The sequence below is a fragment of the Zingiber officinale genome, chromosome 4A, assembly GCF_018446385.1.
Source record: "Zingiber officinale cultivar Zhangliang chromosome 4A, Zo_v1.1, whole genome shotgun sequence".
NCBI lineage: Eukaryota > Viridiplantae > Streptophyta > Magnoliopsida > Zingiberales > Zingiberaceae > Zingiber > Zingiber officinale.
The window spans coordinates 119,102,142-119,174,230 of NC_055992.1; the positions used below are offsets into that span (position 1 = coordinate 119,102,142).

The following is a 72,089-nucleotide window of genomic DNA, read 5'->3' on the forward strand; positions in this document are numbered from 1 at the left end:
GTCGACGGGCTGACCAGACGCTTGGCAAGAAGTCCAGCTAGGTCGACGGGCTGACCGGATAGCTGGCGAGAAGTCCAGACGGGTCGAAGGGCTGACCGGACGTCTGGCAGGTAAGTAAGGTAAGTCACTGGAGGGAAGTGATTGCGAGGACGCGTTCCCGGGAAGGGAACATTAGGCGTCGATCCGGCTTAGATCCATTTCGGATATCTAAGTCGAGATCGTGACTAGATTCCGGTCTCGGAAAGACGGAATCTAAGTCATACTTTTTTCTGTTAATTCATACTTTATAAATTGTGCTAACAATCTGTGTTGCAGGATATATTTTGCCTCGGACTAACCTTGTTTTGCAGGAGAAGGAATCTCTAGAAAAAGGTGGTCCGGGCGCCCGGAGGCAACTTTTATCCTCTGCGTCGCCTCGCCACGTGGAGCATCCTGACTGGACTTGCCACGTCGCACCAGGGCGCCCGGAAGGGATCCAAGCGCCCGGAGCAGCATATAAAAGAAGCCCCAGGGATGGAGCTTTTTCAACAACTCAGAATTCTCAGATTGCTTTGTTGCTCTGTGCTCCAGCGACGCTAACAAAGCTTCGACAACGCGCCCTTGCTCTTCAAGTTTTCTTTTCTGTCGGTATAGCTTTGTGTTTTGTTTCAGTAGCATTTCCTGTACTCTTTTTGTAATCTCATTCGAATTGCTAGTGATTGCCCAACGAAAGTGGTCAAGGACCACGGGCCTTCGAGTAGGAGTCGTCACAGGCTCCGAACGAGGTAAAAACAATTGTGTTCATTTACTTTTCCGCTGCGTACTTTTACACTCGAGTTTTCGAATCGATATTCACCCCCCCTCTATCGAACGATCACGGTCCTACAAGTGGTATCAGAGCAGGTACCGCTCTGATTTGGTGCAAACACCAATCAGACTGGGGGTGAAACCTTTTCTTTTTTTTCGGTCTTCAATTTTACGCTTAATTCCAAACTGGTTTATCATTTTTTTTGAATATTTTTTTGTTGCAATTAAATCTAAATTGGTGCAACACCAATCTAGATTTTTCTACTATTTTTTTCCCGCACTACTAATCCAAGACCAAGTCTTGGGATATTTTTTTTGGTTATTTACTTGTGTACAGGATGTCCTAACAAGAAGGCTTCAGCTCAGTACGTCCTCCCCTATTCAACGGGGATGACTTCTCGTACTGGAAAAAGAGAATGGAGGTCTACCTGAAGACAGATTACGATCAATGGTTCAGCGTCATAAAGGTCTATCGAGCTCCAGTCGACAACTCCGGAAATCCATTGGACTCGGAACAGTGGACTCCGGACATGAGGAAAAAGGCGTCGACAGAAAACAAAGCAATCAACACTCTACACTGCGGTCTAACACGAGAAGAGCTGAACCGGGTCGGACCGCATCAGAACGCGAAAGAGCTTTGGGACAAACTGATAGAGCTGTACGAAGGAACGAGCGACGCAAAGGTAACAAAAAGAGATTTATTTTTAAATAGAATTTTTAATATAAAAATGCAGGAAGGAGAAACGGCAAGTCAACTCCATGCGAGGATCAAGGATATCCTCAACGGATTCCACGCGATCGGGCACCAGATGGAAAACAGAGACTTAATAAGGTACGCATTAAATGCTTTTCCACGTAATAGTTTGTGGGCATCAATCGTAGATGCCTACAAAATTTCCAAAAATTTATCAAAATTAAAACTAGATGAACTCTTTTGTGAACTTGAATTACATGAGCAAACTAACGCCGGGGTCGAGAAAGGTGTGGCTTTGTTTGCAGGGTCCTCTAAAGAAAAGAAGAGCAAGCCCGAATCTGAAGAAGAATCCGATCAAGATTCCGAAGACGAAGAACACCTGGTGAACTTGGTAAGAAAAATGTTCACCAGGAGAAAAAGGAACTTCAGCAAGAAGGACTTTCAAAAGATCAGTTCTCCCACGGAACAGAAGAACGTGACCTGTTTTGGATGCAACAAAAGGGGGCACTACAAGAACGAGTGTCCAAGACTGAAGATTGACAAACTGAAACAGACCAAAAAGAAGACGCTCAAAGCAACGTGGGACGACTCCTCCTCGAGCGAATCGGAAGCAGAAGATCAGAAGCACAAGAGTCACCTCGCGCTGATGGCCCGCGAAGCTGAAACGGAAGACGAATCGGAAGACGGGTCCGAACCCGAATCGAGCCACGAGTCCGTACTCATTTCCGAAGGTTTCGAAGAGGTATACCTGAACCTAAATCGTAAATTTTTTGAAATTATTTCTTGTTTGAATAATAAATTGATTAAACTAGAAAATAAAAACAAATCACTTCTTGAGGAAAATCAAGACCTCAAGGAACAAATAAAAAATTCAAATCCAACTCAAGATCTAACATTTGAGGAGGAGAATTTATCATTAAAAAATGAAATAAATAATTTAAAAGAGATGTTAGAAAAATTCACAACAAGATCAAAAAATCTAGACTTAATCCTAAATAATCAAAAAACATGTTATAATAAAACCGGACTAGGATATAAGTCGAATTCAAATAAAACTTTCAAATCATTAATGACCCAATACAAATCAACCAATCTAGCTTGGGTTCCGAAAGCGTGCTTAACCACGCAAATATGACTTAATCAATATTATATACTTAAAGGAAAAATACATTATATAAAATCGAATAAATCAAACCAAAATCCAAAATACAAACCTAAATCAAATTCAAAATCTAAACACTTTAACACTCAACAAAATATAAATTATCACCAAGTTAATTATAACTATAAAAGGAATCGACGCAAACCTAAAACCAAAATTTAAATTAATGGCCAATACTTCAGGAGGAGGCTCCAGAATAGCTGGCACCTCCAAAACTAACTTACTCGACAGGGTAACCTAAAACAAACTAACCCGGCAGGGTAATTAGGATTAGAGACCAAGTTTAACTTGAATCATGGTACTGGTGAAGTTTTTGGATGATAGTACGTTAGGGAAACTTGGGCATCGCATGTCTAAAAAGATATGGTTTCGATCTGGTGCATTTGGCTAAGTGGAACTGACCGAAGCTACCCTTAAATGAATCCTAACTAGTTAGACCAAGGTTTAGTACTAAGCTCCGTGGATAGGACTATTCGGAAAACCTCGAAAGGTTGGTTACTTCTAATGACGTCCATGTGACTCACCAAGCTTAGAAGTTTATCCGAACAATGCCTGTTTGTAGAGACCAAAACTAAACCTGAATCTAATACAAGTTAAACCAAGACTCCATAATTAAAATCCAATTCATCTCACAAAATTATAGGATTCCCTGATTGATAATTTAGATCGGGTGAGATGACTAAGGATCAAAATCAAATTAATTAAATCAAATTACGAATTAAGTTAATTAAATTAAAATTCGAATTGAATAAGTTAAGTTAAATTTTGAACTACTCAATTTCGAATAACTTATGAGTATTTTGAAAATTTATTAACTTTAAAAATTATTTTAAAAATTAAGTTTAAAAACAATTTTTGAAAATTTATTAACTTTAAAAATTATTTTAAAAATTAAGTTTAAAAACAATTTTTGAAAATTTATTAACTTTAAAAATTATTTTACAAATTAAATTTAAAAACAATTTTTGAAATGAGCTAGAAACAATAGAAACTAGGGAAATTACTAGAAAATAAGGCTAGGCTAGTTGCCAAAGGGTTTAGTCAAGTTGAAGGACTTGACTATGATGAGACCTATGCCCCAGTAGCCAGATTAGAATCCATTAGAATGTTACTAAGTTATGCAGCTCATAAGGGATTCAAACTATACCAAATGGATGTTAAGTCTGCCTTTCTCAATGGACTAATTAAAGAAGAAGTTTATGTAGGTCAGCCTCCTGGGTTTGAAAGTCTAGAACACCCTGATTATGTTTTTAAGTTAAAGAAAGCCTTATATGAACTTAAACAAGCACCCAGAGCATGGTATGAAAGGCTAACATCTTACTTAACATCTAAAGGATTCAACCAAGGTCAAATTGACCCGACCTTGTTTGTTAAATCATTAAATACAGACATATTTATTGCACAAATATATGTAGATGATATAATATTTGGTTCAACAAATTCAGATTTTTTAGAAGAATTTATTAATCTAATGGAAAAAGAATTTGAAATGAGCTTAGTAGGAAAATTAACTTATTTCTTAGGATTACAAATCAAACAAACAAATGAAGGGAATTATATTTATCAACACAAATACACTAAAGAATTACTTAAAAAATTCGGAATGGAAAATACAAAAGAAATAAAAACACCTATGGCAGTAAACACAATCTTATATAATGACCCAAATGGAAAACCAGTTGATTTAAAATATTATAGGAGTGCAATAGGTAGCCTACTATACTTAACTGCAAGCCGACCTGATATTTTATTTGCAGTTAGTATGTGTGCTAGATACCAAACTTGTGCTAAGGAATCCCATTTGACACAAGTTAAAAGAATTTTTAGATATCTTAAGGGAACAACAAATGTAGGAATTTGGTATCCTAGGACCAATAATTTTGAACTAATAGGGTATTCTGACTCAGATTATGCTGGATGTAAATTAGACCGCAAAAGCACAAGTGGTGGATGCCAATTATTAGGTTCATCACTTGTTAGCTGGTTTAGTAGAAAGCAACATTGTATTGCTCTATCTACAACTGAGTCAGAATACATAGCTATAGGCGAATGTGTTGCACAATTACTATGGATGATGCATACTCTAAAAGATTTCAACTTAAATATCACAAATGTAAAAGTATTAATTGACAATATAAGTTCAATTAACTTAACCAAGAACCCTGTGCATCATTCAAGAACCAAACATATTGAAATTAGGCACCACTTTATCATGGATCATGTTACTAAAGGTGATATTGAACTAATTAAATACATTGAGTCCAAATCAAATTTAGCTGACATTTTCACAAAACCACTCCCTGAAAGTGAATTTAGCAACTTACGTCGAAAATTAGGGATGTGCTTAATAGACTAGGATTTTTCAAAATTGTTTTCAAAATTGTTTTCAGATTATAAGTTAAACCTGTTTGTTTTCAAAACTTTCCTATTTTTAGGTTTTCAAAAACAATTTTGGCCTTAGACTAGTTTTGAATCCTTAGAAAGCATGTACCCATAGGACTAGTTTTTGAGCATCTCACCAACACCTTAGGTTTACCTTGCTTATGTTTGACAAACATAGAAAGGGGTGAGATGCATAGGCCGACTGTCTGGACTTAAGATGCTTATTTCAGTGCATCAGCATAAGTCTGGACGTTAAATACAAATCAGACATTAATCAGATTAAGTTCATCAGTCAAGTCAAACACTGACTGCTTATAATCAACTTAATCTGACTAACCAAGTGAAAGCTACTATCTTCTGATAGTTAGTTAGTACCTAATTGGTTAGACAGCTGTTTAAGTTTAAGTGTCAAGTTTAGGGGGAGAAATTAATTAAAATTTTGTATGTTTGAAAAAAAAAACTAACTTATTTGTGAAGACTAGTTTTCAAAAAGTTAAATTTAACTGAGTGTTTGAAAAATTGGAAGTTTAAAAATCCCACCTAATTTTTAAAACTTGATTTTAAAGTTGAAAATTATTACAAATTAAACTTTCCAAACTTAGTTTTTATCAAATTAGCTTTAACAAATTTATTTTGGCTAATTTTTTTTTTTGTTTTTTTTTTAAAAAAATTAAAATTTTGCTTAAAAATTAGATTTAACTTAGTGTTTGAAATTGGAATTTGAAAATTAGATTTTACCTCTTGAAAAGTAAATGTTACTTAAAATCTAATTCTGAAAAATCTGATTTGAAAAATTTTAAACGTTTGAAAAGTTACACTTGATTAACTTTAAACATATACTTTTTAAAATTCATTATTGCAAATATTATCTTTTGAAAATTACTCTGCAATCTAAGTTTTTCATAACTTAGCTATTTTTCAAGGCTAAAAAGTAAACTTTAAAGCAAATTTTTATGTTTTAATCTAAGACTCCTCCAAGTCAACTTGACTATTTTTTTTTTTTTTGGTTTTAAAAATTATACTTTTATCAGTATCTTTGAATTTTGAATCAAACTTAGATATTTTCCAAAATTAGCTGTTTCTTAAAATTAACTAAGGGGAAGGGTTAGGTGGTTAGGTGGTTACCATTGCCTATTTTTGATGAATACCAAAGGGGGAGGGTTAGGTGATTAAGTTAGCTAAACCAAATTGAAAACACTCAAACTAACTTTAAAAATCATGTACCTGTTTTTTTTTTTTTTGCGTCTTTTCACTAACTTAACCAGGTTGTCATTCCATCAAAAAGGGGGAGATTGTTGGTGTGGGTAGCACTAACGGTCTAACCTAGGTTTTGATGAATGAAAAATGGGTTAAGTTAGTTCTGTTGTTGTCTGACACTTTGATCGAGTGTGCAGGAGAAGTCCAGACAGGTCGACGGGCTGACCGGATGTCTGGCAAGAAGTCCAGCTAGGTCGACGGACTGACCAGATAGCTGGTGAGAAGTCCACGCTTGGCAAGAAGTCCAGCTAGGTCGACGGGCTGACCGGATAGCTGGCGAGAAGTCCAGACGGGTCGAAGGGCTGACCGGACGTCTGACAAGTAAGTAAGGTAAGTCACTGGAGGGGAGTGATTGTGAGGACGCGTTCCCGGGAAGGGAACATTAGGCGTTGATCCGGCTTAGATCCATTTCGGATATCTAAGTCGAGATCGTGACTAGATTCCGGTCTCGGAAAGACGGGATCTAAGTCATACTTTTTTCTGTTAATTCATACTTTATAAATTGTGCTAACAATCTGTGTTGCAGGGTATATTTTGCCTCGGACTAACCTTGTTTTGCAGGAGAAGGAATCTCTAGAAAAAGGTGGTCCGGGCGCCCGGAGGGGATCCGGGCGCCCGGAGGTAACTTTTATCCTCTGCGTCGCCTCGCCACGTGGAGCATCCTGACTAGACTTGCCACATCGCACTAGGGCGCCCGGAAGGGATCCAGACGCCCGGAGCAACATATAAAAGAAGCCCCAGGGATGGAGCTTTTTCAACAACTCAGAATTCTCAGATTGCTTTGCTGCTCTGTGCTCCAGCGACGCTAACAAAGCTTCGACAACGCGCCCTTGCTCTTCAAGTTTTCTTTTCTGTCGGTATAGCTTTGTGTTTTGTTTCATTAGCATTTCCTGTACTCTTTTTGTAATCTCATTCGAATTGCTAGTGATTTCCCAACGAAAGTGGTCAAGGACCACGGGCCTTCGAGTAGGAGTCATCACATGCTCCGAACGAAGTAAAAATAATTGTGTTCATTTACTTTTCCGCTGCGTACTTTTACACTCGAGTTTTCGAATCGATATTCACCCCCCCCCCTCTATCGAACGATCACGGTCCTACAGTTATGATCTATATCTCGTATGATTTCTTCACCCTAAGTAATGTATCATGACATGCATTATAGATCAAGAATCATATACCTAACATCTTATATTCTTTTAACCAATACACATTCAGGGTTTTGGTTAAGTTTTGTGAGATGTATAAATTAATGTAATCCTAGTTCTAAGTGAGCATGCAGTTACATCATAATGGTCAGTACAGGGTTTTCAGTGTTAATCCATGCCGCTCGATACCGACAGTTTTTACCGTTCAGGCACATTATCAGCACCGAGACGCCGTTCAGACGATCAGCAGAGAGAATACGGAAATAAAGAGAGAGAGTGGTGAGATCTTACCCCGTCGAGGAGTGAGACAATGATGTGCGGCGATGAGTGACGTGAGACGAGAAGCGACAGTGAAAGGTTGAAAAGGGTCTTAAGATATTTCATGAATTGACTCTCGCATATTCTGTTTGGTCAAGAATGTAAATAACCAACTTAGGCGGTTGACTATGTGTCATTCTATACCTAATGAAATTTGATTCCTCAAATTGACTCCTAGGCATTACATTTAATCAGAATGTTGCTTAGTCTATTCTCGCAGTCGACTGAGGCTTGTTAAAACGATGTTTTGTAACCCAAAAGTTTTGAAATTTTTTAGGGATATCCAATCATGATCTTCGGACTTAGTGCAAATTGATTACGCAAAAATTTCCCTATGATTAGGCACTTGTTATGATCTGCATCTCGTATGATTTCTTCACCCAAAGTAATCTATCATGACAAGCATTATGGATCAAGAATTATATACCTAACATCTCATATTCATTTAAGCAATACACATTCAGGGTTTTGGTTAAATTTTGTGAGATGTATAAATTAAAATAATCTTAGTTCTAAGTGAGCATGCAGTTACATCGCAATGGTCAGTACAGGGTTTTCAGTGTCAATCCATGCCTCTTGATACCCGCGATTTTTACTATTCCAGCACATGATCGGCACCGAGACATCATTCTGACGATCATCGGAGAGAATATGAAAATAAAGAGAGGGAGTGGTGAGATCTTACTCCTGCGAGAAGTGAGACAATGATGAGCGGCGACGAGAGTCGAGCGACGGGGAGTGACAGCGAAAGGGTGAAAAGGGTCTTAAGATATTCTATGAATTAACTCTCGCATATTATGTTTGGTCAAGAATGTGAATAACTGACTTAAGCAGTTGACAGTGTGCCATCCTTAAACGGGCTCTCAGGCATTCCATTTAATCAGAATTTTGCTTAGTCTACTCTCGCAGTCGACTGAGGCTTGTTAAAATCATGTTTTGTGATCCAAAAGTTTTGAATTTTTTAAGGGATATCCAATCATGATCTTTGGACTTAGTGCATATTGATTACACACAAATCTTTCTATGATTAGACACTTGTTATGATCTATATCTCGTATGATTTATTCACCCAAAGTAATGTATCATAACAAGCATTATGGATCAAGAATCATATACCTAACATCTCATATTCATTTAAGCAATACACCTTCAGGGTTTTGGTTAAGTTTTGTGAGATGTATAAATTAAAATAATCCAAGTTCTAAGTGAGCCTACAGTTACATCGTAATGGTCAGTACAGGATTTTTAGTGTCAATCTGTGTCACTCGATACCTGTGGTTTTTACCTTTCCGGCATATGATCGGCACCGAGACACCATTCTGACGATTAGCAGAGAGAATATGGAAATAAAGAGAGGGAGTGGTGAGATCTTACCCCGACGATGAGTGAGACAATGATGTGTGGCGACGAGCAATGGGCGACGGGGAGCGACAGCGAAAGGGTGAAAAGGATCTTAAGATATTCCATGAGTTGACTCTCGCATATTCTGTTTGGTCAAGAATGTGAATAACCGACTTAGGCGGTTGACTGTGTGGCATTCTATACCTAATGAAATTTTTATACTCAAACTGACTCCTAGACATTCTATTTAATCAGAATGTTGTTCAGTCTACTCTCGCAGTCGACTAAGGCTTGTTAAAATCATGTTTTGTGACCCCAAAAGTTTTGAAATTTTTTAGGGATATCCAATCAAGATCTTCGGACTTGGTGCATATTGATTACGCACAAATCTTCCTATGATTAGGCACTTGTTATGATCTATATCTCGTATGATTTCTTCACCCAAAGTAATGTATTATGACAAGCATTATGGATCAAGAATAATATACCTAACATCTCATATTCATTTAAGCAATACACATTCAGGGTTTTGGTTAAGTTTTGTGAGATGTATAAATTAAAGTAATCCTAGTTTTAAGTGAGCATGCAGTTAAATGGTAATGGTCAGTACAGGGTTTTCTGTGCCAATCTGTGTTGATCGATGCCGGCGATTTTTACCGTTCCGGCATATGATCAGCACCGAGACATCGTTCTAATGATCAGCGAAGAGAATACGGAAATAAAGAGAGGGAGTGGTGAGATCTTACCCCGACGAGGAGTGAGACAATGATGTGCGGTGACGAACAACGGGGGATGGGTGACGGGGGGAGACAGTGAAAGGGTGAAAAGGGTCTTAAGATATTCCATGAACCGACTCTCGCATATTCTGTTTGGTCAAGAATGTGAATAACCGACTTAGGTGGTTGACTGTGTGACATTCTATACCTAATGAAATTTGATTTCTTAAACCGACTCCTAGGATTCCATTTAATCAGAATGTTTCTCGGTCTACTCTCGCAGTCGACTGAGGCTTGATTAAATCATGTTTTGTGATCCAAAAGTTTTGAAATTTTTTAGGGATATTCAATCATGATCTTCGGACATAGTCCAGATTGATTATGCACAAATCTTCCTATGATTAGGCACTTGTTATGATCTGTATCTCGTATGATTTCTTCACCCAAAATAATGTATCATGACAAGCATTATGTATCAAGAATCATATACCTAACATATCATACATATTTAAGCAGTACACATTCAGGGTTTTAGTTAAGTTTTGTGAGATGCATAAATTAAAGTAATCCTAGTTCTAAGTGATCATGTAGTTATATCGTAATGGTCAGTACAGGGTTTTCAATGTTAATCCTTGTTGCTCGATATTGGCGGTTTTAACTGTTCCGGCACATAATCGTCACCGAGACGTCGTTTTGACGATCAGCGGAGAGAATACGGAAATAAAAAGAGGGAGTGGTGAGATCTTACCCCGACAAGTAGTGAGACAATGATGTGCGGCGACGAGGAGCGACAGTGAAAGGGTGAAAAGGGTTTTAAGATATTCCGCAAATTCTGTTTGGTCAATAATATAAATTACCGACTTAGGCGATTGACTATGTGACATTCTATACCTAATGAAATTTGATTCCTCAAACTAACTTCCAGGCATTCCATTTAATCAGAATGTTGCTCAGTCTACTCTTGTAGTCAATTGAGGCTTGTTCAAACCATGTTTTGTGGCCCAAAAGTTTTGAAATTTCTTAGGGATATCCAATCATGATCTTCGGACCTAGTGCATATTGATTACGCATAAATCTTCTTATGATTAGACACTTGTTATGATCTGTATCTCGTATGATTTCTTCACCCAAAGTAATATATCATGATAAGCATTATGGATCAAGAATCATATACCTAACGTCTCATATTCATTTAAGCAATACATATTCAGGGTTTTGGTTAAATTTTGTGAGATGTATAAATTAAAGTAATCCTAGTTTAAGTGAGCATGCAGTTACATCGTAATGGTCAGTATAGGGTTTTTAGTGTCAATCTGTGTCGCTTGATACCGGTGGTTTTTACCGTTCCGACACATGATCGGCACCGAGATACCGTTCTGACGATTAGCAGAGAGAATACGAAAATCAAGAGAGGGAGTGGTGAGATCTTACCCTAGCGAGGAGTGAGACAATGTTGTGTGGCGACGAGCGACGGGCGACGGGGAGCGACAATGAAAGGATTAAAAGGGTCTTAAGATATTCTATGAATTAACTCTCGCATATTCTGTTTGGTCAAGAATGTGAATAACTGACTTAGGTGGTTGACTGTGTGGCATTCTATACCTAATGGAATTTGATTTCTCAAACTGACTCCCAGGCATTCCATTTAATCAGAATGTTGCTCAGTCTACTTTCGCAGTCGAGTAAGGCTTGTTAAAATCATGTTTTGTGACCCAAACTTTTTGAAATTTTTTAGGGATATCCAATCATAATCTTCGGACTTAGTGCATATTGATTTCGCACAAATCTTCCTATGATTAGACACTTGTTATGATCTGTATCACGTATGATTTTTTCACCCAAAGTAATATATCTTAACAAGCATTATGGATCAAGAATCATATACCTAACATCCCATATTCATTTAAGCAATACACATTCAGGGTTTTGGTTAAGTTTTGTGAGATGTATAAATTAAAGTAATCCTAGTTCTAAGTGAGCATGCAGTTACATTGTAATGGTCAGTACAGGGTTTTCAGTGTCGATCCGTGCCGCTCTATACCGGTAGTTTTTACCGTTCCGGCACATGATTGGCACCGAGATGCCGTTCTGACGATCAATAGAGAGAATATGGAAATAAAGAGAGGGAGTGGCGAGATCTTACCCCGGCGAGGAGTGAGATAATGATGTGCAGCGACGGGCAACGGGGGACGGGGAGCGACAGTGAAAGGGTGAAAAGGGTCTTAAGATATTTCATGAATTGACTCTCGCATATTCTTTTTGGTCAAGAATGTGAATAACCAACTTAGGCGGTTGTCTGTGTGGCATTTTATCCCTAATGAAAATTAATTTCTCAAACTGACCCCCAATCATTCCATTTAATCAGAATGTTTCTTAGTCTACTCTTGTAGTCGACTGAGGCTTGTTAAAATCATGTTTTGTGATCCAAAAGTTTTAAAATTTTTTAGGGATATCCAATCATGATTTTCGGACTTAGTGCATATTGATTACGCACAAATCTTCCTATGATTAGACACTTGTTATGATCTGTATCTCATATGATTTATTCACCCTAAGTAATGTATCATGACAAGTATTATGGATCAAGAATCATATACCTAACATCTCATATTCATTTAAGCAATACACATTCATGATTTTGGTTAAGTTTTATGAGATGTATAAATTAAAATAATTCTAGTTCTAAGTGTGCTTGCAGTTACATCGTAATTGTCAGTACAGGATTTTCAGTGTCGATCTGTGCCGCTCGATATCGACAGTTTTTACCGTTCAGGCACATGATCGGCACCGAGACGCCACGATTAGCGGAGAGAATACGGAAATAAAGAGAGGGAGTGATGAGATCTTATCCCGTCAAGGAGTGAGACAATGATGTGCGGCGAAGAGCGACGGGCGACAGTGAAAGGGTGAAAAGGGTCGATCGAGAAAACCTAACCTCAGTTTTATTATAAAAGTAAACTATTAAAATATATATCTTATATTTTATATAATTAAAATATAACATATTTATGACATCTTACTATTTAATTATGAATTTATCCCTTTAATAATTAATTTTGATGAATTATAAAATTATATTAATAATTTTTCTTTATGAAAGATAAATTTTAGATTTTTTCAGTAATTTTTTATTATATTTTATATAAAAAAATATAAATTATCGTCATTCTGTTTAATCAAACATCATAGGATTAGTAATATTATAAATCAAAAAGTTTATATAAATATTTTGAACTGACGAAATAAAAAACACATCTTTTTTTTCTCATCCTTTTAGTTAGGAATAAGTTTTATATTTATTTTATCAATTTAATATCTATTTTAAAAATTAATTTATTTTTTTATAAAAGAATTTATTAAATTAGCTTGCTGATTCTCGAGACTAGTATAACTTATATTTTTATTATATATTTAAATGATAGGATATGTGCCGCGCATTCGATGAGTGTACGTGCATTACATATCCACTCCGTTTTTTAAATTTGATTTAAAAAATTAAAAAATATCAACCCTAAATATTATATTCTAAACGCCATTCCTAGGCGGTCACTATTCACTGTTAGATGCTTCCTATTATGACTCTATCCTACCGTGCAACGTAGTGCATATCAATTAATTAATTAATTATATATATATATATATATATACTGTATGTATATTTGTTATGGAACGGTTTGGGATTATGGTGAGAGTTTAGAAATTAGGGATGAAATCAGAAATTTAATATTGAGGGAATGAAATGTATATGTTTATGTTGAAGAGAGGGAGATTATGTCATTACCTCTCATTCATCTCTTTTTCACCCTCTATTTTTATATTTCATATATTTTTTATACTTAAAATTTAGGGGTGGCGGCCACCCTGACTCCGCCCCTACTTGGAATTGATCTAGACTTTTCAATTGAAGGAGTGCAGTTTTTAGTTTTTTAAACTCGGTTTAAGCTGTTTAAGATTTTACATTTAAGTTTTAGAGATTGAGTTATAGTATTCAAATTAAAAAATTTTATAACTAAAAAAATTAGGTATTCATGGGGTATAGTATATAGTAGTTTGGATGTATAATTTATTTTTATTTTTAAATTTTGGGGTTATGATCCAGAGTTTAGTATTTAGAGTATAGTATTTATGATGTATAATTTTTTTTTAAAAAAAATAGAATTTAAAATTTATATATAACGTTTAGGGTTTAGAACTAAAAAAAACTACGTTTTTAATTGGGATGCCTATTTTACAGTGAACAGTTAAAGTCTATATATATTAAAACGAATTTTAAATCTAAAGAATAATTTTAAATTTTTATAAGTTTAAAAATAGACTTTTGATTTTTTTTTTCCCTAAATTTTTTATATATCCTCAGTATCACATTATTACCACATATATAATTCACATATCTTTTAAGAAAAATCCTTAATTATTTTTTAAGGAGTCTGTATAACATGTATATTTAATATAATTATTTATATTTTATATAAAACGTATATATATCTTTATTGAAAATAATAATTTATTTAAAAATAAATAAATTTAAAATGAAGAGAACATTAAATAATAAATTATTATAAATAATTTATAAAAAATATAAAATCATTTATAAAATTATATAGGGATTCGTCATTCGTTGCTTAATGAAAAATTTGGTTCAATATTTGGAACCAAACAACGGTTAAAAAAATTTTTTTTAAAAAAAATATATCCTGAAGCAGTGATAAGTTTTTGACATGATTCTCAATAAAAAAAATACTTTTGAAAAAGTTTTCACCGTGAGTGCATTGACCATTAATGTTGAAGTAAATCATATGATTATTTTTTTTAATGAAAGGTAATTATTAGAAAAGTATAGTACCTTCTTAGAAATCTGTAATGGGAAGTAATCTTTTACGGGGTATATGTCATCTATTCCAACTAAATAAATATTCGACTTTATGATTAATCTGTAGTTCTACTATCACCTCTAAACTCTTGTAAATAAGTAGTCAATATATTCACTGATGTCAAATTACCTTGACTAAATAATAACGAATATTAGCATAGGTCAACTGTGATAATCTGAGCTAGCTACTTAGTAACTTGTATAACTATTTTAAAGTGATTTTGACTAATTTAAAATAATTTTAATAAAGTTTAAATAATTATAATCAAGTTGGTTAAAAGTATTTTTGATATAATAATATTCATAATTTAAAAATTAAGATTCAAGATTTTAAAATTTACGTTTATAATTTAAAATTACTTATAAATAATTTTGACAAGTTAGTAAATAGTAATTTGGTAGAATAATATTCAAAGTTTAAAATATAAGTTTCAAGATTTTATAATTTAAAGTTTAAAAGTTAGCTATAACTTGTTATTAACTACCTAGTATTTTCTAGAATTATTTTAAAGTGATTTTGAGCATTTGATAAAGTCTAATTAATTTTTTTGACCAATCTAATAGAGATTATCTTGATATAATTGTGCTCTGTGTATAATAATTTTGAATAAAATAAAATAATCAATTTTATACATTGTAGTGGTTATCAAATAGTTATTATAACATCATTGAAGGTAAGGGGTATTTTTGGAAAGTAGGGTGCATCTTAATTAATTATTATTATTATTTTAAATGACACCTTTATGATGATTTGATAAATCAAGGCATATTTTTTTTCCCCCAAAAATTGTTTTAGTATAATTGACTAGAATAAGATTGTCCACATTCAAAATTTAGTAATCGACAAATTTGATATGGAAATCACTGATGATGTGAATAGAGAGACGACGAAGTTGAAGAAAGGAAAATATGGATGGGCGTTGTTGGTGTTAATGAAGACAAAGGTAAAATTGGAGCACCTTGATCTTTGAATTAATGTTTGGAAGAGAAAAGAAATATATGTCTCTCTTAAGTAGTAAGAAGGAAATTATAATCGACAAGACATCTTTGATGTTAAGTCTTAGAAATTTGAAAATGAGGGAAACTTTGGGGGTGCCTTTTTGGTCTTATTTTCATTTTATAAAGAATACATATTTTTTTTAGGAAATAATTTTTAGGCATTCTTTATTTTCTCATAAAATAATATTTGATTTTCTAAATATGAAAACTACTAACCAAACCATACTTTTTATTTTTTTTAGATAATAAAAAATAAAAAATGGGCCAACCAAATGCTCTCAAACAATTTTTGTTAATATATCGTGCGATAACCTACTCCTTCCATGCCTCCTTGAATAACACTTTGCTTTAGTCCCCTCAGATGGGTCTAATGACTAGCGCATGAGGTGACGCCACAATGAGGTCTGGGGTTCGAATTTCGGTAAAAACCGAGATAAATACCTCCCTTATGTGCTAGTCACTATTCCAAAAGCTAATAACCGCCCGTGATTTATCTCCTCCGTATTGACCTTGGAACGGATTAACAGGGACGCTGGGACGAACGTATTCACCTTTTGCCACAATTGAATAACACTTTGCTTTAAGTTCTTGGTTGAAATTCTAAAGTTTTGGTTGAAATTCCAAAGAGATCTATATTCTTCTCTTTCACCGTCTTCTTCTTAGCTTTCTAGAAAATCATGAGATAAGAGTTGATTGTTGTTTTCAAGTAACTCCCTTCCTTATGTTTCCCACCTCAGTTGGCTTGATCTCAATGGGATTACACACTGTAAAACCCAATTTGAATGTAACAGAGATTAGCATTGATAACTTTCTCAAATTTGGCAACTTTTTTTTGAGACAATTAACTTTCCACAATAGTTTGCATTCAATTAAATACAAAAAAAAAAGTGGCATTACATTCTATATAGTCAAGACTCTTCACCCTCTAAACAACAAATACAATCTACCAGAGTTCATTTTTTTAGCAAACAAGTTCAATTCAAATGATATTAGAGGAACTCCTTCAATTTATTCATTCCCATACAATATGATAAAAAATGTGACTACACAAAATCCTGTGCTCTTATTATCACAAGAAATGCACAGGAACTGATCACTTGAAAACCAGCTTCTATTCATCCGAGAACTCAGCGTCACTCTGACTGCTATTTCATGAATAAGAAAGACTGGTCAGATCTTCGTAGATGATGTACAAAACCATATGACTGCAGTTAATGAACCTTCAGTTGCGTTTCAAATGCTCACCAATGAACCTTTCTGCATGCAGTGGGTACTTGTCTCGGATGTAAGCTCTAAGACACTTCTGATACGAGAAGTCTATCCAGCCGCCATCAGTTCACACGACAAAGAGGCATCTTGAGTGTTTGAATTGGGGATGCCGATCAACCTTTAAAAAAATTTTAGTCAATGTTGTCATGGATTCATTAACATGTTGACATCAACTCACTGGTCATAAACAATAACATTCCATTGAAATATCAGACTCTAGGACTTCCATCTTCACATTATTTCTGCTTGTTTTATTGTTTACGAAACAAATTTGAAATGAGAAGCAGAATAAATTTTAGGTTATTTTATTTTATTTTTTTAGCTAATAATACTTCCATTGTGAACTATGTTTTTCCTGCACAAGCTGATAATTTTCTTAATGTATGGCAGTGTAATTTTCCCTGCAAAAACAGTGATCTGCCTTTGTGCCTCATGACAATGTTACGTCGATTAATAAGAGCAGTATCAATAGGTTCTACTAACCATTATATAATCAAGGCCACAACCAATCTTATCTTCTGAACGAGGATGGTATCTGAGAAGTTTTCCTATGACTTCTTTTTCATCCTTGGCACTCAAACGCTCACCATCAAAGTATCTGCAGGCCATCAATTTTCTAGTGTAAAAGTATTATAAGCAAATTGCACAAGACTGTAGGTGTCGGTGTGGAAAACCACCACCACCTAAAACAAATTTATGACAACTCATATTAATGTTATAATAACATTTGCCATTCCTTAAAGGCTAGTCCTCCTTTTACTATTTACCGTTTATGCTCTCTGAATCTTGAAAATACATGTAATTTAAAAAAAAATCATGAATGATATTCATCAATTTGGTCAATTTTGTGACTAAATAAAGTATAGAAATCCTTAAAAACTCTAGGACAAAATTCATATTATGGGATTAATCAACCAGAATAGTCAGTGAACAAAATAATTGTACCCTATCTATCTCATTCTACGTTATTGTATCAATAAAGTACAAATGACACTCTTACTCAGAAGCCATAAGCAGTACAATAATCAAGTTCCATGAAGGGATTCCTTCTTCATCAACTGAACAACTAAAATCCATCTTCCTTGTGAAACTTCCTGCCCACAAGATTGATTTGCCTTTGTAAATTGCACATGTGAAATGTTAACCATGAACTCTCATTAAAATATTATCATTGAACTAATAGGATTTGGATGGAATTTACTATTTTGCAAAGGACCTAATTGTAATACTTATTAGTAAACCTAAAAATCACAATTTAGGGCTGTTAGGAGTCTTCCGAAAGAAATTTTCCCCCTTCCTTATTCCTCCATGGCTGTTCTATCTCTATTTCCCTTAAATCAATACGATATCAGAGCCTTAATGAGGCCCGCCATCATTCGCTTATAAAAGTCCTTCAATCTCCCTCTAGATTATACATTAAGATGCATCTGACCATATAAAAGGTTCATCAAATTCTTTTGTTACATATTTTCCTTATTTACATAGAGAAAAAGTTTGCATTGTTGATGACATTTTTCTGTATCTACCGAATGTGATAACAATGCAACTTCATGCTTTCAATTTTCTTGTCTTGCATGTTTTTAGCTTTCCAACTAATCTTTAGTCCATTACTCTATTACTAAAGCACTTAACTGAATATTTTTTCCCTCTCATTACGTTCTCCAGAAGTTACAAATAGGGGAGGCGATTAACTTAGGTTGAATACACAGTGCCTTTTATTACGTGGGTAATATAAAACAATCTATAAATTCCAAAGCAATGATTGCTTTATTTGATGGAGGTTTCCAAAAGAGTGGCAATTTCTACAATCATAAGCTCGATCATTAATCTTTCTTAGTTTCAGAACTAAAAAATTTCTTTCATAAAGATTGCAACAAAACATATTAATATGTGATGCTTGCCAATTTGCTAAGCATTTAGAAGTGTTTGTCCTACTTCTAGAAGCCAAAGAAATACACTTTCATATTATGGATATAGATGTTTGGTGTGTTTGTTATATTGCTTTTGTTTTTGGACACAAGTGGCTTGTCGCCTCTTTGTTTCTTTAATAGGGTGTTCTGGATTAATTTATTGAGATATAAAGATAAGGTGTGTGTTGTTTCAAGAAATTCTAGATGCTCGATAGTCAGTTTGCTTCCAAGATAAAGATTCTAAGTTTCTATAATGAGACAAAATTCACAAATAGGGAATTTTAAGAGAATTTGAAAACTCATAGGAACTTACATCAAACTGCTTGTGTTGATACCCCTGCTCAGAATAGTGTTGATAACAGAAAGAATAAACATTTATTATAGGTAATTGAAACATTCCTTGGGATTGAAGTTGCTCGATCTTCATATGGTATATTTCTCTCACAAAGAAAGTGTATGCTAGATCTGTTGTATAAATAACGAATGTTAGATTGTAAATCTAATGGAACTCCAATTGATCAAAATCTTATTGCAAACGGATTAATTTACCACTCACATACTAGATCTGATACTACTGTGTTGTGGGCATTGTGAGGATCATGCCGAACAAAGAACCTAATTGTGCTATTCATTGTAATTTGTAACCAAGGTCTAGATATTATTTTAACTGAAATATGATAATTTAGAGTTGTGAGCAGAGTCAATGATAAAGAACTCCCACCTTCCCTATTCTATCTCTATTTCCTTTAAGCAATGATGATCATGCCATCATCTCATGTTGTTAAGCTCAACGAACAAGAAATTTGGGTTCAAAGATACAGTAAATGTTGGATATTGGGGCCTTAAATGGACTAAAAACGATTTTGAGGAAGGAAGCCATCAATTGTTGAAAGTCGTAATTGACTTCAAAATTGAAATCTACGATTCGCGTAGATAGATTTAGACTATTAATTTGCTCAAAACCGATTAAGGGTGAATGAAAAATTAATGTTTAAAGTTGGCCCAAAATAATATTTATTATTCATTAATAAAGTGCATGGGAGAATAGTCCCACATCGGAAATTCTCGATGTGTATTCTCTACTTATTAATGAAGATGTGTTAATGGAGTTAACACAAAAATAAAAGGACAGGTGCTCCCTTAGCCCAGGGCGAGCAGGTGCTCGCACCTGTGAGCCCGCCACCCGCCACGTGCGCAATGGGCGCTTTGTAGGCGCACTTTGCACTTAACGATCTGACGGCTTGGGATGAGACTTGATCTGAAGCATCGAATCAATGGATCCAGATCCGATGGCCGATGACAATAGGCGGGATCTAAGGGTCACAACTCCTCAGATCTGATGGATGAGATTGAAGTGGGCTTGGTGAAGGGTTACAACCCTTCAGAATGGATGATCTAGATCGATCCAGCCCAAGGAACATATCCACTCACCCAAAGGACACTCAACCTCTTCTTTCAGTATAAATACAACCCTCCAGATGATGGAATATTCACTCAATCCTCTCTTCTCTTCCTCAAGCATTCATCTCATCTTGTGCATTCAAGAGTCCAAGAAGTCTACTAGAAGGTTCGCTGGTCTCGAAAGGTGCTACGATTCCGAGACGTTCGTCGTCGTTGTATCTTGGGAACGAATTGCAACAATCCGTTAAGCACCGTAGCGGAGCAATATCGTTTACGGAGATAGTGTCGAACACTAGCCTCGACGATGCATAACAGTCGTAAACGATATTTCATGCAAACTGATATGACTACCAACGACATTCCGACGGCCGTTCCGACCGCTATTCCGACAACCATTCCGCACGGAGAAAAGTTGGAGAAATTCACCGAACCGACTTCAAAAGAATGCTGTTTTATCTAACCACGCTAAACCTTGCGGTTTTAAGACACGCCACCACTACAGGTAGTAATAGCGCGTGGTTTCACGAGATTTTCCGTGCAATTATATACTCAACGCTGACAACACGTTATATAACGATATTGTTCTCTAGACGGCGAAATCTTGGAATCCTCGAGAAGAAATACAAGACCGAAAATGTTGGATTGAAGAAATTCATCGTCGATCGGTTTTCGGATTTCAAGATGGTGGACTCAAAAGCGTCTCATCTCAAGTCCAAGATATGCCACTGATAATGCATGATCTAGATGCCGAAGGCATACAGTAATTGAGAAGCTCCCTCCGTCATGGAAGGATTTCAAGAATTACCTAAAGCACAAGCAAAAGGAGATAGGGCTACAAGACCTGATCCTGAGGCTACGAATAGAGGAGGATAATCGAAAGTTATCCGACTCCAGAGGAACCAAGCGGACTATAGACGAAATGTCCAACCTGGTCGAGCCGAACGCTAAAAAGCCGAAGCAGTTCAAAAAGAAGGCTCAAGCAAAGAAGTTCAAAGGCTCCTGCTACAACTGTGGAAAGGCAGGACACCTGTCCAAGGACTGCAGACGCCCAAAGAAGCCAACCAAGGGGCCAAAGGATGTTGCGAATCATGTCGCAACCTCTCTTGAGGACTTGGATCTCACTGCAGTTGTATTTGAAGCCAACTTGGTGGATACCAACCCGAAAAGCTCTATATGGGTAATTCCACGACGTCGCCAATTGTTGGACTCGGAAAGGTTGTTCTGAAGATGACGTCCGAAAAGGAGCTAACACTCATTGATGTACTCCATGTTCCCGACATCAGCAAGAACCTAGTTTCTGGAGCGGCATTGGTCAAGGCCGGATTTAGGCTAGTGTTCTAGTCAGACAACTTTGTACTTACGAAGAATGGTGTCTTCGTAGGAAAGGGGTACCTAGAAAAGGGTCTATTCAAAATGGTTGTAATGCCTGTACTCCGAAATTTTGATGGTAATAAAATAAATGCTTCCAGCTATGTTGTTGAGTGTTTTAATTTATGGCATGATCGACTCGGACATGTGCATAATAATACTCTCAAACGTCTCGTCAAATTAAATTTATTACCAAACGTCAATGTTGACGGAACACACAAATGTGAAGTGTGCGTGGAAGCGAAAATGACGAAACTACCTTTTCATTCGGTGGAAAGGATAACAACTCCTCTAGACTTGATACATAGTGATCTATGTGACTTGAAATTTGTGCAAACTAGAGGAGGTAAAAAAAATATTTTATTACTTTTATCGATGACTGCACAAAGTTCTGTTATGTCTTTCTTTTAAGAAGTAAAGACGAAGTCCTAGAGACGTTCAGAACCTATAAAACAGAAGTTGAAAACCAACTTGACAAACGAATTAAAATAATTCGAAGCGATAGAGGTGGAGAATATGGTGCACCGTTTAATGAATTTTGTACAGAATCTGGCATTATCCATCAAACAACGGCGCCTTACTCACCTCAATCAAACGGTGTTGCCGAACGTAAAAATCGGACACTAAAAGAAATGATGAATGCCTTGTTGATAAATTCAGGCTTACCTCAAAACTTGTGGGGGGAAGCAATATTATCGGCAAATCACATTCTCAACAGAACCCCTCATAAGAAAAATGATGAAACTCCATATGAACTATGGAAAGGCCGCGAGCCATTGTACAAATACCTGAAAGTGTGGGGGTGCTTGGCAAAGGTCGAAGTACCTAAACCAAAGCAAGTAAAGATCGGACCTAAAACGTTCGATGCGGTATTTGTCGGATATGCCCATAATAGTAGTGCATATCGTTTCCTAGTTCACAAATCAGACATTCCTGATATACATGTGGGAACAACCATAGAATCTCGGAATGCGATATTCTTTGAAAACGTATTCCCAAATAAAAAGGGAAACGTTGAAAGTGATAACAACGGAAGTTCAAACAAAAATGACGTTACCGAACTTAGCTGTTATAAAAGGACTATTGACGATCAAAGTGAAGAGCCACGTCGTAGCAAACGGGCTAGAGTTGAGAAATCGTTCGGGCCAGATTTCATGACTTTCATGTCAGAAATGGAACCAAGAATATTAAGTGAAGCTCTCTCTAGACCCGATGCTCCAATGTGGAAAGAAGCTGTCAATAGTGAAATTGAGTCTATCATGAATAATCATACTTGGGAATTAGTAGACCTTCCTTCTGGTAATAAACCATTAGGTTGTAAGTGGATACTAAAACGTAAGTATAAAGCTGATGGATCAATTGACAAGTATAAGGCCAGACTTGTAGCCAAGGGGTACAAGCAAGAGGAAGACCTTAATTACTTCGATACATACTCACCGGTGACAAGGATTACGTCCATACGAGTGCTAATAGTCATTGCAGCACTGTATGACCTTGAAATACATCAAATGGATGTTAAGACTGCGTTCTTAAATGGTGAGTTGGAAGAAGAAATTTATATGGAGCAACCCGAAGGGTTCATGGCTCCTGGAAATGAGAAAAAGGTGTGTCGACTTGTTAAGTCGTTGTACGGACTTAAGCAAGCGCTTAAACAATGGCACGAAAAATTTGACAAAGTAATGTTGTCAAACGAATTCAGAATAAATGAATGTGACAAATGCATTTATGTAAAAAATACACCTGAAGGCTATGTAATTGTCTGTCTATACGTAGACGACATGCTAATAATGGGCAGTAATCATGATGTAATCATGACTACAAAGAAAATGTTGACCAGAAATTTTGATATGAAAGATATGGGTCAAGCAGATGTTATATTGGGAATTAAAATTCTCAGGACATCAGAAGGGATAGTTCTGACACAATCCTATTATGTAGAGTCAGTATTGAAAAGATTCAATGCGTACGATCTCTCTACAGTAAAAACACCTATGGATCTAAGTCAACACTTAGTGAAAAACCATGGTGAGACCTTATCGTAGTTGGAATATTCTCGGATAATAGGCAGTTTGATGTATCTCACAAACTGCACACGCCCGGATATTGCTGGCCTGTGCAGTCAACAAGCTGAGTCGTTTTACGAGTGATTCAAACGACACCCATTGGAAAGCATTGATGCGAGTTCTTAGATATTTGAAATATACTATGAACTACGGATTACATTATGGAAAATATCCCACTGTGTTGGAAGGATATTGTGATGCTAATTGGATATCGATCAAAGACTCCAAATCCACTAGTGGATATGTATTCACGATCGGTGGGGGAGCAATATCTTGGAAATCCACTAAGCAGACTTGCATTGCTCGATCAACTATGGAATCCGAGTTTATAGCACTAGACAAAGCAGCTGAGGAATTTCTTGGAAGATATTCCGAGTTGGATGAAACCTGCCTGCCATACTAATCCATTGTGATAGTCAATCGGCGATTGGAAGGGCATAGAGTAATATGTATAATGGGAAGTCACGACATATACGTCGTAGACATAATACCATTAGCATTGATCTCGAATGGAGTGATTGCGATCGACTATGTTAAGTCCAAAGATAATTTGGCAGATCCTCTACGAAGGGGTTGAGTCGAGATTAAGTATACTACTCATCAAGAGGAATGAGATTAAAATCTACAACTGAAAACGATCTGTAGCGGTAACCAACCTTGTTGGTTGGAGATCCCAAGATCTTGGTTCGATGGGACAACGGTTCAGAAGTTGTGGTCCAGCACATTAGATAGTTTATCTCTATCCCAATCCTAGGATGAATTTGTGCTGTCCTACCTCATGTAGTGATGTTAAGCTTATGCTTTTAGTGACTTCTATACCTGATAAGGTGGAGTATGGTAGGATACTCTTGATAGAAGTGTCAGCTATGTGAGTGTGAAGACAGGCCGCTTCAATGAAACACTCATGAATCCAAGATTGTATCCATGGCCGAAACGGAACCAACCATGAGAACCTAAAGTAGGTGAGATAGATCTCTGTGTGGGTGTTATTGTCTAAGTATATACCAATAGCTGAGCAGTTCAAGACATCACGTTCACTGCGCAGCCTAGTATACTCGATAGCATTTCACTACGGAAGGTTCAAAGCCACAAGCTACCTCTCCCGATGCAGTGACTTATCGATTGGACTCTTGTAAAGTGTCAGCATGCATACACACATTGCATTAATTTCCATTTATGTGGGGGATTGTTGGATATTGGGGCCTTAAATGGACCAAAACGATTTTAAGGAAGGAAGCCATCAATTGTTGAAAGTCGTAATTGACTTCAAAATTGAAATCTACGATTCGCGTAGATAGATTTAGACTATTAATTTGCTCAAAACCGATTAAGAGTGAATGAGAAATTAATGTTTAAAGTCGGCCCAAAATAACATTTATTATTCATTAATAAAGTGCATGGGAGAATAGTCCCACATCGAAAATTCTCGATGTGTATTCTCTACTTATTAATGAAAATGTGTTAATGGAATCAACACAAAAATAAAAGGACAGGTGCTCCCTTAGCCCAGGGCCCACCACGTGCGCAATGGACGCTTTGTAGGCGCACTTCGTGAGGAGCATTGAGGAACTTAAATTTATGCTCCAGATGACATTGCAGTGCTTACGTGGCGCTCGGGTGACGTATCAGACTCGTATCTGACATGGCAATGCCTATGTGACATCCACGTGGGCAAGAAGAGATGACTGGACTGTTGATTGGGCAAACGGATGACAACCGTTGATCAAAGAGGTGTGATGGATCACTTGTGATGCGATCTAGAGCGTTGGATCGCGAAGAGTCACGATCTGACCGCTTGGAATGAGACTTGATCTGAAGCGTCAGATTGAATGGATCAGTAGATCCAGATTCGATGGCTGATGACAATAGACGAGATTTGGTGAAGGGTTACAACCCTTCAGAATGGATGATCTAGATCGATCCAGCCCAAGGAACACATCCACTCACCCAAAGGACACTCAACCTCTTCTTTCAGTATAAATAGAACCCTCCAGATGATGGAATATTCACTCAATCCTCTCTTCTCTTTCTCAAGCATTCATCTCATCTTGTGCATTCAAGAGTCCAAGAAGTCTACTAGAAGGTTCGGTGGTCTCGGAAGTCGGAGTGCTACGATTCTGAGACGTTCGTCGTCATTGTATCTTGGGAACGAATTGCAATAATTCGTTAAGCACCGTAGCGGAGCAATATCGTTTACGGAGATAGTGTCGAACACTAGCCTCGACGATCAGTTTGCATACTCCAGAAGCTACCCGGGAATAACAGTAAACACAGTGAGAGCAAGCCAAGCCACGATCCTATGATTTCTTTGGCTTCCAGTTGCAATTCAACTGATAGTGACTGACTAATTAAGACATCAAATGTAGCCTAACAGAGAAAAATCAGAGGTCATATTAACCCTAATTTTTGGACGAAAAGTACCTGTCGGAATGGAGAATGTGCTTGGTGAGCATCCTGATGGGTTCGATGTCCCTCAGGATCTCCTCTTCCGCATCCTTCCACCGCCTGTAATCGGGATGCAGGTTCCACGGAGTTCCATGTAGGGCCTTCAAGGGAGGTGTGGCCTTGGGGCCGCCAGAGGACGAGGCCGGCGCGCCCTCGCCTGCCGTTGCAGCTGCAGGCGGGGATAGGGGTTCCACCGCCGCGAGGATCCCCAAGGCGCAGCGGCGGGGGAGGGAGGCTGAAGCCGCGCGCAGCGCTGGGACGCCCCGTGGGAGAAGGAGCGCCAGGGCGGAGGAGGCCATTTGCCACTATGAGCGCGTGGTGGGAGCGGACGCTGGAAGGGAAGGTGAGCAGCGAGCAGTGAGCTATCCGTTGCTTAGTGGATCGGGTTTGAAGATGGAATATATTTGATCCAACTAGACCCGTTGCAAGTCCGTTGAAGTTGAAATTATTGAATATTTATGTTCTGATCTAATTTTTCATGCAATTTTTTTTATAAAAATATATCATGTCTATTATTAGTAGTTAAAATTTCAAGTTTTTCTGACTTTTAGAAATTTATAAATAATTTTCTAGAATAAATCATGTATTTCCAAATTAACAATTTAGTTTTCAAAAATGAAAAGGAATTTTTAATCAGAATCAATTTTTTGTGAAAGGAAAAATTGTGTACTGGATATGATAAAAAAATTAGATTTTTTTTATTTCTAGATAATTTTTAATAAATATTTTAATGCATTTAAAGTCATATTTTCGATATAGAGAATTCAAAAATCAAAAGGACCTTGTTGGAGGAGAAAGATGAGAGTTTGGTTAATTTTTGATCGAGAAAGGGAGAAAGGTTGAGTTGAATGTCGGGAGCCTGAGATTAGAGTTTTATGTCTGCATTTTTCTATCTTATGTTTGAATTTATTTTGATTTATCCTAATTTAAGTAAAATTTGGCAATCATTAAAAAAAACGAAAATAATAAGATTGTTAGTAGTCGAGTGGTTGGGGGAGACCTTACAACCCAAGTGGTATGAACCATGCTTGTTTTGATGTTTAGTCGAATTTATTTAAGTTAAGTTTTTCTGTTATTATTGATGCGTGTGTTTAAATGTGCAGGTATTTAAAAGAACGCATGTACTTGATAGCTCAGGATCCGGTAGAGTACGGTGAAAAGTGGTATGAGATACCTGAGGGATCGGAAAGGACTAAGAGCATTGGAGATAGTAAGATCTTGGTAAAAGACACAAGCGAACGAGAAGGATGGAGGAAATCGACGGACTCGGTACATCAAAGATATGAAGAGCAGTGGAAGAGAATTATGATGAAACGAGAAAGATGCATGGAGAATTAGCCTGAAAAGCTTGGTGCATCCAAGGAACAAGAAATCAGAAAGAAATCTATGTAAGGAGACCGGATGCCAGATCCAAAGCAGAAATTAAAGTTAATCGAATTCAATCTATCATAAGGAGACAAAGAGCTCGCGATCAAGTCACTATTAGACAATCTAGTAACAAGAGATTTGAGAGAAAATAACTAAATTTGAAATTACATGATCAAATCAATCTTATATGTTGACAAGCCTAAGCGGATAATCTCAAGCAATTAGCTGGGCTAGTTCTACCAAGCTTCCGATGGTCCAAATCACGGAGTCAGAATGTCACCCGACTGCTGAGTGTTGTCGAGTCGGGATAAGTTCTCCCAAGCAGATGTTGAACGGAAGCTGAGTGCTCCTGAGTGGATGCTAGATATGTTCTCGAGTGGAAGCCAAGTGCTCCCAAGTGGAAGCCCAGTGTTCCTGAGTGGACATCGAGTGGACGTCGAATGTTCCCGAGTGGAAGCTGAGTTAGGACGGAAGCTGTCGACAGGGAGTTGATTGCTGAGTCGGGAAGAAAAGTCACCTTGTTGGGAAGTAGAGTTGTCGAATCGGGAAGAAGCCGCCAAACAGATATCAGGTGGTTCTCGAGTGGAAGCTGATTCAGGACCCAAGTTACCCGAATTGTCAAGTCTAGAAATGAAGGTGCCGAGTCCGAAAAGATTTTTAATTGCTCGAAAACTGAGATGTTGAGGCCTACGTTCAATGTAATGTCCTTAAAACAGATTCACTTTACGTCCGACTGTTCTTCGAGGTTCTTTTGAGTCGTTTATTTCCGAGAATACATCGGCAGACCATGATCATCACCAAACACTGATAGATCATGGTGAACTAAGAAGGTGTTAGACAATCTTGTTGTCGAAGATATTGAAGAAATATTTTGAATTTACAAAACCTAAATTCAAACTTATCTTTTGAGAGACCTAAGCGGATGATCTCAAATTATCAGCGGAGCTGATTTCTATCAAATGCTATCGAGTCACCGACTACTAGCTCCGAGTACCGAATCAGTTGATTGCCTAAGTCAAGAAGAAGTCACAATATCACTCGAGTGGACCCCGAGTTAAGAAGAAAGCTATCAGAGTAGTTCCTTCAATCGGGAAGAGAAAAGGCCGAACGCTTCCCTCGGAAGGGAAAGCAGAGTCGCCTGAGTCAATCAATCAAGTAGTTTTGACTCAGAAATTATTTGATGGACAAAAATCGACTCCATCAAATAAAAAAGAGTGCATCTCAAGAGTCTTAACTTGCTTTGCGCGTGAGAAAGTAGCAATCCATAAATAAGTAATTTAGTCAATCAAGTAGTTTTGAATCAAAATTATTTGATGGACAAGAGGACATATTAAAACTTTTTCAGTTCCATCAAAGTGCCAGAACGCATATGCTTTAATGTAAATAATAATAGGCATCTCAATAGTCTTCGCATATCTTGGTGTGCTGAGAAAGTAGCCATCCATTAAATTTCGAACTGTTTCATCAAATAAAAAAATGTCAAAATGAACCTGCTTTGATGTAAATAATAATCATCTAAAAGTCTTTGCACCTTGCATTAAGTTGTTTGGTTGATGGATTTAGAATAAATGAATGGAATAATAATAAAAGATAGTGTTTAATTTGTAGATTTAGGAATGATAATTTAAGAATGATTTCTAGATTTTTGAGAATCAATCAAACTTATATAACTAGCTGTTTTGAATCAAAATTATTACAGAAGGACTAAGTAAAACTTTGATGGTTCCATCGGATTAAAAGGGTAAAGAAATGTTTTTTTCAAATAATAAAAATGAAGTTTTGTTTTAATTTTTTTTATTAAAAGGTGTATATATTTATTTAATTCTCTTCTAATACTATTGAGTATTGCATATTTATTTAATTTGTTTTGCTGTTCCTGTCAGGAAAAATAAATGCCTGATTAATTGTTGAGGATGTTAGGTAACTCTTTATGGATAAATTTTGATTGATTAAAATTTAAGAGATGTATATTCTGTAATTATTTTTTGGTTGATTTAATTGTTTCTATTTTGTGTTGTTGATTTTATTAAAACTAAATTGTGTCAGTTGGATATAAAAATACTAAAATAATTTTATCTTTTTACGAAATAATTCTATGATGTATAAAATTAAAATGGCATTTTAAAAAAGTTGAATACTATAATATAAAAGATTAATATTAATTTCTAAAATTCATTATCTTTGTAAATATGTTAAATCATGTCAATCTATTTATATATTTAGGTTATATTATGCAAAATATTTAAAATATTTTTTAATTTGTAACATAAAGTTTTATGTGAATTTACTATGTTTTTCTTATGTTATATCATACCAGTTGTTTTGATTTTTGTTTTTGTTTACTCTTCATTCTCAAATAATCATAAGATAGGTTTTTAATACTAATGGGAGAATCATGATAATTTTTCAAAACTAAATTATTAGTGATAGAATACAAAATATTTTTTTCCTATGTTATAACATATCATTGAGTTCTTTTTATATTATAAAATAGGAGTGTGTTTTGATTTTTAAGATGTGTATTCTTGAATCTTAGCTCAAATAATCACAAGGTAATATTTTTAATGTTGGAGAAAAATAGATGATGATATCTATTATGCCCTTACAACTCCCATTAGAAATGACAAACTTTGAGTTTGTTTATTGATAATTAAAATATATTTTTGTTAGGATTTCAACTTTGTAATATGTTTAAAACATACTATATTTTTGTTCTGATCTCGTGTGTATGTTCTGATAATTATTGCCGTAAACAGCTTTCACACAGAACAGAACAAAACTTCTAGAATAAGATATTAGAAATTTTTTAATTAAAATATGATTTTGTAGCCTATTATATTTTTATATTATAAGATTTTTGTTATATCAGTTTCAATCAACAGTCTTCGCCTGTATAGGACCTTGCTTTGCGTGAGAAAGTAGCAATCCATAAGCAAGCTTGAGATTGTTCCGTGGAAAGTATTGGGCAGCTGCTGAAAGACAGATAGAGCTACTTTAGCCTAGCGAAAGCTTTCTAAGGTTAGTTTTTTACTTGATTGTTTTCTCAGTCTCTTGATCCATTTTCCTTCCTTTCCTTTGTGCTATTTCCTTCCTCTGTCATTATAATCTTCAAGGGGAAATCCTTTGTGCTGTTTTCCTTGTGCTATTTCCTTCCTCTGTTTGATCGCTGCATTTATAACTATTTGAATCATTGTAAATTCTAAAGGGCAAATCCTTTGGAATCAAGATGAATAACACAGAAGTTGAGAGGCTGGAAATGGACTGGGTAATCTCATTGGAGAATAGGCTGTCAGACACAAATTTGTGGGACAGAAAAAGAGGGGCAACAATATACAGAGTCCCGGATATCATGAAAAGGTCGACCCTCAAGCATATGAGCCATTGATTGTCTCGCTCGGCCCCTACCACCACGACAAACCCCATCTACAGGCCATGAATCAAATGGAAGTACCTCAAGGCTGTCCTCCATCTGAACTGTGATATGGTCTTGAAGGACTATCTGGATCTGATCAAGGGTCTGGAAACGCGAGCACGCGGTGCCTATTCGGAGGAAGTGAACATGAGCAGCAACAGTTTTGTGGAAATGATGTTGCTAGACGGATGCTTTCTGATGCTTACAATAACGGGGTGGATCGACCCGATGGAGATTTCAAAAGAGAGTACCTTGTGGACTCGTTTTAATGCACTGCAAGATATCTTCATTCTCGAAAACCAGCTTCCGTTCCTCTTGAAACTTTGTTCCTATCTGCATTTCCTCAGTACGACCGTGATTTCTTTAGACGTCTAGCATTCATGTTCATCCGAAAATATTTCTTCAGTAACATTGAATTTACCTCCGACAATGAGACTATTCACCACATAATTCATCTTTTTCTTTCTTGCATTGATCCGACAACAAACAATGACAATGGCAATGGCAATGGCAATGACAATGGCAACCAGTCCTCCACATTTGGCTTCCTCTGCAACTCTAAACTAGTTGAAACAGTATGCGTCTCGTTGCCATCAAAGCTGCGCTCCTCTTTGTTTTCGCAGCAGAACGCTAAGATATTCATTGGTCGAGATGCTGTCCCTGACTTACCATGGATTCCCAATGCTACAGTATGCAATGAAGCTAGAATTAACTTCAAAAGAAAACAGAAAGCTAAGAGTTTCCTGGACATTACATTTCATAAAGGCAAGTTGGAGATTCCCCAAATTCACATATACTACCCTACCAACTCGCTCTTGAGAAATCTTATCGCGTACGAGCAATGTTCAACTGATTCCAAGTTCCGTGTCACATCCTATGCGGTGTTTATGGACTACCTCATCGATACGGCAGCAGATGTCGAACTGCTTCAACAACATGAGATCATTATTAGCGATTTAGGGGACAGCCAAGAAATTGCTACTCTATTTAGCAAGCTTAACACGAATCTATGCTATAGCTCAGAAGATTTCTACATTGCGGACGTCATCTTTGCCATGAAGAAGCACCACGACACTAGATGCAACAAATGGCGCGCAAGGTTGAATCGCGATTACTTTAGTAGTCCTTGGGCAGCTATCTCATTATTTGGTGTTCTTGCCCTATTTGTTCTCACTGTGATACAAACCACGTATACTGTTCTGAGCTATTATCCGTCACACTAGCTTCCTCACTTAAAAGTAGAACGAGGGAATGCTTGTTGTTGTTTAGACACTGATTTTTGTTGCTTATGATGTATCATATGCATGTGGACGACGAGATGTGATGTGTTCTTTTCATGTTATCTATGTGCATGAAGTGTCGTCACAATAATTGATGATTAAGTACTAGTTTACTTAATAAGTTCAATTGTCTAAACTAATTGTGAGGAAGAACAAAACTAGAGATTTTAAAAAGAAGAGTGGAAAGTGTAGTGAGAGAAAAGATTTGAATGAGAAGAGAGATAAGTTAAGGAGAGTGATCCGTGGATGATATTTGATTTGGAAAAGCAATTCAAGGGACATATGCTTTGATGTAAATAATAACAATAATCTCAACACTCTTGGCCTATATAGGGGAGCAGATCTTTTGATCCATAAAAAAGTAGATTAGAGAATGAATCATTTCAAATTACGGTTAGATCGTAACTGCGATCTTATCGTAATTAGTTATGATCCCTTCCTGGGTTATCGTCCCCATCATGTTATAGTTTGAGTCGGAGCGGACGGCCTAAGGTCGTCCCTTGCTCAATGCCCGACAACCTAGCCTACTTTCGGCAGCCTCCGGACAACCTCCGACCGCCCGTTCCGATCAAAATTATAATTTGGTGGGGATGATGAACTCAGAAAGAGATGACAACTAATTATGATCAGATCATGACTACGATCCGAATGTAATTAAAAGTGGATCATTCCCTAATATATTTTTTTTTGGACCAAGAGATCTGGTCTCCCTATATAGGGCCTTGCTTTGTGTGAGAAAGTAGCAACAATCCATAAGCAAGCTTGACTGTTCCGAGGAAAGTATTGTAAGAACTGTAATAGAACTAATTATGCTAAAACAGTAATATTTAATTGCACTAATAAACGACGAGCATGCAATAAACTTTAATAACAGTAAAGGGTTAAGAAATTGTGTATCTCCGGTCGAAGCGTCGGACGTGCCGACTAGAGAATTGATTGCCCACGTGCAAAGGCTCTCCGCAAAATCCTCCCAAGATCCGACAACTCGCGTCGCTCGTAGGTGCACTCCAAACGAGCACCGCCTGACTCAACCTCAAATCGCAAACCAAGCCTCGGAACCCGAACAAGGAGAGAAGAAGAAATCGTTATTTGCTTGTGTTTTCGAAGGAACGGAGGAAGTGTATTTATACACTTGAAGCAGGGCAACCTCTTCTCACGCGCGGATGCGTTGTATCGCATCCTCATACGGCGCCCGCTGATGCGTTGTATCGACGCTGAGCGCCGCCGTTCCTCACGGAAACGAGACCAAACCAGAATTACTGGTTTGGTTGGATGAACCAAACCAAAAAAGCAGGCCGCCTGTGAGCGCAAGGCCCACGGCCTGGGGACCCCTGTGCGCGTTAATCGCGCACGTGACGCCCGTTTATGGATTTCCGGCTCGAACCCCCAAATCCACTCGATTTGGGCTTGGCCCGCGTAGGTTATTATTGCTAAGCAAGGATGGAAGGGCTTCATATATAAGCCCTTCCAAGCTTCTCCACTTAGCAATGTGAGACTAAAAATCACTACAAAAATTGCTTTGAATTTAAAACAAAACTCAACAATCCTCCACAAATTCAAAGCAATTTTTTTTTTTTTAGTCAAAAACAAAGATATGTTCTGAGGCTTGGTTGCAATGAGCTTTCAGTGAAAATACCTTCCGGTTTGAATTTTCACCTAAGTACACCAATCTTATTCACATAGGTTTGAAGAGAACAGAGTCTTGATCTTAAACATTTTATATGTGAAGATCAATTGGTAACAACTCATCACTGGCGACGGTTGAATCCTTCTGGGTTGGTGCATTACGGCCATGCCACCGAATCTTGTTTCATAAGTGCTAAGGAGAGTTGCCTAGACCCCCCACACTGCGGCCTCACAGTTACACTTACATAGGTGAGTTCTCCAAGGATGTACTGCAAGCATCCTATCATTAAGACCTTGAACTCATTAAGAGCTCTTAAGTTCATCCTTACTAGCAGTCAAGCATCTATCCAGGGAAGAGACTATGAGATTATATCTCAATTAATTTGATGCTTACGTTTCACCATTATAGCTTGTTTGTACCACATTGAACCTACTTTTTGGGATCTCCAATCAGATAGGTTGGGTTGCCGCTATAGATGAAACCAGGACAGGCCTCAGTCCCATTCCCTTACTGGATCTCTTGATTTTCTCATAATCAAGTCCTTTAGTGAGTGGATCAGCAATATTGTCTTTTGAACTTACAAAATCCAATGACACCACTCCAAGAGACACTAGCTCACGAATAGACTTTAATCTTATTCGTACATGTCTCTTCTGTTTCTGGTTATACTTGGAGCTTCTAATCTGAGCTATTGTTGTTTGATTATCAAGCTCTACTATGAAGTTCTTCATCATCAAGCTTCCTTTGCTGCCTTTGAAGCTGCTATGTACTCGGACTCAGTCGTTGAATCTGTAACTGTGTCTTGCTCGAAACTTTCAACAAACAACTGCACTTTCAAACAAAACATATAACATGCTACGCCTTTACATATCCCGATTTGTCCAATCGGCATCACTATATCCTCTGACCAGGGAATCTCCCATACCATAAGCCCAAGGATATAGTGCCTTTCAGATATCTGAGTACTCTATCTAATGCATCCCAATGCGTTCTGTCCGGACAGCTGGTAAACCTGCTCAATTTCGATATAGCAAAAGAAATGTCAGGTCTAGAACAATTAGCTAAATACATTAAACTACCTATTATTTGTGAGTATCTTAATTGAGACACTGTCACACCACTATTATTCTTGTGGAGAGTTTTTGAAGGGTCATATGGTGTGACAACAGATTTAACTTGGCTATAGTCATATTTCTCTAATACTCTCTCAACATAGAGTGATTAAGAAATTGCTATTCCTTCAGTTGATCGAGTCAACTTCAGCCCTAAAATCATATCAGCACAACCCATGTCCTTCATATCAAACTTACCACTTAAGAGGGTCTTAGTCTCTTTTATAATAGAAAGGTTAGTTCCAAACAGTAGAATATCATCTACATATAAGCATAGGATAATACAATTATCACCTTTCATTTTAGCATATACACATTTATCAGAGTCATTCACTTCAAAGCCAAATGATAGCATAGCTCTATCAAATTTTTCGTGCTTTGGGGCTTGCTTCAAACCATAAAGAGATTTGACTAACCTACAAACTTTGTTCTCATTTCCAGAAACTACATATCCCTCAGGTTGATCCATATATATCTCTTCTTCAAGATCTCCATTAAGGAATGCCATTTTAACATCCATTTGATGGATCTCAAGATGATATATGGACGCCAATGCTATTAATACTCGGATTGTAGTAATTCTTGTAACAGGAGAATAAGTGTCAAAATAATCAATCCCTTCTTTCTGTTTGAATCCCTTAGCAACTAGGCGGGCTTTGAATTTATCTACTGACCCATCAGGTTTTAGTTTTCTTTTAAACACCCATTTACATCCTATAGTGTTACACCCAGGAGGTAAATCTACTAACTCCCAAGTAGCATTAGAGATAATAGAGTCCATTTCATTTTTAATGGCCTCTTTCCAGTACTTAGCTTCAGGAGAAGCCATAGCATCTCTATATGTCACAGGGTCACCTTCTATATTATAGGTGATAAAGTCCTGACCTAAATTCGTAGACACACGTTGCCTCTTGCTCCTTCTCGGTTCTGTACACTCACTAGATTCATCTAGTCTAGAGTGACTTGAGGAAGGTGTACCCACTACGGATAATGGGACCTCTACAGAAGAAGGCTCATTTCTAGTAGGAATACTAGATTGAGGTGTTCTCGTCTTCATAGGAAATATATCCTCAAAAAATGTAGCATCGCGAAGTTCTACAATAGTATTTGCATCTATTCCAGGAAATTCTGATTTAATAATCAGGAACCTATATGCAATACTATTTTGAGCATAACCCAAGAAGATACCATCTACGCTCTTTGGACCAAGTTTTTTCCTTCTGTGTTCAGGTACTAGTACCTTTTCAAGGCACCCCCACACTTTAAGGTATTTCAAACTTGTCCTTCGGCCTTTCCAAAGCTCATATGGGGTTTTATCCCTTGACTTCATTGGGACTCTATTTAGCACATGACATGCAGTGTATAGAGCCTCCCCCCACATAAAGTTGGGTAACCCAGAACTGCCTAACATGGAATTAATCATATCTTCAAGGGTTTGATTTTTTCGTTCTGCTATACCGTTGGATTGAGGACTATATGGAGCAGTTACCTCATGGATTATACCTGTATCTTGACAAAATTTTTGAAACAGGTTCGAGGTAAATTCTCCACCCCTATCAGACCTTAACCTCTTAATAGTTTTATCGGTTTGATTCTCAACTTCAGATTTAAAGTTCATAAATTTATCTAAAGCTTCATCCTTGGTTTTTAGCAAATAAACATAACAATAACGAGAGTGATCATCAATGAAGGTAATGAAATACCTTTTATGATTTCTCGTTATTACACCGTTAAACTCACAACAGTCAGTATGAATCAATTCTAAAATATCAGAATTTCTATCAACTGATTTGAAGGGTTTACGGGTTTGTTTATATTGCACACAAATTTCACATTTTTTCTTATCATTTATAGCATGCTTAGGGATCATGTCAAGATTCATCATCCTTTTTACGGTATTAAAATTGACATGTCCTAATCTGTCATGCCACAGATCATAAGACTCAATGTTATATGAACAACCAATATCAGAAGTTTTATTTAAAGTAGCATTTTCTACATTGAGTTTAAATAAACCTTCATTAAGGTAACATTTTCCAATAAAGGTTCCTAAATGTAATATTACAACTTTATTACATTTAAAGTTCAACTCATAACCAGCACGGACTAACTTTGATCCGCTAATCAAATTCCGACGGACCGCTGGAACATGATGCACCTCATGCAGTGACAGGACTTTTCCAGAGGTGAACCTCAGGTCAACTTGTCCTATCCCAAACACCCTGGCTGCAGAATGGTTCCCCATGGTCACGGAAGTGCCTTCAATTACCTGATAAGTAAGGAAGGCAGAGCGATCAGCACAACAGTGTACATTAGCACCTGTATCAACTAACCATTCATTGGGTTGATAGTTCAAGTTTAGTTCGGGTTTGAAGGTAACAAACCTATCGCTGGTGTCGTCACTAGTAGTCACGACATTTACTCGTGCCTTAGTATTGCTTTGGTTTTTCTCCTTGTCCTTTCGCTTAGGGCAGAATTTGGCATAATGTCCAACCTGTCCACATGCCCAGCAAGACTTAGGTTTGGTTCCAGTTTTCTTTTGAACCTTTGGGTTGGGTATCTTGTTTTTCATTTTCTGGTTTTTGAATTTCCTCTTGTCAGATGAGACTACTACATTTGCCTTTGGAATAAAATCCATAGGCATTCTTGTTTCATCACTTTTATGTTGCTTCCGATGTTCTTCTTCGATATTTAAGGCAATCATCAAATCTTCGAGAGAGATTTTACCTCTCCGATGTTTAAGAGTCATGCCAAAATCTTCCCAACTCGGAGGTAATTTTTCGATGATAGACAAGACCTGAAATTTTTCAGGTAATGGCATATCTCCTTCAGCAAGACCATGAATTTGAACTTGGAATTCATGTGTCAACCACAGATTTACCTTCAACCATTTTGAAGTTCAGGAATTTTGCCACAGTATACTTTTCTAAACCAGAATCTTCGGAGTTGTATTTTTTATCCAAAGATTTCCACAGCTCTTTAGCTGAAGAGGTTGAGCAGTATACATCAAATAGTGCGTCTGAGAGGGCAGACAGGATTCTCCCATGGCAGAGATAATCCCTTTGCTTAAACCTCTCTAAGGTAGCACTACGGGCAGATTCCTCTTCATTAGGTGAAGGAGGGTCTGTTTCTATAACGGAGAATAGCCCTAGCGTAGTAAGCCAAAATTTCATTCGTTGTTGCCAACGTCTGAAGTTTTGCCCGTAAAATTTTTCGGGTCGGGCACTAGCCTCATCAGACCCCGTTACCCTATCGTTCATCATGTTTATTGATGCTACAATCAATTCTCTAAAAATTGTAAGAACTGTAATAGAACTAATTATGCTAAAACAGTAATATTTAATTGCACTAATAAACGACGAGCATGCAATAAACTTTAATAACAGTAAAGGGTTAAGAAATTGTGTATCTCCGGTCGAAGCGTCGGACGTGCCGACTGTCTTTAGAGAATTGATTGCCGCCCACGGTGCAAAGGCTCTCCGGCAAAATCCTCCCAAGATCCGACAACCGCTCGCGTCGCTCGTAGGTGCACTCCAAAACGAGCACCGCACTCGGACTCAACCTCAAATCGCAAACCAAGCCTCAGAACTCGAAACAAGGGGAGAGAAGAAGCAGAAGGCAGAAGAAATGCTTTTCTTCGGTGTGTTTTCAGAAGGAACGAAGGAAGTGTATTTATACACTTCGAAACAGTGCAGAGGAAGGGACGCACTTCCTCTTCTCACTCGCGGATGCGTTGTATCGCATCCTCATACGACGCGCTCCGCGCGGATGCGTTGTATCGACGCGGAGCGCTGCTTCGTTTCCTCACGCGGACCAGAAACGAGACCAGAAACCAAACTGGTTTGGTTCAGACTGAACCAAACCAGCAAAAACAGACCGGGCCGCCCGTGAGCGCAAGGCCCACGGGCTGGGGATTTGCCCCCCCCCCCCCCCCACGTGACGCCCGGTTTATGGATTTCCGGCTCGAACCCCCCAAATCCACTCGATTTGGGCTTGGCCCGCGCATGCGTGTAGGTCTTCTTATTATTGCTAAGCAAGGATGGAAGAGATTCATATATAAGCCCTTCCAAGCTTCTCCACTTAGCAATGTGGGACTAAAAACCACTACAAAAATTGCTTTGAATTTAAAACAAAACTCAACAAGTATGGGCAGGAGCTGAAAGATAGAGCTACTTTATCCTAGCGAAAGCTTTCTGAAGTTAGGTTTTTATTTGATTGTTATCTCAGTCTCCTGATCCATTTTCCTTCCTTTCCTTTGTGCTATTTCCTTCCTCTGTCATTATAATTAAAATCTTCAAGGGGAAATCCTTTCTGCTATATATACTTTCCTTGTGTGCTATTTCCTTCCTCTGTTAGATCACTGCAATTTATAACTACTTGAATCATTGTAATCCTCAAGGGCAAATCTTTTAGAACTTATTCTGTCCGAATGCTAAGTCAAATGGATCATCGAGTGATGTGGTCAGAATATTAACTGAATTGTTATGGTACCCCGATACTCGAGGCAGATCCAACGAATATATAAGGAACAAAACAAATAGTAGAGTAATGAAATACGTATAGAACAAGAATGGAGAGTGAATATGGTAAACGTACCTTGACCTAGGGGAGCGCCCTCTAGTAGACAGTGAGCTGGTTGTGACGCTGATTGAATTGTCGTGATCTAGAAAAATAGATGAATGAGAGTCGGATGACAAAGCTGAACGCGACCTGGACCTGAAAGGCGGTATGCAGGCCAGGACCTAACAACGATACGCAGGCCGGGATATGACATCGGCACATAGATCAGGATATGACATTGGCACACAGGTTGAGATATGACATCGACATGTAGGCCGGGATATGATATCGGCATGTAAGTCTGGATATGACAACCGCACACAAGCTGAGATATGACAGCAGCATGCACACTGGGATGTGACAACAGCACGTAGGCTAGGATATAATAACGGCACGAAGGTTGGAACACGACATTGGCACGAAGCTGGTGTTGGTTATTATCTCTAATTGGTGGGCTTAATTGTAAGTTGTGCATATGAGTATAAACCGAACCCATTAAAGTGATCTAACTTAGGCTTATTGAGTTTTGGTTATTAGATGTAGACCTTGTATGTGTAGAACTTATAGTCCCGTATCTATTATCATCTATGGGTTGATAATAGATGTTCACTATATATAAGGTTGGTCCTCAAGGATTTAGGGTTTAATCTTGACAGAACTTTTGATTCCCTATTGACCTAAAGTTTTTCTATGCCGTCACCCCTAAGTCCCTTAGAAGACCTTCCTTTTATTTCCGCTACATCTTTATCCACAAGGATTATTTTTGGATGACGCTAAAGACAAGGATAACTCTTCAATTAGGTTCCTTGTCATATTAGTTTATATATTTATTTTTTCTTAATATTGATACGAAGATTCATGCTCATATATTCTTGTATTTCCTATATGCGAATTCTTATACGGTTCTTAGAATCCATGTGGTTTAGGTTTTATAAGAACTATCAATTGGTATCAGAGTCCTATATTATATTTCATCGTTTTCATTGACAATAAAATTTAAATTTTTTATCGATTTATTATTGTATGCTAGATCAAGTTTTTTCTATTTACTATAAATTTTTTGATCATCGAAAATCATATAAAAGAAATCTAGGATAGTCTTGTTTTATGAGTTTTATGTGTTTTTACGAAGAATACGAAGAACGGTGAAAACTGTCATTGTTTAACTTAATTTTAAATAAAATTATGATAATTCAATTGATTACTTTGATCAAGTAATCGATTATCATATCTAAAATTTTGAAAAAAATGATTAAAGATTTAATCAATTAATAGCTTTAGACTTACTACTGTATCAATTATCAATGATTATTTTTAATCATTTGTGATTGTTTTTATTTTCGACTAAGTTTTTTATTTTTAATGGATTGAGATTTTTTTTAATCGATAAAACATTTTCTGCTTCATGAATTAAAAAATAATTAAATCTGTTTCAATTATATATATATATATATATATATATATATATATATATATAATTCAACGTGAAACAAACTAATTCAGTGTTTCAATGCGAAATGAACGGATATATATTTTTTAATGCATGAATAATTAAGGGATTGGGATTAAATAGTATTAAATAATGCTATTTAATTATAGAATTTAAAGTAAATTTTAGTTTCTTAACGGAGGATTTTATATATTGTCATGTAGCCGCATATAGTACATTTTTAAATTGACTATGATAATCAATTGAATAAAACCAATCAATTGTCATATGGTATCAATCGATTAACAAGTCTAATTTTATGTTATTAAGGCTAATTAAGTAATTTTCGTTCAAATTAAGCTCCTAGAATTTTCTTGGATCTATCTACAAAACGTTCTGCTAAGTTAAACTAATGTGTCGGCCCAAACGAAGACACCTTAAATAAGTTTAGTGCATTTTTTTGGTAGATGTATATCTATGTTAAAAAGAACTGACCCAATGGAAGATTACTTTTATGTCAAATATATGCACAAGGTAACTTACAACTATGGAACAAAATATTATTTTTTTCAGATCATGCATAAAATATATCGACCCAAAGGAAGACATATTATGTGGCTGATTAAGGTTGTTATGAGCTATGGACAAAAAATATAACTCATATAAAATATCATATTATGCATACAATGGGTCAGTCCAAAAGAATGTACATTGTGTGGTCAATTGAAGTTTGAGTTATATTAGAGAGCATTACTAACAAATAATATATCGACCCAAAGGAAGACACATTATGTTGTACTTGGTATCTCATAAGAGCTCATTTATATGTATTTAAAATTTTATTTTATTTACATAATTTTATATTACTTTTATGTTCTTAGCTTTAGTTAAATCGTGAGTTTAAATAAATTTTTCTCTTAAATTTCAGTGCAATCTGTAACTGCCAGCATTAATAACATTCTAATACTAACTAGTTCAAATTTTGCTAAATGGAAAGAATACGTAATCGTAGTCTTAAGCTGCATGGACTTAGACTATGCAATAAGGAATGATCGTCCCGCACCTTTGACCAGTGCTAGCACATAGAGCAGAGGGCTGAATTTCAGCTGTGGAAGAAATCAAATCGCATGTGCCTGAGTATCATAAATTTTCCATACTAGCACTAATAAAATGCTCAATAACAGAGGGAGGAGATGCTAGGAGTTTCTTGGGCCAATTAGCAGATTAATTCACCTCAAATGAAAAGGTCGAGACTGCCACACTTCTTACGAAGTTGGTAACCATGCAGTACAATGGTAAAGGAAGCATACGGGAGTACATTATGGAGATGTCCAATATAGCGATAAGTCTGAAAGCACTAAAACTTGATATGTCTGAGAGTATGTTAATGCATTTCGTCTTGATGTCTCTGCCTACACGGTTCACTCCTTTTAAGATATCGTATAATACTCAAAAGGAAAAGTGGACATTGAATGAGCTCATTACTCAATGCATGCAAGAGGAAGGGAGACTAAAAATTGAGACATCTGATAGTGCTCACTTAGTATCTGGTTCTCAAAGTACAAGCAAGAAACGAAAGAGGCTCAATAACAAAGGAAAATGTAAACTTCTCAACTTTGTTAGTTCGAAAGTCAATTGATCTTGTTTGAGATGCCTGGCAAAACGAAAAGCTGGGAGAGAAAACCTACTACTGATGAAGAATAATACTTGTAGAATACCGATCCGAGAAACCCAAAGCGGATCTAAGAGAACGAAATCACATAATGCCCTCCTTGTGCGAAGATCCAAAGACGAGAAGAAATCTTTGATGAAGAAAACCGAGATCTGGAGCTTCCAAGGCTTCCTACGCACAAGAGATCAACCAACACTATCATCAGTTACCTAAGACCGGGGTGGGAATTCCTGGCTAGGCCCTCCGACGCTCAAATTAGTGATCTCTCTTTGTGTGGAAGATGGAAGAAGAAGATGAACAGTAGTTGAAAATTAGGGTTGTGAGTGCGAGCAGTAATGTGTGCATACCTGGCCAACGGAGAGGATTCCTCTTTTTATACCACTTCATATAACCTCCGTAGTCATGAAGTGGACCCTGGTTTGTTAGAGTTTATTATGAGATGACGTAAGCCACGTACTTATAGAAAATGACTTTTAAGGAATCTCTTTTGTACCCCAGATGTACCTTTTTTGTTGTCTAGTACCTGCAGAAAATTCTAGAAGCATTCTTCCCGCCAAATTAGTCAACCTGTTATACAATCATATGAAGCAGATATTTTCATAAGTTATTCATAAATATCTTCAAAATGTTTATTCTCGTCCTGTTCTATGAGTTATACTTTATCACCCTTGTCTGGTTGTCCTGTCTTCACTATGTCAAGGGTAACCCGATATTATACTATGTTTTGTATTGGTCGGGATTGATCCGAGGTTTCGTATAGGTGGATTATTATTTTTATTTAACACAGGTCCTTATCGTCCTATAATATATTATAAATCCCGTATAGTCTTGTATTTGCTCATTCCCGGACGATCATATACATCCGCTCGATATTAATCTATGCTAGCTCAGACAATCCCGCCCGATGTTGGCCTTTCTTTTCTTAAGCGTGTTATCTCGGTCGATCTTGGCCCATATCTACTTAATCCTGTTATCCCGGCCGATATTAACCTATATTGTCTTAAGCGTGTTATCTTGGTCGATGTTGACCTGTACTTCTCAAGGTATTACCCGGTCGGGATTGGCCTACCTCTCTCAAGGTATATCCCGGCCGATATTAGACTATTTTCTTAATTCTGCTATCTTCTTTTTCCTTTTTACCAGGGACCTACCAAACTTGACCCATATCACTTGCCTCCCATTCAAATCTAGTCGAAGGAGGTGTAGCCGACTGACTAGACACAAATCTATTTTTGTCTCTTTGGATATCTTCACCCGTGACTCTGCCATGGGTATCGTAGTGGTCTCGTGATCTTCTTTATAGTAACCCTCGTGACTTCTGGTGCAGCAATCCCGTGAACCCAAGTACAGTGATCCTGTGAACCCTTTTGATCCTTATTATCTGACCACTGCTCCTTTTGAAGTGATTATGAGGGATGAGAATAAGAATTATCCCTTTTATGATATCTTCACCAAGCATATAATTTCAGATGATGAGACTTTCCATAAACTCCTTGAATTTTAGTTGGGCACGACTGCATATAAAGAATTCCAAAGGCCTCCGTGTTTCCAAGGGATATGTAATCTCGAGCAATTTCATATGAAGAACTCCATAGGGTTTATGCAATCCCGAGCGATTTTAAATAAAGAGCTTTATATGATTGTGGCTTCTGATGGAGAATGTGATTTTGCAGGATTATGCATATATATGTATAAAGAATTCACCTGTGAACTTTGCATCCTAACTGGAGGTATAGTGCCGAGTGATCTTCATAAAGAAATCCATATAATTTTGAATTTAGACCAGGTATATAATCCCAAATGGTTTAATATGAAGAATTCCATCAACCTTTGAGTCCTTGATCGGGCATGTAATCCCAGATAGAGCTCTGTGCTCTATCATATTTTGATTGAATACCCAATCCTGCGTGATCTTTTAAAGTCTCCGGTTTCTTCTAAGAAGACTCGTCCGAGTTACTTCAAGAGATTTCTCGATCGACCGTCTTTTTGATAGTTTAAAGTCTCCGGTCCTTTCCATGAAGACCTGTCCGGATTACTTCATGTGATTTCCCGATCGACTATATTTTCATGATAGTTTAAAGTCTCCGGTTTCTCTCATGAAGACCTGTCCGGGTTACTTCATGTGATTTCCCGATCGACTGTGTTTTTGATAGTTTAAAGTCTCCGGTTCCTCCCATGAAGACCCGTCCGGGTTACTTCATACGATCTCCCGATCGACTGTCTTTTCATGATAGTTTAAAGTCTCCGGTTTCTCTCATGAAGATCTGTTCGAGTTACTTCATGAGATTTCTCGATCGACTATGTTTCTGATAGTTTAAAGTCTCCGGTTCCTCCCATGAAGACCCGCCCGAGTTACTTCATGAGATTTTTTGATCGACTGTCTTTTCATGATAGTTTAAAGTCTCCGGTTCCTCCCATGATGACCCTATTGATGCAACCTTAGGTCAAGGTTGACCTGGTTGACCCGACTCGAGTTGACCTGACTCGAGTTGTATTTTGATGTTTGACGAGAATAGAAAAGTTGTATCTTGATGTTTGACAAGAATACAAACTTGGGAGATTGTGGGTGCAACCTTCGGTCAAGGTTGACCTGGTTGACCCGACTTGAGTTGACTTGATTCGGTAAAGTCCAAGTATGGAGACTTGGCACGGGAAAAGTCCAAGTATGGAGACTTGGCACGGAAAAGTCCAAGCAGGGAGCTTGGCACGGGGAAAAGTCCAAGTATAGAGACTTGGCACGGAAAAGTCCAAGCAGGGAGCTTGGCACGGGAGAAGTCCAAGTATGGAAGCTTGGCATGGGAAGTCGGAGAGGGCTCGGCAGCTCGTTCTCCGGATTAGGTCAGAGAGGGCTCGAGAGCTCGTTCTCTGGACCAGACGAAGTCGGAGAGGGCTCAGCAGCTCATTCTCCGGATTAGGTCAGAGAGGGCTCGGGAGCTCGTTCTCTGGACCAGATGAGGAAGTCGGAGAGGGCTCGGTAGCTCGTTCTCCGGACTAGGTCAGAGAGGGCTCGGGAGCTCGTTCTCTGGACCGGACGAAGTCGGAGAGGGCTCGGTAGCTCGTTCTCCGGACTAGGTCAGAGAGGGCTCGGGAGCTCGTTCTCTGGACCGGACGAAGTCGGAGAGGGCTCGGTAGCTCGTTCTCCGGACTAGGTCAGAGAGGGCTCGGGAGCTCGTTCTCTGGACCGGATGAAGTCGGAGAGGGCTCGGTAGCTCGTTCTCCGGACTAAGTCAGAGAGGGCTCGGTAGCTCATTCTCTGGACCGAACGTGGAAGTCGGAGAGGGCTCGGTAGCTCGTTCTCCGGACTAGGTCAGAGAGGGCTCGGTAGCTCGTTCTCTAGACCGGGAAGGCTTTAGGGTTTAGGGTGTTGGATCGAGATGGACCGATCCAGTGATACTCTGATTGTCTGAATCGGTCTGGTGACCGATCAGTAACCAAACAGAATGTTTCTGTAGGTTAACTGATCGGTCTGTAGACCGATCAGGAATCGATGGACTTCAGAGAGCAATAGGAGGGGATCGGTCTGTGGACCGATCCACCTATAGTCTGATCGGTCCACAGACCAATCAGACTTCGAAGCCAACTCTCACAGAGAGTTGGTTGATCGGTCTGGGGACCGATCAGCCTAGGGCCTGATCGGTCCACAGACCGATCAGGAGTCTCCCAGACCGATCAGGTTGGAGCCTGATCGGTCCAGGCCTAGCCGTTGCGACACAATGGCTAGATTTCTGTGTTGCTCTTTGTCTTCTTCGCGGGTGAAGGGTATAAGGCCGCTACAGTAGAAAAAGGCAGAAGAACTCTTACAGAAAAGATCTAGCTCTTCCTCCTTACTGCGATTTGAGCTTTGCTGAGCTCCTCTTCGCTGAAGCTTCGTGTGAGCTTCCCTCGACTGGTTGATCAGCTGCTGTTGGCATCATCCGTGAAGTTGCTGCTTCATCAACGGACTCCAGTCGACGAGAAGAAGGCAAGCAAACTTGGTAGAGTGTATTTACATTCATATTATCCATTGTTTCTTGTTTTATTTCTTGTACTCCTTTATTGCTGTTGCAAAAGAGATTGTGGCGAGGTTTCTCCACCCAGAAGGAGTTCTTATTAGCCAGTTTTCTGGGGTCTCATCCACCGACGGATTGATAGGATTCGTCCACCTTACGGACACGCCGAGGAGTAGGAGTATCATCTCCGAACCTCGTTATATCGTCGCGTTTGAGGTTTGATCTTCTCCATTTTCGTTTCTACATTGTATTTCTGCTGCGCTAACCTAAATTGTAGGAAGAAACGATAATTTGAGGTCGGCTATTCACACCCCCCCCCTCTCTAGCCGCATCCGAAGGTCCTAACAAGTGGTATCAGAGCCAGGTTGCTCTTCGACGGATTAACACCCGGGGGAGCACAAGCTAGAGAATGGATCTACTTGGAGAAGACATCACGATTCCACCCTTCTACGATCGCGACGACTTCACGTATTGGAAGGTAAGAATGAAGTATTTTCTTATGACTAACCTAGTGAATTGGAATTGTGTACGAGTAGGTTTTACTCCTCCGGTGGATAAAAAGGGAGAACCTCTCGAGAAGAAGAAGTGGACGAATGAACAAATCCACCAATCCACAATCAACGACGAGGTAACGAAAATCCTTGAATTTTCATTACCTAATGATATCTTGTGTAAGATAGGTGGATACAACGATGCCAAGGAGTTGTGGAACAACTTGGCTAAGTTCCATGAGGAGAGCTCCAATTCAAGTCATGAAGAGGAGTCAAGTGAGTCAAGTAGCTCACATCATGGAGGTATGTAATTAGAAGTTGAGGGCTACTCAACATCTAAGGAAGAAGAGGAGGAGAGTTCTTCATCAAGATTGGTGCAAGAAGAAACCTCTACCTCCGGAAGGGATGAAGAAGAGAGCGTATATCCATCCTCAACCCTCGGTAACTCAAGCAACTTAATTTCAAATAAATTACATATAATGTGCTTTGAGTGTACGGAATATGGGCATTACAAGAGTAAATGTCCAAAGAGGATTAGGAAGACTCCACCGGCGCCAAAGGTCAAGGAAGCCGGAGTCCCGATACGCAAGGGCAAGGAGCACGTGGTGTGCTTCCAATGCAAGCAAAGGGGGCATTATAGGAGCCAATGTCCGAGGGGGAGGCAACCTCACAAGGACAAGAGACCAAGCACATCTATAGGGGGACCTAAGGCAAACCCTAAGGTACCCTTTAAGGCACATTATTGCAATTCTAATAAGAAACATGCTAGTAGCTTTATTGCAATTGCCAATGATGATAAGCATGATAACCATAGAAACCGATACATGTCCTTAGGTGCCAAACATGTTAGCCTAGATAAGGATAATACTAGAAATGTCAACCCTAGAATTAACTCATCTAAGGTTAAGGAAAACCTAGATAGGAATCCCAAAACAACTAGACATATGCCTAGGAATACCTCAAAGAAAAATGACAAATTAAAACTTGAGGTATTAAGGAAGGAAAATCAAGTCTTGAGGTCAAGACTTGACACCTTAGAAAAGACTCTTAAGAATTTGGAGAAGTCAACTCTAGGGTCTAAGGGTTAAAAGCAAAAGCCTAAGGACATGAGAGGTTTGAGTCACAAACCTAAGTCTCAAGTGGTCAAGCCCACTTACCATAATGTTCCATTCGATTATGGAACAAGACCTAGGGCTAGGAAGACCATCACCAAGGTCACAAGGGGAGTCACCCCTAGAGTTGATCTTGATGAGTCCCAAATGACCAAGGCTTTAAAGCCTAGGAGGGTCATTAGGAGGGTTGCTAGGGAAGTCATCTCTAGTGAATATTTAGTGAACCCAATGAGCCCAAATAGGTTTTGGGTTCCTAGAAGCGTGATTCCATCACGCTAGATGGGTTAGGGTGTGCCAACCTTAATTGGATAGGTAGTTAACCTAATCATGGCAAAAGGTGGCATTTTAGGAATTTTCAAGGTGTAATCAAGCCTTGAAAATGAAATTTAAAATTTTACTCATTCCTAAGGTGATTAGGATGTGCCAACCACACTTGAGGAATTTTCTAGGGTCAATCTAATTGGCACATAGTGATCTAAAAATCTTTAGTATATGATTTTAGATCTATTACACTTAGGAATATAGAATTTATGGCAAAATGATCAAAATTATCAAAAATGGCAACTAAAGCTAGAATTAGGTATTTTCTATACCTTTATATGTTATTTGCCATAAATTGTTTGTCATATGCCATGTCATGACATCATATTTATTTTATTATCATTTGAAATGTCATGATAATGCTTAGGTTAGTTATATGTCATGCCTTATTTAAGTTTCATACTTTATGACATGACATCATGACATTGGCACATGTTTTCACTTATGATATTATTTTATGCCATGTCATCATCTTTTGCATTTATGATCAATTAAATTGATTTAAGGATAAAAACTCAATTTGATATGGAAATCAAATTGTTGTCTAGAAAATGCATGAGAACTTAGCTTAAGATGACCTAAACTCATATCTCACATCAAAATTGACTTGGATGTGTTTGATACACCTTAGATGTGTGTGAGATATTAGGATTATGAGTTAGGATCAAGGTGCATAGCTCTTGTACCTAGATGAGCCTAATTCTAAATTGAGGATCATAGGGAAAGCTTGTGTACAAGTCATGTACATTTAGCCCTAAAATTGTGGTCCTAAATTGAATGGTTTAAAATCATTTCAAAATTGATTTGAAAAACCTTGATGAAGCTTTTCTAGTGATAGCATTCATCATTGAGCAAGTTGATACAAAGATGGATTAACCTTGAGCTATTTCAAAGTTTTTCGAACTTTGATCAAGATTTGAAAATGGAAGTTATTTTCATAGAAAACTATTTTTCCATGATAATATATGTTATGAGGAATGTATCCTCAAAATTTTACAATTTTTGGAATTTTCTGTGAATTTTTAGGGGTTTCTGAATTTCGGGAGAAAAATCAGAAATTCCTATCAGAGCTTTGTGGACCGATCAGAGGGGATGCTGATCGGTCCAGGGAGGTCTGGATCGGTCACTGGACCGATCCAGGGAAGTGTGGATCGGTCTGGTGACCGATCCAGTAAAGGGCTGAGCGTGCCAAAATGCTGATTTTCGACATTGTCTGAAATTTCAGCTGGAAGTTGGTATTTTAGATTTCTAAAGGATTGAAACTCTCCAAGACATTGTTGGTGCAATGGTCAAGGGGGAGTTGACTTTTAGGGGGAGTTTTTGCTCGTCAAGATTAGTGATATGAGGATTGTCACTATGTTTATTGTTGTATCTAATATCAAGGGGGAAATTAAGGATTTCAATGAAAGGTATGGGACTTTCATTAGGAAGAAACTCTTGACCTTGATTCACTCTTTTTGATGTATGTCAAAAAGGGAGAGAAATGTCTAGAGAATGTTCAAGGAAGAACATTGGAGTTTGGGGAGAATGTTCAAGGAAGAACATTGATTGGAGAACTATTGGAAAACCTAAGTTAGGTTATCGGGTTAACCTAACTTGATTATGGTTTTTGTCATGGAAAACCTAAGTTAGGTTATCGGGTTAACCTAACTTGATTATGGTTTTTGTCAAACATCAAAAAGGGGAAGATTGTTGGTGCAACCTTAGGTCAAGGTTGACCTGGTTGACCCGACTCGAGTTGACCCGACTCGAGTTGACCTGACTCAAGTTGTATTTTGATGTTTGACGAGAATAGAAAAGTTGTATCTTGATGTTTGACAAGAATACAAACTTGGGAGATTGTGGGTGCAACCTTCGGTCAAGGTTGACCTGGTTGACCCGACTTGAGTTGACTTGATTCGGTAAAGTCCAAGTATGGAGACTTGGCACGGGAAAAGTCCAAGTATGGAGACTTGGCACGGGAAAAGTCCAAGTATGGAGACTTGGCACGGAAAAGTCCAAGCAGGGAGCTTGGCACGGGGAAAAGTCCAAGTATGGAGACTTGGCACGGAAAAGTCCAAGCAGGGAGCTTGGCACGGGAGAAGTCCAAGTATGGAAGCTTGGCATGGGAAGTCAGAGAGGGCTCGGTAGTTCCGGATTAGGTCCGAGAGGGCTCGGGAGCTCGTTCTCGGAACCAGACGAAGTCGGAGAGGGCTCTGTCGGATTAGGTCCGAGAGGGCTCGGGAGCTCGTTCTCTGGACCAGATGAGGAAGTCGGAGAGGGCTCGGTAGCTCGTTCTCCGGACTAGGTCAGAGAGGGCTCGGGAGCTCGTTCTCTGGACCAGACGAAGTCGGAGAGAGCTCGGCAGCTCGTTCTCCGGATTAGGTCAGAGAGGGCTCGGGAGCTCGTTCTCCGGATTAGGTCAGAGAGGGCTCGGGAGCTCGTTCTCTGGACCAGATGAGGAAGTCGGAGAGGGCTCGGTAGCTCGTTCTCCGGACTAGGTCAGAGAGGGCTCGGGAGCTCGTTCCCTGGACCGGACGAAGTCGGAGAGGGCTCGGTAGCTCGTTCTCCGGACTAGGTTAGAGAGGGCTGGGAGCTCGTTCTCTGGACCGGATGAAGTCGGAGAGGGCTCGGTAGCTCGTTCTCCGGACTAAGTCAGAGAGGGCTCGGTAGCTCGTTCTCTGGACTGAACGTGGAAGTCGGAGAGGGATCGGTAGCTCGTTCTCCGGACTAGGTCAAAGAGGGCTCCGTAGCTCGTTCTCTAGACCGGGAAGGCTTTAGGGTTTAGGGCTGGGAAGCTCTAAGGCATTGGATCGGTCTGGTGACCGATCCAGTGATACTCTGATTGTCTGGATCAGTCTGGTGACCGATCAGTAACCAAACAGAATGTTTCTGTGGGTTAACTGATTGATCTGTAGACCGATCAGGAACCGATGGACTTCAGAGAGCGATAGGAGGGGATCGGTCTGTGGACCAATCCACCTATAGTCTGATCGGTCCACAGACCGATCAGACTTCGAAGCCAACTCTCACAGAGAGTTGGTTGATCGGTCTGGGGACCGATCAGCCTAGGGCCTGATCGGTCCACAGACCGATCAGGAGTCTCCCAGACCGATCAGGTTGGAGCCTGATCGGTCCAGGCCTAGCCGTTACGACACAACGGCTAGATTTCTGTGTTGCTCTTTGTCTTCTTCGCAGGTGAAGGGTATAAGGCCGCTACAGTAGAAGAAGGCAGAAGAACTCTTACAGAAAAGATCTAGCTCTTCCTCCTTACTACGATTTGAGCTTTGCTTAGCTCCTCTTCGCTGAAGCTTCGTGTGAGCTTCCCTCGACTGGTTGATCAGCTGCTGTTGGCATCATCCGTGAAGTTGCTGCTTCATCAACGGACTCCAGTCGACGAGAAGAAGGTAAGCAAACTTGGTAGAGTGTATTTACATTCATATTATCCATTGTTTCTTGTTTTATTTCTTGTACTCCTTTATTGCTGTTGCAAAAGAGATTGTGGCGAGGTTTCTCCACCCAGAAGGAGTTCTTATTAGCCGGTTTTCCGGGGTCTCATCCACCGACGGATTGATAGGATTCGTCCACCTTACGGACACGCCGAGGAGTAAGAGTATCATCTCCAAACCTCGTTATATCGTCGCGTTTGAGGTTGATCTTCTCCATTTTCGTTTCTACATTGTATTTCCGCTGCGTTAACCTAAATTGTAGGAAGAAACGATAATTTGAGGTCGGCTATTCACACCCCCCCTCTCTAGCCGCATCCGAAGGTCCTAACAGACCCGTCCGAGTTACTTCATGAGATTTCCCGATCGACTGTGTTTTTGATACTTTAAAGTCTTCGGTTCCTCCCATGAAGACTCGTCTGAGTTACTTCATGAGATTTCTCGATCGATTGTCTTTTCATGATAGTTTAAAGTCTCTGGTTCCTCCCATGAAGACCCGTCCGAGTTACTTCATGAGATTTCCTGATCGGCTGTGTTTTTGATAGTTTAAAGTCTCTGGTTCCTCCCATGAAGACCCGTCCGAGTTACTTCATAAGATTTCCTGATCGACTGTCTTTTAATGATAGTTTAAAGTCTCTGGTTCCTCCCATGAAGACCCGTCCGAATTACTTTATGAGATTTCCCGATCGACTGTGTTTTTGATAGTTTAAAGTCTCCGGTTCCTCCTATGAAGACCCGTCCGAGTTACTTCATGAGATTTCTCGATCGACTGTCTTTTCATGATAGTTTAAAGTCTCCGGTTCCTCCCATGAAGACTCATCCGAGTTACTTCATGAAATTTCCCGATCGACTATGTTTTTGATGTAAAGCAAAAATGCTTGCACTAACCTTGTGATGGTTTAGCGTTTTTGAGATTTTCTTAAGGAAACCCGGTAGGTCCTTCCTTAAAGCTCCCAATCGACAGCCGCTTAATCAAATAAAAAATGTTTACCCACTAATCATCACACCGCTTGAACCATGTCTATTTCTCGGGTGATATTTGGCTTGCATTATATTTATCGAATTAGATGAAGTACATGAATTATGAACATACTTGTTATCTGCTCATGGGGAAACTGTTTCAAATAAATTTGATTTGTTTTCTCGGGCGTGTGCTTGAACGATATGAGCTTGTTAAGTTTGGTAGGGTTGTAAGTGATTTGCACTCCATGGATGCTCGAGAATTCTTCCTTCAGTGTCTTGGAGATAATATGAACCCGATGCAAGTTTTTCTACCACTTACTAGGGTCCTCCCCATTGTGGTGCCAATTTGCTAACGTCACCAGCAGGCTTGACACGCTTCCATACTAGATCTCCCATCTGAAAGAATCTTGGGATAACCCTCTTATTATAATTCTGCCTCATTCTTTGTCGGTATGATGTAAGACGAGTTGCAGCTATGTCTCTAATTTCTTCTATCATATTTAGTTCCATAAGTCGTCGACCCGCATTGTCATCGTCATATAATTGTCTTCTGTCAGATTCTACGCCTACCTCTATAGGAATGACAGCTTCTCCCCCATAAACTAGTTGGAAGAGAGTGATTCCGGTAGCTTCTCGAGGTGTAGTACGATATGCCCAAAGAACACTAGGCAATTCATCTACCCAACTGTCTCCCACATGATCCAGTTTGGTTCTTAATCCTCTTATAATCTTTCTGTTGGTTACTTCTGCTTGACCGTTACTCTGTGGATATGCTAGGACGTGAATGCTTGAATAATACCATAGCTCTTGCACCAGTCTAAGATTTTATCTCCTTGAAATTGTCTGTCATTATCAGAAACTAATTTGTGAGGAATGTCAAATCTGCATACAATATTTTTCCACAGGAACTTAATAACTGCATCTTCAGTAATTCGAGCAAGTGGTTCTGCTTCTACCCATTTAGAGAAATAATCCACTGCTACTAATAAAAATATCCTTTGTGCAGTTGCCATAGGAAACGGACCAACTATGTCCATACCCCATTGGTCAAAGGGGCAGGAGACTATAGAGGTTCTTAACAATTGTATAGGATGGTGTGAAATATTTTGATGTTTCTGACAAGAAATACAAGTTCTTACAAAATTTGCAGCATCATCATGTAAAGTAGGCCAGAAATATCCTGCTAATAAAATCCTGAGAGTCAAGGACCTTCCACCTATATGACTGCCACATGAGCCCTGGTGAACCTCTTGCAAGATATATTGTATATTTTCTGTTCCGATACATTTAAGTAAAGGCCTAGAGAAAACTCTTTTATATAATTGTTCCCTTATCATAGTATATTGAGTAACCATTTTCTTAAATATCCTTGCTTGTTCTGCATCGGTTGGAAGAATACCTTGCTGTAAATATAATATAATTTGTGCCCTCCAGTCACCTTGTATTTCTACATCAGCCTATCTTTCAATACAAGATACTAACAATGTCTGTTCAACTGGCCGATCCAAACTCCATGACGTTATAGCAGAAGCCAATTTATTTAATTCATCCGCAACTTGATTCTCAGCTCGAGGAATTTTTTGTACAGTTACTTCTTGAAACTGAGCCTTCAATTTATCAAACGCCTCCACATATAACTTGAGTCTGTCATTATTTATTTCGAAGTTACCTGATAATTGTTGAGCCGCTAACTGGGAATCAGAGTAAATATAAACCCGGGCTGCTCCCACATGCCGAGCAGCTTGTAATCCTGCTATCAATGCTTCATATTTTGCTTCATTATTGGTGGCCCTATAATTCAACCTGATAAAAAGTTGAAGCTTATCTTCTCTTGGAGATATAAGGAGAACGTCAATCCCACTACCTTATCTAGTTGAAGATCCATCCACATAAATTTTTCAGGTATTTTCTTCTTCAGGACCTTGAACTTCTATGATGAAATCTACTAGAGCTTGTGCCTTGATGGTCGAGCGAGGTTGATATTGTATGTCATACTCACTATGTTTGGTCGTCCACTTAATCAATCGACCAGATGCCTCTGGGTTAAGCAAAATCCGCCCGAGAGTACTGTTGGTCAATACAATAATTGCATGTGCTAAGAAATATGGGCGTAACCTTCGGGCGGTTAACACTAATGCATAGGTCAACTTTTCGAGTGTGGTATATCTACACTCGACTCCTTTTAATAAATGACTGGAAAAATACACAGGTTGTTGCTCTTTCCCTTCTTGTTTGACTAACACAGAGCCTACAATATTTTCATTGACTGACAGATATACCCATAACATTTCTCTCACTACAGGCTTAGCTAATACAGGAAGGGTAGACAAATAATCTTTTAATTCCTGGAAGGCTTTGTCACATTCTTCATTCCATTGAAATTTATTAGCCTTCCGAAGTATTTTGAAGAAATGAAAACTACGATCGGCCGACCTTGAAATGAATCTAGACAGGGTAGTAATCCGACCGGTGAGTCTTTGGGCTTCCCTCATGTTGCGTGGTGGTTCCATGTTCTGAAGTACTTTGACCTTGCTTGGGTTGGCCTCTATTCCTCGCTCGGACACCATGTATCCCAAGAATTTTCCACCTTTTGCTCCGAATAAACACTTGCTCCGGTTTAGCTTGAGTCCATATTGCCTCAGTGTTTTGCAAGTCTCCTCTACATCCCTACATAGATCAGTAGACTGAAGAGACTTAATTAAAATATCATCAACGTATACTTCCATATTTCTCCCAATCTGTTTCTGGAAGACCTTATTCATAAGCCTTTGATAAGTTGCTCCTACATTTTTTAGTCCAAACGGCATAACATTATAACAATAAGTACCTTCAGATGTTATAAAACTGACCTTCTCTTGATCTTCTTTAGCAAGAGGGACTTGATGATAGCCTTGATAGGCATCCAGCATAGAGATATATTCACATCCGATCGTAGAGTCTACTAATTGATCGATTCGGGACAAAGGATAATAATCTTTCGGGCAAGCCTTGTTGAGGTCACGGAAATCAATACACACTCGCCATTTATTCCCCGGTTTAGAGACCAGGACAACATTAGCTAGGGATGTAATCGAGCTGAGCCGAGCCTAACGCTTGAATGTTTGAGCTTGGCTCATTTATAATCGAGCCGAGCTCGAGCTTTATTTAACGAATATATTCATGACTCACGAGCTTATTCGAGCTTTTATCGAGCCTAAACGAGTTTAATAAATATAAATCATAAATTTAAATATTCATTAAAAACTAAATTATATATTTAGAGAAAATTATAATATTATTATTAACATTTATAATTTTATTCTAATAAATAAATTTAATATATTTTTCTATATTTTTCATAAGTAGAGTGTAAAATCTATAAATTCAATTTCAAAACTATTATTTTTTTATTTAAAAGTTACTTAATGAGTTTAACGAACGTGTTTACGAGCTAACGAGCCGAATATTACGAAGCTTGAGCTTGGTTTGTTTATCTTAATGAGCCTCATTAAACGAGCTCAAACGAGCTTTTATCGAATCGAGCTTCGAATAGCTCGCGAGCGGCTTGGTTCATTTACACCCCTAACATTAGCTAACCAGCTAGGGAACTGCACCTCCCTGATGTAGCCGGCTTCCATGAGTTTATCCACTTCTTCCCTGATGATTTGATTTTTACTCAGTACTAAAATTTCTCTTTCTTTGCATGACAGGGCGAGCATCTAGGAAGACATGCAGAGAATGCTCCATTATTGAAGGGGAAACGCCCGTGACTTCTTTAGGCGTCCACGCGAAGACATCATTATTCTTTTTCAAGCATTGAACCAGCTCAGTTTTCAGCACAGGATCAAGATCGGTCGCGACATAGGTAGTGGCTTCAGGTCGACCGGTCTGTATCTGGACCTCTTCCTTTTCTTCATAAATCAGAGCAGGCGACTTCTCTTGAATGACATTGACCTCCATTCTTTGAATCTTTCGAGCGGTGTTGGCCTCGGTCCGGATGATCTCTACATAACATTTACGGGCTGTCTTCTGATCACCCCGCACTTCCCCGACCTGGTCATCGACAGGAAATTTAATCTTCTAACAAAAAGTAGAAACGACCGCCCTAAACTCATTTAAGGTCGGCCGACCCAGTATCACATTATAGGAGGAGGGGGCATCCACCACCATAAAGTAGGATCTTCTTATTCTCATAAGAGGCTCCTCCCCTAGAGATATGGCCAATTTTATCTGGCCAAGCGGTTGTACTTCATTACCAGTGAATCCGTATAAAGGAGTCACCATCTGTTGAAGTTCGCTCGGGTCAATCTGCAGTTGATGAAAAGCTTTTTTGAAGATAATATTCACAGAGCTACCAGTATCTATAAAGGTATGAGAAATAGTATAATTGGCTATCACAGCCTTGATTATTAACGCATCATCATGGGGTATTTCTACCCCTTCAAGATCTTTAGGCCCGAAACTGATCTCTGGACCGGCTGCTTTCTCCATGCTGCACCCTACGACATGGATTTCAAGTCTTCATGCATGTGCTTTTCTGGCCCTGTTGGAGTCTCCATCAGTGGGCCCGCCCGCGATCATATTAATGTTGCCTCGGGCGGCATTGCTCCTGTTTTCTTCTTGCCGAGCTGTCATGGCTTCAGGCTGAGTTTTCTCGGGCGCCTGGCTTGTACCGGTCGGGGTTGGTAATTACCTTGTTGAGGTTCTACCGGACGATATTCTAACTTGAGCGGACTTTGCTGCCTGGGATATTGTTGCCGATAGTAATTTTGTCTCTGATATCGATCCCTATTTGCTCTTTTGTTTTTTAAAATGAAACAGTCTTCTGTGTGATGACTGCTAGTCTTGTGATAAGTGCACCATCTCCTTGGTGCTTCTTGTTGTATCTCCACGTGTTGCACTGCTTGTGGGTGATACTCTGGATGACGATGGGGCAGGTGAACTACTCGAGGTCCCCTCGGTGGAGGAACGGGAGCAGGAGCCTTCTCCTTAACAGGGGTAGGAGAAGAAGTAGTACCTCCTTTTTGGCGGGCGGCTTGAGCTTCTTCAACATTAATGAATTCGGTAGCACGCTCGATTAATGAGTCAAAGTTGGTAGGAGGATTTCTTACCAGATCCTTAAAGAAATCATTATCATTTAAGCCCTGGGAGAAAGCACTTACTAATATTTCCGTGGTAGCATTGGGCACATCAATAGCTACTTGATTGAATCTTTTAATATAGGCTCTGATAGACTCCTTAGATGCTTGTTTAATTGTGAATAAGCTCCAGGGAGTTTTGTGATACCTCTTGTTGCTAGAAAAATGATATAAGAAAACCTTCTTGAAATCTCTAAATTTTCGAATAGAATTCTCAAGCAATCTCTTAAACCAGCGTTGAGCAACTCCTCCGAGTGAGGTAAGGAACATTCGACACTTTACTCCATCATAAAATTGTTGCAATAACGCTACATTCTCAAATTTCAACAAATAATCCTCTGGATCTGTAGTTCCAGTATACTCACTGATCTAAAGATTTTGATACCGCTTGGGAAACAAATAATCCGCTTGGGAAGGCTTTGAGAAAATGGGGAGATAACTCTTTCCGGCGAGCTGTCACTAGCTACCATCATCTTAACTTTGTGCTTCTCTTTGTCTGGTGCCTCGCCAGAGGATTCCTGAAATACAGGCCTTCGTCCTCCTTGTTCCAAAGGAGTGTGAAAGAAAGCTCGAGGACGCCTAGTTGGAGAAGCAATAGCTAGAGGGAAATATGCATGATCTTCTTCTTCTGGCTCCTTTCCCCTACAGTGCTCAGTAGTCGAGATCGTCGGATTATGAGCCACTGGCAGAGTAGCTCCAGTATGGGCTTGTTGCTGTTGTTGTTGTTGTTGTAAAACTTTTTGTACACGAGTGTTGATGAGAAAATCCAGATCTTCACGACTAATGATGAGTAGGTTCGATTTTCCAATATCTTCCATCTTGCAGTCTCAGATTCAGGCTAAGTTTCCACAGACGGCGCCAAATTTGATCATGTCTGAGAAGCCTGGCAAAACGGAAAGTTGGGAGAGAAAACCTACTACTGATGAAGTATAATACCTGTAGAATACCGATCCGAGAAACCCAAAGCGGATCTAAGAGAACGAAATCACATAATGCCCTCCTCGTGTGAAGATCCAAAGACGAGAAGAAATCTTTGATGAAGAAAACCGAGATCTGGAACTTCCAAGGCTTCCTATGCACAAGAGATCAACCAACACTATCGTCAGTGACCTAAGACCGGGGTGGGAATCCCTGGCTAGACCCTCCGACGCTCAAATTAGTGATCTCTCTTTGTGTGGAAGATGGAAGAAGAAGATGAACAGTCACTACAACAAAAACCTTCACAGACATCGATTTTCCACCGATGTCTATTACATTTTCGACCGATGTCTATGAAGACGATGTAAAAGGTCTGTCATTTTAGACATCGGGTTAAAATTGATGCAGTATCACTTAATGACATCGGATGTAAACCCGATATAATATTATATATTAATAACACCAATTTTGACAGCAGTATACGACCGATGTAATATTAGTTAATGACATCAATTTTGCATCGGTGGAAAACTGATGTAATATCAGTATTGTTTAACGACACAAATTTGATTTCCGAAATAGTAAAAAATCAATATTATCACTAAGCAAATCATAAAATTAAATTAATATTATTAATTCACTAAGAAAATCACAAATAAAAATGCACCAATGTATCTAAACACACCAAGTCAATATCCATATAACCAACACATAAATATTCTTCTTACAACATAAAAAGATAATAGATATTGTGCACATCAAGTCAGTATTCACAAATTACACATAACTATTCTTCTTACAACATCAAAAGATAATAGATAGTACACAAATATTCTTCTTAGTTGTCCTTCTTGGTTGTCCTCTCACCATTTAATTAATTCTCCAGTTCTCTTACCTGAATAGAATAAAATAGTCAATATGGATATAAAGCAGTTTGTTGCTTACATAAGGGAAATTAAAGATGCTGTAAATTACTCAAATAGATATTGAAAATGAGATAAGTAACCTTTTGCTGGTAATTTTTACTTATTTGCTCAACTTCTTTGATCTGCACATTTGAAATAATTTGTTATAAGACAACTGATTTGATCTACACATTTGAAACATCTTCTGCTAATGTTTCCAATTGCATGATGTAACTAACTTGTTTAAGTCCGTATCAATTAAGCGTACAGAAAATTTTACTTCCTTTGGCTATATGAGTGTTTAATGCAGTATGAAGAATTAAAGGTTTAGCATTCATATACTTGAATTATTCACAAAACAAACAATAAGCATAATTTCTATTGGAACTTACCCTATCAACAGATAGAACCATACATACTTCAATCCCCTGTACAATAACAACTGGAGTTACAAAAAATAAAGTGCTATCTCTCAGATTGTCATCTATTATTAACAACATATAGAAAAGGTAAAAAATGCATGAAAACAAAGTCACTAGATTATCCCATTTATGAGAATGAGCTATGGTAATTTCAAACAGAAAAAAAAACCATCAGTGAAGGTTAAGAAAGGATTAGTAATGCAAGCAGTAAGTTAAGAGTAAACTCTGGAAGAAGTAAATGGAAGAGAAAAATATGGTGTATGTGGTAAAGCATTTTACAGAAGCAAAATTCAGTAAAAAGAATAAAATATCTAAGAAACTGTAACTTTTTTTTTCATAAACAACAAATTTACATGACCGATCAGCAACTAGAAACCAATAATAGCAACATTTAAAAAAAATAACCAAGGCAGATCTCAAAATTTTTGGAGGTAGATTCTATGAATCATTTCTTTCACTATAATTTTATCTTGGATATATCTTCCGCAAACACAAATTTAGTTCCGGTTAATATGAGTGCCTACCATTGTAACGGAAGCAAAAAATTGGGAAAAATATGAGGAAGCAAAGAAGTTAAGCAGGAAAACCATTGTGGTTAAATGGTAGAGTTCATAAAGCTTCAATTGCAGAAAGTGAAGCCTCTGTAAGCCTGATTCCTCCTACAATCAGGACAGTTACGATGTGCAGCAACTACTAGTCAAATGCAACTATTACTGCAGCACATCTAGCTGCTGCATTTGAGATTTCTCATTGTAAAGATCGTAGTCTCTACTACAAATATGATTGTAAACTAGTCTCTGCAGCAACTTGTTAAGGAAATATGATGTGGTGATTACCTGAGCTTTTGTAGTAGTTTCCTGTTGAATGTTTGGCTCCGGTGGCTGATACGGGGTTCCTGGAGTTCTTCGATTTTCAGCTATCAACTTGAAGATGCCAGTGTACTTCTCACCGGACACCGGATCATTCTCATCCCACTCAGCAAAAGGTGGCACTGCTACATCATCATGAGAAGGCTGCCATCCAGATAAGCACCATTAGCATAACTGTTTTTTCACTTCCAAATTGGAAATCATGCCATTTTACCCTCATGTCATTTGCAAGCCTTGCACAATGTTTGAACATGACTTATCGATGAAGAGGTTGACAGTGAAATCTTACAAGTTTAGGGTATTTCAGTTGATTTTTTTGTCCTGTACATGATTCAGTGAGTATAATAATACATTGCTGAGAATAACAGCATTTCCTTTTGTTTGATACCTGCACTAACTAAATCTCTAACAGTAGAACATAGTTGCAGTTTAAGCTCTCTGATTATGGAAAAGGCAATGAAATTGTATGAACTATTACTGGAGGTCCACTAATTTGTTTCCTCAGCCCTGTTTATATATGCTTTATCTTCACCTGACTGCAAGCTCGAGCCACTTATTTGATCAGCAAAATACTCAACTGAAACATAAACGAAAAAAAATCAAAAGCATGTCAGTCAATTCTTGTGTTTGAGACTTTGAGTGAATTAATTTTTTGTTTTGGAATTAATCCTCTTTATCAGTATTTGCTCAAGTGGAATTCAAAGCATTCTTAAAACTTGAAGATCCAACTAGAATTTTCAGAACTTGTGATGTTATGGTTTTGAGTCTAAAACTAAGTTAATTACCTACATCATCCTCAACTGGCAAATCGAGCAAGAGATCTGAACCAAATGAAAGGAATGGGGAGTCACTGTAGTCGCCAATTGCTCCAAGATCTTCCATAAAGCAAACAGCAATAGGAGATCAATGTGTTAGCCATCGATTAATAAATAATTCTGCTTGTGACATCATATCATTGATTACCTAAGTTTTCGCGGTCGGTTGTTAGATCTGAAAGGCTGAAGTTCCAAATATGGCTTAACGACCTGGTAGAGTCTCTTGAAGATGCAAAATCAACATCTAGTCGGGTTTCCAATTCTCCGACATGTACATCAGATGTGAATGTTGAACCAAGAGCTGGAACATGCAACTGCATAATAAAGTTCTAAAGAATATCTTTCTGTTGTATTGGCCTTTGATCTAATTCTTCCAGGAGTACCTTCCGATGCCAACCTCCTGTCTGATGTAGGATTTCTCGCAGCTCTTTCAGCAGGTTTACTCTCACGGTTGCTGTCGTTGGATCTTGTCGATCTTTGCTTGTCGTCATTATATTTCTCTGGATCTTCATTTCTCTGACGACGTGGATTTTTCGAGCTTTTACTGGTTCATTCACTCGTTCTAATCAAAGATATCAAGAAACAAATGCCCAAATCATGTCTCGATCACAAAACAAAACAGGTTTTTGCACAGGAAAACATAAAGCATAGCAACCGATTGGAAGCTTTGGAACCTTAGCTATTTACCAATAAACATCACAGATACACATTCGAACGACGATCTGATGATAAATTAGGTACCTCCATAGTCCCCCTTCCTTGAGACGATCCACCGACCATCAAAAGGTTCATCAAACGACTCGTAGAACAGCTGAATCATAAGCCATAAACAATTAGTTAAGGCTAAAAAAACATATTTAGCAGAGTAGGGTTATAAATACAACGAGCCTACCACATCCGATGCCCAAATCTGTAGAAACCAAGACGCGATCGGCAAGAAGAGGAGGAAGGGGTTGGCCATCTTGCGCTTAGCCGAAGGAGCGGATCGCAGGAACTCTAACAAAAGAGGGAGAGTGAAGAGCGGAGGGGTGCCGGTTGGACCATGAGAGCGCGGAAGTAGGGTGGAGCGAAAAGACGACATCCGGCGCTGTGGAGCGCGTTGTAGATTACATACCCTGAAAGGAATCCGATTCCAATTAGGGCAAAAAAAGAAAACGACAATAACTCAAATAGGGGGGTCTTCGATTATTCTCATATTTGATATAGTCAAGGCAGAAGGGGATTGAGAGAGTTAAGCGGTCGGAGTATCAAGCGTTCTTGGATCCGGACCATATCCGCTCGACCTACATCAAAAACATCGCCGTGAGATCGAGAGAAAACGAGGCACACGGAGAGGATTGAAGGGTTTGGGGAGAATACCTTGACGGAGAGGGGAGAGTATGTGAGAAGATGGTTGAGCACATCTGAGTGCAATGTGAGAAGATGGTCGCCTCAACCTTCTTATTGTGTTACTGCTCTGATACTCCCTAAATCGTCGTAGACAGTGACAGCGCCGACGACCGCCGCCATCCACATCGCCATCGAGAGATCCATTGCGGAGGATTAGGGTTTCGATTTATGGTTGGCGAGGAGAAGCCCAAAAGAAAGCACGCTAAAAAAGACCGCCAGAATTTTGGTTCATAGACACCGGGTTTTAAAAACCGCGGTTAAAATCGGTGTCTATTAATGAAAAAAAGGCGCTCATAGACATCGGCTAAAAAAACCGATGTCTATGAGCGAAAATCTGCGCTCATAGACATCGGTTTTTGGAAAAACCGATGTAAAATATTCAAAAACATTGGTTTTTGCTTAAAACTGTTGTTGTTCCACCGATGTCTATGAGGGTTTTTCTTGAGCACGGTTAAAATGCAACTTAAACATTTTACTAGTTAGCTAAATGCAATGGAAGCATTCATTCAGTATGTTTAGCTTTAGTACAGCTTATATGGGACTACGGTCCAATGGGTGGGCTCCCATAATCGCCTCTAGGTTCAGATAACCTAACTCTGGGTTCAGATAACCTAGAAATAGCAAGAACAGTAAAATTCAGCTATAACTAGTATTTTATTTTATCAGTGGCACTGTACTGGATTAGATATCCATTGGGTTGGGCTTCCATAGTCGTCCCTAGGTTCAGCTAACCTAGTAAACCCTACTAGATTCGAAATTTACAACCCCGGGTTTAGTTAGGGATGCGCGCACAGCAAGTACAGTTGTCGGGCCCATCAGCAGCATGATTAGTATTTTCATCTATTATATATATATGGTTTTCGAACTCTCACAAATAGTTATGTGAATTCAGTATAGCTTTAGCAGTAGTTTAGAATTAGCTCAGCTCAGTTTTTGTATCAGTTTAGTTTTCTATTGATACAATATGATAGCTTATGTTAGCACTTGTTGCCATGACTAATTTGTTTGTATGTCATGCTATGCTCTTACATGTTCAGTATATATATATTTCAAATAGCATGTTTTAAAAGCATGATTTCATCGTATGCATGTTTTTGTGAGGTAGATGGTTTCCTTACTAAGCTCTAAAGCTTACAGATACTTCTTTCCTTATACTGTAGATAAAGGTAAAGGACAGATGGACTAGCGGAGGCTGGAGGTTAATGCAAGGAAGATATGTGTGTATGGAACCTGGAATGAAGACCTTGGAAGAACTAGAACATTTAAGAATTTAGTGTTTCTTATTATGTTACTCTTTGCTTATTTAGTTATCTAAATCCACGGAATTATAGAAAATCTGCTTAGATTGTTAGTAACCACATTTAGGATACTAGTTGTTGCTATTAGAATGTTCTCCAGTTGTTATAGAACTTATGTATGTGATCTTGGCACGAAACAGTGCTGAAATCAGAGCTTTGCTGCGAAATCAGAAACCCCAATCGATCAGCGGATCGATTGGGGGCCCTCAATCGATCAGCGGATCGATTGGGAGCCTAGTACCGTGAACAGTAAGCTTCTGGATCGATCAGCCGATCGATCCAGTCGCATTCTGTCGCAAACAGAGAGTTCCGGGATCGATCGTTTGATCGATCAGGAAATCGCTCCCGCGAACAGAGAGCGCTGGAATCGATCACTGGATCGATTGACCAGTATGGATTGATCTGCCGATCGATCCAGAATATTACCCCGAGCACAGTAGCAATCGGAATCGATCCATGGATCGATCCAACAGCTTGCAATCGATTGAGTTCAACCTGGATCGATTGGGAAGTTGGGTTTGGACCAAGTGACCTTGTAATTCAGCTCCTTGACCATAGGGGATGTAGGATATGCCATGTATACCTTAGATTGCATCCCTTAGCACATGTAGGACCAAGAACTTGTGTTAGCTTAGTAAAGTTTTAAATTGGTACAACTTTCCGCACCTAGACTAGTGATGGTCATGGATATAGCTTAGCACAGCATAATGTGACGCTCGGCCTCACAGCGTAGTCAGTAGGAGGCGCGGCGTTAGAGAGTGGTATCAGAGCGAAGTTCCATACTTCCTTCACACACATCAGCATTGAACCTGCAGCTTCCAAGTAAGAACACCTCTCCTCTTACTTATGTTTTCTTACTGTCATGTTTATAGATAGCTAAAGCATGTTGATATATGATAGTGTTTAACATGGTTGATTATAGTAATTAGTTAAATGTGATAGTATTAGTTATGTATGTCCTCTCTTCCTTTAGAAATGGCAAGAGGACGCCCAACTAGAAGGGCATCAGCTACTGAGCCCCAACACGAAGCAGGCAGTTCAGTGCCTCCCCCAGACCTTACAGCATTAGTGGCTCAGCAACAAGAGATAGTCACCTTAAAGGCTAATCAGAATACTCCCACTGTCACCCGGAACCAAACATAGCAACCCAGTAGTCTTAGAGGTTCCACCATCTCAGCCTACAGCACCAGAAGTCTCGATCAGAGGAAGGGAGTGCGCTTGTGGAGGATCATCACGGTGAACCATGGGATGCTCAAGCTGTTGGATACTTCGGGCCGAACGATGGAGCTTGGCCCGAACACGAGAAGGTGAAGTGCGCCTCATTCCGCCTAACAGACGCACGTATGTAGTGGGAGAGAATTAGGCGGGCGCCCAATAAACCGGATGACATGGGGTGACTTGAGAAAGAATTCTTGAGGAGTTCTTTCACATCGGGTCCTGCGCCACTCGACGAGTTCATCGAGTTTCGCCGAGGCAACCTTTCGGTGGAGGCCGTGAAGAAATTCAGCAGTTGGCTCGTCTATGCTAGTCAACTCAGAAAAAGAACGAGTTCGGTTGATGCTCAAGATGCTGAGGCCGGAAATAGCGATGAACGTGGCTGGCGGCGTTCATAGGCCGCAAACCACCGAAGAACTAGTCAGCAGTGCTCTGACCACCGAGCACTACCAGAACAATATCAAGCAGCAGAAGCAAGTCCTCTCAGAGTCCAAAGGACAAGGAGGTTCAGGTACTCAGAAACACTAGGGACACAGCTCCCACGGCTCTAACTGGAAAGGGAACTCCAGCAACAAACGCAAACCAGGGAGTTACCCGAAAGGAGGACCAGCTAGTAAACATCCTAGTTATCCCAAATGTGCTACTTGTGGGAAATTCCACCCTGGAGTTTGTCGTAAGGGCACATGAGGATGCTTTGAGTGTGGACAGGAAGGGCATATGGCTAAGCAGTGCCCAAATAAGACCAGTCCTCCACAACCACAGCCGATTCAGTACGGAGGCCAGCCAGCACAGCTACATCAGATGCAGGCCGCTTTAGATGGTCAAGCCCCTCCAGCTACGACCAATGCGAGGATCTACTCACTCACCAGAGAGGACGTAGCAAATGCCTCGACAGTTGTTTCAGGTTAGATCAGTATTTTACAGCAAAGTACAACTGTCTTGTTCGATACTGGGGCAACCCATTCTTATATATCCAGGGCATTTATCGAGAAGTTAGCGATACCCCCAGAGGTACTCAGTAGTCAGTTTCTGACGACATTACCTTCAGGAGAAATTATGGCATCCACGCACTGGCTCAGAGCGGTGCCAGTCATTATAGCAGACAGAGAACTCTTTTGTGATCTGATAGTGCTAGACATGACTGATTATGATGTCATCTTTGGAATAGACTTCCTGATCAAATACGGTGCCTCTATAGAGTGTCGTAAACAGAAAGTCGTATTCCAACCGGAAGCAGAAGTACAGTTCGAGTACATCGGAGAACCAAAGAGAAAGGCCAAGAAGTTTCTCTCAGCTCTAAAAGCACAGAAGTTAATGGATTCAGGATATACGGGATTTTTAGCGCATGTAGTCAATGTCAGTCAGGACAAGGACCAACAGCTAGCAGAGGTCCGAGTCGTATGTGACTACCCAGCAATCTTCCCTGAGGAGTTACCAGGTCTAGCACCAGACAGGGAGATTGAATTTGAGATAAAACTCATTCCCGGTACAAATCCTATCTCTAAAGCACCCTACCGCATAGCTCCAGCAGAACTGAAGGAACTTCATGAGCAACTACAGGAGTTGCTTGACAAGGGCTTCATACGTCCTAGTCACTCACCATGGGGAGCGCCTGTATTGTTCGTGAAGAAGAAGGACGGGAGCATGCGCCTGTGTATAGATTACCAGGCACTGAACTAAGTCACGATCAAGAATAGGTATCCTCTTCCCAGAATTGATGACATGTTCAATCAGCTAAAGGGAGCAGCAGTGTTCTCTAAGATAGACCTCAGATCAGGTTATCATCAGGTGAAGGTTAAAGAAGGGGATATACCCAAGACAGCATTCAGGACTAGATACGGACATTACGAGTTCGTAGTCATGCCCTTTGGCGTGACAAATGCTCCAGCTACTTTCATGGACCTTATGAACAGAGTATTCAGGGACTACCTAGATAGATTTGTTATTGTATTTATCGATGACATTCTTATCTATTCAGGAACTCAGGAAGAACACGCAGAACACCTGAGAATAGTATTGCAGACCCTTCAGCAGAACCAGCTGTACGCCAAGTTCACGAAATGTGAATTTTGGTTAGATCAGGTGTCCTTCCTAGGTCACATCATCTCAAAGGATGGTATCATGGTAGACCCCAGTAAAATAGAAGCTGTGAGTAACTGGAAAAGACCCAAGAACGCAAGTGAGATCAGAAGCTTTTTGGGATTAGCAGGTTATTACAGAAAATTTGTAGAGGATTTCTCTAGGATAACCTCCCCACTGACAGCTCTCACCAGGAAGAACATAAAATTTCAGTGGACAGAAGACTATGAGAACAGTTTCAGTGAGCTAAAGAGGAGATTGACTAGTGCTCCCATTTTTGACTCTACCAGAAAATATAGACAACTTTGATATTTATAGTGATGCCTCTAAATTGGGATTAGGAGCAGTACTGATGCAAGATGGTAAGGTGATCGTCTATGCCTCCAGACAACTCAAGGAATATGAGAAGAATTACCCTACTCATGACCTTGAGCTTGCAGCAGTAGTGTTCGCTCTCAAAATTTGGAGACACTACTTGTATGGAGCTCAGTGTAGAGTGTATACAGATCATCAGAGTTTGAAGTACTTCTTCACTCAGAAGGATCTGAATATGCGACAGCGCAGATGACTTGAGCTGGTCAAAGACTACGATATAGATATCCTCTACCACCCAGGAAAAGCCAATAAGGTAGCAGATGCGCTTAGCAGGAAGTCCAGTGCTACCTTATTATCACTAGTAGCCATGTCACCGCCCCTATAGAGGGAGATCACAGATTTCGGTCTCGAACTTATAGTGGGACAGCTCTCTACTATGACATTAGCATCTACCCTGCTTGGTGACATCCAGACAGCTCAGGAACAGGATCCTGAAATCCAGAAAATCAAGCAAGGGTTAACAGAATCAGAAAGTGGAGAGTTCAGGGCCTCAGATAGTGGGGTATTATATTTTGGTGACAGACTATCTGTTCCAGATCAGAAGGAACTACAAAGCAAGATTTTAGACGAGGCTCACATGACTCCCTACGCGATGCATCCGGGCTCCACCAAAATGTACCAAGACCTGAAGAGACGTTTTTGGTGGCCTGGGATGAAAAGAGACATTGCTAGATATGTCAGTATCTGTCTAACCTGTCAGAGGGTCAAGGCAGAACACCAGAGGCCAGGAGGAGTTCTGCAGCCTATCCAGATCCCAGAATGGAAGTGGGAGGATATTTCTATGGATTTCATAGTGGGACTACCCAGAACCATGAATGGTTTTGACGCCATCTGGGTAGTAGTCGATAGGTTGACTAAATCAGCCCACTTCTTAGCTATCAGGATATTCTATTCCATGGAACAGCTAGCTCAGTTGTATCTCAAGGAGATCGTTAGACTACATGAAGTTCCACGAACCATTATTTCAGACAAAGACAGTCGATTCACATCACACTTCTGGGAGTGTGTACAGTCAGCAATGGGCACTAAGTTAAAATTTAGCACAGCTTTCCATCCTCAGACAGATGGTCAGACGGAGCGAGTAAATCAGGTACTCGAAGATATGCTCCGAGCATTTGCCCTAGACTTCAAGGGAAGTTGGTGCAAATATCTGAGTTTAGCAGAATTTACATACAACAATAGCTATCAGGCCACCATCGGCATGGCACCTTACGAGGCTCTTTATAGGCGGAGGTGTAGATCTCCAATCTGCTGGTATGAGAGTGGTGAATAGAAAGAACTAGAACTTCAGACAGATCTAGTAGCAGATACCACAGCAGCTATACAGCTCAGAGCCGCCAGAAAAGCTATACTGATACGCGGCACAAACCCCTAGAATTTTCAGTTGGGGATACAGTATTCCTCAGAGTGGCTCCCATGAAGGGAGTAATGCGTTTTGGGAAGAAGGGCAAACTAAGTCCCAGATATGTGGGACCATACCTTATCACTAGAAGAGTTGGCAAGGTAGCATATGAGCTAGAGCTACCACAGGATATGTCAGCCATCCATAATGTATTTCATGTCTCTATGCTGAAGAAGCATATCCCAGATGTCACCCAGGTGATTGAGCCCTAGTCGGTACAAGTCCGTGAAGACCTCAGGTATGACAGTCGGCCTATTCAGATAATAGACCGAGCAGTTAAGAAATTGCGGAACAAGAAAGTACCATTAGTAAAAGTTATTTGGCAAAATCACATAACAGAAGAGGCAATTTGGGAGACAGAAGCCAGTATGAGACAGAAGTACCCAGAGTTATTCTAAGTTCGAGGACGAACTTTTTATAAGATATGGGGGATTGTAACGCCCGAAAATTCTCAAAATAATTATTAAAAATATCCTAGTATTTTTCTAGAATTTTAGAATATTTTTATGAAATTTTTAGAGTAGCCGAAATAGCAAAAATAAATAGAAACGTAAAATAGCTTAAGCGGGAATCGAACCCGGGACCTATCGAGTCCGATAACCTTTAGATAGCTTTAGTGACCAAGTGAACCCAGCAGGGCCGTGCTGAAAGGAAAGGGAAACAATTATATTTATATTTGAGTTGGGCTGAATTACTCACTTAATATAAATAGGGAAATTAAGTGAGGAATTGTTATTTTCTTAAACGAGAAAACTTTTTCCCTCAAACCTCACCCGCCGACCCTCTCTCTTTCTCCCTCATCTCTCGGCGCCAACCTCAAGAAGACTTAGGGTTCCATCTTGAGGAGCGTAGGAGTACCTCCCGGCGACATCAAGGATACGAGGGTGCTCCTCTCCGCGAGAAGAACACGTAGACGCGAGAAGATCGTCGAAAGGATCGTCTCCTCCGGAAATCTAGCGATTAGAATCGTAAGAAAATTAGAGCAGGAGGTAAGAAACCCCTCACCTGCAGTATAAGTAGCTTCCATATGAATTTTATGATTCAGTTTAGTAGTATGTAGATTTTCGGCACAAAGGATGCGAATTAGCGCATACCAAGTGTTCGATTAAATTTTAGCACGGTTAAAATGCAACTTAAGCATTTTACTAGCTTAGCTAAATGCAATGGAAGCATTCATTCAGTATGTTTAGCTTTAGTACAGCTTATATGGGACTACGGTCCAATGGGTGGGCTCCCATAGTCGCCTCTAGGTTCAAATAACCTAGCTCTGGGTTCAGATAACCTAGAAATAGCAAGAACAGCAAAATTCAGCTATAACTAGTATTTTATTTTATCAGTGGCACTGTACTGGATAAGATATCCATTGGGTTGAGCTTCCATAGTCGTCCCTAGGTTCAGCTAACCTAGTAAACCCTACTAGATTCAAAATTTGCAACCCCGGGTTTAGTTAGGGATGCGCGCACAGCAAGTACAGTTGTCGAGCCCATCAACAGCATGATTAGTATTTTCATCTATTATATATATATGGTTTTCGAACTCTCACAAATAGTTATGTGAATTCAGTATAGCTTTAGCAGTAGTTTAGAATTAGCTCAGCTCAGTTTTTGTATTAGTTTAGTTTTCTATTGATACAATATGGTAGCTTATGTTAGCACTTATTGCCATGACTAATTTGTTTGTATGTCATGCTATGCTCTTACATGTTCAGTATATATATATTTCAAATAGCATGTTTTAAAAGCATGATTTCATCGTATGCATGTTTTTGTGAGGTAGATGGTTTCCTTACTAAGCTCTAAAGCTTACAGATACTTCTTTCCTTATACTGCAGATAAAGGTAAAGGATAGATGGACTAGCGGAGGCTGGAGGTTAATGCAAGGAAGATGTGTGTGGATGGAACCTGGAATGAAGACCTTGGAAGAACTAGAACATTTAAGAATTTAGTGTTTCTTATTATGTTACTCTTTTCTTATTTAGTTATCTAAATGCATGGAATTATAGAAAATCTGCTTAGATTGTTAGTGACCACATTTAGGATACTAGTTGTTGCTATTAGAATGTTCTCCAGTTGTTATAGAACTTATGTATGTGATCTTGGCACGAAACAGTGCTGAAATCAGAGCTTTGCTGCGAAATTAGAAACCCCAATCGATCAGCTGATCGATTGGGGCCCTCAATCGATCAGCGGATCGATTGGGAGCCTGGTACCGTGAACAGTAAGCTTCTGGATCGATCAGCCGATCGATCCAGTCGCATTCTGTCGCAAACAGAGAGTTCCGGGATCGATCATTTGATCGATCGGGAAATCGCTCCCGCGAACAGAGAGCGCTGGAATCTATCACTGGATCGATTGACCAGTATGGATCGATCAGCCGATCGATCCAGAATATTACCCCG

General features: G+C 39.0%; 3 protein-coding genes across 14 annotated transcripts; 1 reads left to right on the forward strand and 2 right to left on the reverse strand.

Annotated features, from left to right (window-relative positions):
• Nucleotides 1-16,643: 16,643 nt before the first annotated feature.
• Nucleotides 16,644-26,499, reverse strand: LOC121970768 (protein DCL, chloroplastic-like). Of its 5 annotated transcripts, none has more exons than XM_042521707.1 (4): nucleotides 26,103-26,496; nucleotides 17,423-17,537; nucleotides 16,916-17,057; nucleotides 16,644-16,812 (listed from the first exon to the last, which is right to left on the reverse strand). In XM_042521707.1, the coding sequence occupies exons 1-3, from the start codon at nucleotides 26,423-26,425 to the stop codon at nucleotides 17,007-17,009; spliced, it is 489 nt and encodes a 162-aa protein (XP_042377641.1). In that variant the 5' UTR covers nucleotides 26,426-26,496; the 3' UTR covers nucleotides 16,644-16,812; nucleotides 16,916-17,006. The 5 variants fall into 5 exon arrangements, with proteins under 5 accessions (XP_042377641.1, XP_042377640.1, XP_042377645.1 ...); XM_042521706.1 differs by having other exon boundaries at nucleotides 16,644-16,815; XM_042521711.1 differs by lacking the exon at nucleotides 17,423-17,537 and having other exon boundaries at nucleotides 26,103-26,499.
• A 3,884-nt stretch (nucleotides 26,500-30,383) lies between these two features.
• On the forward strand, nucleotides 30,384-32,211 carry LOC121973593 (UPF0481 protein At3g47200-like). The gene is made up of 2 exons (XM_042524988.1): nucleotides 30,384-30,512; nucleotides 30,700-32,211. The coding sequence occupies exon 2, from the start codon at nucleotides 31,287-31,289 to the stop codon at nucleotides 32,127-32,129; it is 843 nt and encodes a 280-aa protein (XP_042380922.1). The 5' UTR covers nucleotides 30,384-30,512; nucleotides 30,700-31,286; the 3' UTR covers nucleotides 32,130-32,211.
• Nucleotides 32,212-61,157: 28,946 nt separating this feature from the next.
• Nucleotides 61,158-63,479, reverse strand: LOC121970769. Of its 8 annotated transcripts, none has more exons than XM_042521715.1 (9): nucleotides 63,293-63,475; nucleotides 62,826-63,216; nucleotides 62,675-62,744; nucleotides 62,317-62,495; nucleotides 62,082-62,247; nucleotides 61,904-61,993; nucleotides 61,507-61,695; nucleotides 61,408-61,439; nucleotides 61,158-61,262 (listed from the first exon to the last, which is right to left on the reverse strand). In XM_042521715.1, the coding sequence occupies exons 2-7, from the start codon at nucleotides 63,012-63,014 to the stop codon at nucleotides 61,607-61,609; spliced, it is 783 nt and encodes a 260-aa protein (XP_042377649.1). In that variant the 5' UTR covers nucleotides 63,015-63,216; nucleotides 63,293-63,475; the 3' UTR covers nucleotides 61,158-61,262; nucleotides 61,408-61,439; nucleotides 61,507-61,606. The 8 variants fall into 8 exon arrangements, with proteins under 8 accessions (XP_042377649.1, XP_042377647.1, XP_042377651.1 ...); XM_042521713.1 differs by having other exon boundaries at nucleotides 61,333-61,439; XM_042521717.1 differs by having other exon boundaries at nucleotides 61,333-61,654; nucleotides 61,908-61,993; nucleotides 63,293-63,479.
• Nucleotides 63,480-72,089: the final 8,610 nt, after the last annotated feature.

Excerpts from the sequence above, each read along its gene's own strand:
- LOC121970768 (XM_042521707.1), bottom strand. The coding sequence starts at position 26,425 with ATGGCCTCCTCCGCCCTGGCGCTCCTTCTCCCACGGGGCGTCCCAGCG. Across the intron at positions 17,538-26,102 it reads CACATTCTCCATTCCGACAG|ATACTTTGATGGTGAGCGTT; the intron begins GTACTTTTCGTC and ends GATGGCCTGCAG. Across the intron at positions 17,058-17,422 it reads GTGGCCTTGATTATATAATG|GTTGATCGGCATCCCCAATT; the intron begins GTTAGTAGAACC and ends ATTTTTTTAAAG.
- LOC121973593 (XM_042524988.1), top strand. The coding sequence starts at position 31,287 with ATGTTCATCCGAAAATATTTCTTCAGTAACATTGAATTTACCTCCGAC.
- LOC121970769 (XM_042521716.1), bottom strand. The coding sequence starts at position 63,014 with ATGTCGTCTTTTCGCTCCACCCTACTTCCGCGCTCTCATGGTCCAACC. Across the intron at positions 61,994-62,081 it reads AACCGACCGCGAAAACTTAG|ATCTTGGAGCAATTGGCGAC; the intron begins GTAATCAATGAT and ends GCTTTATGGAAG. Across the intron at positions 61,696-61,903 it reads GCCAGTTGAGGATGATGTAG|TTGAGTATTTTGCTGATCAA; the intron begins GTAATTAACTTA and ends TTTATGTTTCAG.